The 72,089-nt window shown below is 46.3% G+C and overlaps 1 protein-coding gene across 2 annotated transcripts; it reads left to right on the plus strand.

Annotated features, from left to right (window-relative positions):
* The first annotated feature begins 6,693 nt into the window (after positions 1 to 6,693).
* On the plus strand, positions 6,694 to 23,788 carry RAD51C (RAS associated with diabetes protein 51C). 2 transcript variants are annotated; one of them, XM_048699899.2, is made up of 9 exons: positions 6,694 to 6,979; positions 7,084 to 7,166; positions 19,260 to 19,382; positions 19,750 to 19,783; positions 19,855 to 19,925; positions 20,005 to 20,231; positions 20,438 to 20,569; positions 22,369 to 22,435; positions 23,340 to 23,788. In XM_048699899.2, the coding sequence occupies exons 2-9, from the start codon at positions 7,127 to 7,129 to the stop codon at positions 23,516 to 23,518; spliced, it is 873 nt and encodes a 290-aa protein (XP_048555856.1). In that variant the 5' UTR covers positions 6,694 to 6,979; positions 7,084 to 7,126; the 3' UTR covers positions 23,519 to 23,788. The 2 variants fall into 2 exon arrangements, with proteins under 2 accessions (XP_048555856.1, XP_048555855.1); XM_048699898.2 differs by lacking the exons at positions 6,694 to 6,979; positions 7,084 to 7,166 and adding an exon at positions 18,449 to 18,525.
* The last annotated feature ends 48,301 nt before the right edge of the window (positions 23,789 to 72,089 follow it).

A 72,089-nucleotide genomic window follows, 5' to 3' on the forward strand; every position in this document is an offset into this window, starting at 1 on the left:
GAGTTCGGCGGTAGGGGTACACGTGTCGAAGGGGAAGTAGTTGTTCACGGGGTCGTCGTGGGAAGTAGCGGTTCACGCAACGGTAGTTGAACTTGATGTTTGCATTACACGGGTCTTCGGCGACGGTCGTCGTACATGGTTCGGAGTGGCACTTGCATCTTCGGACTTGTCGGTCTCGATTCTTGCGATGGTAGCGGTATACGTCTCGTTTTTGAAGAGGTACTTGGGGTCATTTGAACTTGTCGGTCTCGTCATCTCGAAGGGGTGCTTGACGTTCTTAGCAATTCCGAAGACGACGGTAGAGGTACACTTGTTGTAGGGGTACTTGTCGGATCCATGGCGACGGTAGAGGTACAAATGTTCTCGCGGTACTTGGGTCATCGTGGAACTTGGCACATCCAAAGGGTACTTGACGGGTCTGAGGTCTCCGGCCGTAGTGGTACTTGGCGTCTCGTCGCGTAGTCGTTTGTTGTAGTCGGACTTGACAAAAAAACACACACCGGCTGTAGTTGTGGTACTCGTCCTTGTCGATCCAAAACAATGCGAGCTAAAAAGGCCTCTGGTCAGTAGCAAGGCCGGGCGGTGCATGAGCAGCGGCAAGAAGCGGGCACGGGCTCGCGGTGACAACGACGACGAACAGAGGCGCACGGAGAAGCAGCCGTCCGGCGATGGAGCAGAGGCGTCCATGGCCAGCGACCCAAGGTGTCGAAGATGGCCGGATCCGGGCCAGCTCGGGTTGAGGAGGCGAGGTAGTAGGCCGGTGGCAGGGCTTGGCACAGGGGAGGTCGATGCAGAGGAGGATCGGAGACGCCGGAAGCGGACGACGGAGGGGCGGCGCTACTCGAGGCGGAGGTGGCTCTCGGGGAGGCACGGGGCGACGAGGAGGAGGCCGCAGGTGAGGGAGGAGGGCGCGGGGACCGGGTCCGGCGAGGAGCTGTGGGCGCCGGCGACTGCAGGAGATGGCGGTGCTCCTCGGGTCCGGTGAGGCGTTGTGGTCGCGCGAGGAGACGGGCGAACGGTCCAGGCAGCGGCGGACTACGGGCACGACGCAGCTAGAGGGCGCCATGGCGCGCGCGGGAATGGGGTAGCCGAGGACGACGGTTCGGCGCTGCGGCGGGCGACCGCGTAGGAGAGGGAGGCACGCGAGAGGATAGAGGAGCGCGAGGGGATTGAGTGAGTGGTCTGTGGCGGCGCGAGGGAACGAGAGACAGGGTGCGCGAGGGAGATGTGGGTCGAGGCTAGGGTTAGATAGACAGGGGCCGGCTGGGCCTTGGGCCACTGGTGGGACGGGGCTGCTGGAGGCCCAAATGGCCAGGCTGGGCTCTCTCTCTCCCTCTTAATTCTTCTCTTTACAAAACAGAGAAAAACAAGAGAAAGAAAAAGAGAGAAGAGAAGGTTAGAGGAAGAATTTGGGCATGTGGTTAATTTTCTTGGACTCCCAAAAATATGCTCGGTCCGAGAAAATTAGAAAAGGCGAAGATTGAAAGATATAAATTCAAATGGGTTTGAACTGGGACTTGGTAAAAGGAAGGTCCAAAAATGTTCAGATTTTTGGTGGAGCTCCGAAAAATGACGAAAGAATTTATGGACAAAGTTCGAGGTCAAGAAGCGAGATAACAAAGGCATGGAGAAATTTTGCAAGTGTGTTTTAGGTGATTCCATAAGAATGGATTATTTATCATAGCTCCCTAAAATATTGGGAAGATATGTTATAAAGAGAAATCTCCACGTGAATTTCCTCGGTTTAAATGAATCAAAGATCCATGCCATTTATTTAGTTGAGTTAAGAAAAGAAATGACATGATGGCATGATGACATGATGCAATGCACATGATGCAAAGATGAAATGCAACGAACCAAACAAATCACACGACGACACCCGGAAACCCTGGAAGGCATCTGAAGCTCCGGTCTTGGGGCGTTACACTGGAGGGACCAGCCTCGTGAGGCTCGTCCTCAAGGCAACGTAGGCCTTCCTCCACTACCGCCACCACCCAGAAGGAATGATGACCACCATCAAGACGAGGGGCTGGGGGCTTCCAGGACCCGCGCGCTATCGCCTGCATCTTGGGTGGAGCTCAAGCCCCAGCCTCGCAGCGTATCTTCAAGCAATTTGCCCATGAAGTGAATGCAGTTCTCCCCAAGCTCGAGGCCACACGCCCGCTTAGATGGTCCAGGTGCCCCATCACGTTCAGTTCGGCAGATCAGCTCAAGTGCGCGACTACTGCAAGCGTCCTCCCAATGCTCTGTTCGACAGTCATCAGCAATGTGCAAGTTACCAAGACCCTCATCGACGGCGGTGCGGGGCTCAATGTCCTCTCCATCGACACGTTCGACAACCTACAAGTGCCATATGACTAGCTTCAGCCTACCAAGCCTTTCTCAGGAGTGACCAACGGCTCTACTACCCCGATCGGGCAGGTCCACCTCCCCGTTACCTTCAGAGAACGCAACAACTACCGCACTGAACTCATCGACTTCGACGTCGCCTACATCCACTTGCCATATAGTGCCATCCTCGGGTACCCAGCCCTGGTCAAGTTCATGGCGGTGACTCATCACGGCTACAACGTCCTCAAGATGTCGGGAAGCGGCGGAATCATCACAGTCCCATCGCGAAGAAAGAGACGCGATGTGCTCCCTCGAGTGTGCCTTCCAAACTGCAGCAATCGACGACCCCGACAGTCAGGACGAGTGCCCTCCTGAGGCTGCCCCCAAGAAGAAGAAGCAGTTGGGCCAAGCAGGGCCTCAGGCAAGCGGCGCCTCGTCAGGATCGGCGCCCGCGCCTGACCGAGGTGGATTATGGTGAAGGGGGGCACTGCACACGGCTAAAAGCAATCAACTTGTGTGTCCTAGGGTGCCCCCTGCCCCCATATATAAAGGAGCAAGGGGGAGGCCGGCCGACCCTAGGGGCGCGCCAAGGGAGGAGGAATCCTCCTCCTAGTAGGAGTAGGATTCCTCCTTTCCTAGTCCTACTAGGAGGAGAAGGGGAAAGATGGAAAGGAGAGGAAGAGGAGAAGGAAGGGGGGCGCCCCCCTCCCTAGTCCAATTCGAACTCTCTATAGGGAGGGGGTGCGGCTGCCCCTTGTGGGCTGCCTCCCCTCTTCCCTATGGCCCATGTAGGCCCAATCTTTCCCGGGGGGGAGGGGTCCGGTAACCCTCCGGCACTCCGGTTTTCTCCGAAATCACCCGGAACATTTTCAGTGTCCAAATATAGTCGTCTAATATATCAATCTTTATGTCTCGACCATTTCGAGACTCCTCGTCATATCCGTGATCATATCCGGGACTCCGAACTACATTCGGTACATCAAAACACATAAACTCATAATACCGATCGTCACCGAATGTTAAGCGTGCGGACCCTACGGGTTCGAGAACTATGTAGACATGACTGAGACACATCTCCAGTCAATAGCGGAACCTGGATGTTCATATTGGCTCCCACATATTCTACGAAGATCCTTATCGGTCAAACCGCATAACAACATACGTTGTTCCCTTTGTCATCGGTATGTTACTTGTCCGAGATTCGATCGTCAGTATCTCAATACCTAGTTCAATCTCATTACCGGCAAGTCTCTTTACTCGTTCCATAATGCATCATCTCGCAACTAACCCATTAGTCACATTGCTTGCAAGGCTTATAGTGATGTGCATTACCGAGAGGGGCCAGAGATACCTCTCCGATACTCGGAGTGACAAATCATAATCTCGATCTATGTCAACTCAACAAACACCATCGGAGACACCTGTAGAGCATCTTTATAGTCATCCAATTACGTTGTGACGTTTGATAGCACACTAAGTGTTCCTCCGGTATCTGGAGTTGCATGATCTCATAGTCATATGAACATGTATAAGTTATGGAGAAAACAATATCAATAAACTAAACGATTATCGTGCTAAACTAACGGATGGGTCAAGTCAATTACATCATTCTCTAATGATGTGATCCCGTTTATCAAATGACAACTCTTTGTCCATGGCTAGGAAACTTAACCATTTTTGATCAACGAACTAGTCAAGTAGAGGCATACTAGTGACACTCTGTTTGTCTATGTATGCACACATGTACTAAGTTTCCGGCTAATACAATTCTAGCATGAATAATAAACATTTATCATGATATAAGGAAATATAAATAACAATTTTATTATTGCCTCTAGAACATATTTTCTTCATGGGGCAACCCCTCATTGACACCAAAGGCCCATTTAGTTCATTTTATATAAAAAATGTCATGTTATTAGAAAAAATGACATCTCTTACTAATAAAAATTTTCATCTCTTAATTTAAGAATGCCATATGAAGTAGTTTATTTTTTTACAGACTACCATGTAAATTTTTCCTAAAAAATGCCATCGGCTGAGAAATGGAGGCACGACACCAGCCACTGTGTTGCGCTGAGTGTTTTGATTCTCTAATACGTTCGCTAGCATTTATCACACAACAAAATAAAACCTGACGTGCGTAAACGAAACCGACGACAGATTGGGGGTTGCTCTGAAATCGCCCACAGCTGACGGTCCCAGTTAGCATTTCCGTTATTTATTTTTGGACGAGTCAGTCAGTCGGTTGGACTTGCTCCCTGAAAAACTCTGCCAAAATGATAAATTTCTCTCCTTCCCGCCTTATCGATCGCATAATTCGTGTAACCTGAAACTAATTTCGGGCTGGGCAACCCCTTTCGATGCCCACTTTGCTTTCCTTTTGTCGCCAGCCTGGACTAAAGAATAAGCCCTCTGTAATTCTTTTTCTGCTCTATATCAATAAAATGATATCTTATTCCCGAAAAAACTCTGCCAAAATGATAAGAGCATCTTCAGCCGTTGGCCTTCAGGAGGGGCTAAAAATCGCCCCCTGGGACACACCGGCGTTAAACCGCGCACTGGAGGCGTGATGCTCCTCAGTCGCGACGCCCACGTTTTTTTGAAAAAGTTAAATACGACGTAAACACGGCTTAAATTTAACGCAAACATTGACGAGTTCGTTCAAATTTAAACATATTTTTTAAAAAAAGAAAAAACTACTACGGGTTGCCCCCGCCGTTTCCATCGCCGCTTCTCGCCGTCTACCTCGCCGCTCCCCGCCGCCCGCCGCCCGCCTTTGCAGTTCTATATGCCGAGGAGGCGGTAGAACCGCGTGTAGTCGCAGCCGCCGTCGGCGGCGGCGGCGGCGGCGGCCCCGCCTCCGCCGCCGCCGTCCCTGCTGCATTCCTCCCCCAGTTGGTGTGGCGGGTTGGACGGTCCGGGGGCGTCCTCGTCGTCGTCGCTGTCGAGGACCACGATGTCGTGCTCGTCCTCGCGCCCACGCTTGCGGACGGCGATCTCTTCCAGGGCCCGGCGCTGTCGGACCATCTCGTTGTGGAGGTAATCGTCCCGCGCCCACTGCAGGGCGTCCTCGTCGGAGAAGCCGCGCCGGGCTATTTCCTCGTACTCCGCGGGGAGGCCGGGCTCCGGGCTCCGGCTTGGGCTCGACGAGGACGAAGCGGCCGAAGGGGGGGTGGAGTCGCCGATGCGGACGCTGGAGCTGCGGGTGCGCGCGCTGACAGGCATGTCCTGGGGCTCCGGCTTGACGGGGCGGAGGCAGGGAGAGCCCGATGAGCGTCCGGACGAGGAGGAGGATGCCCCGGGCCGCTCCATGCGCCTCGGCATCCAGGAGCTCCCACGGCGACGTGAGAAGGACGGGGGAGCGGGGTACTCGAGGCGCGGCGTGTTGCCGCCCTCGATGTACTCGAGGACGGCCTCCAACGTGCGGCTGGGCACACCCCACCACCGGCGCCGACCCTCGGAGTTGAGCCTGCTAGAGGGCACGACGCCGTTCGTGGCCTCAAGCTGCTCGGCGTGACGACGACGGAAGTAGGGCTCCCAGAACGGGCTGTCGGGGACGTAGCGTGGCCCCTCCCTCGCCGCCTGCGGCAGGGACGCGCGGATACGTGCGATCTCCGCACGCCGCGCCGCCCCGGTGGGTGGTGGTGGCACCGGCACGCCGCCGACGCTGATCCTCCAAGCCCCGGGCACCCGCATGTCCGGCGGAACCGGTACTCGGCCTCGAAAAAAAGGCGAGCCTCGTCCTCGTGAAGATGGCGGCGCCCAAAGCCATTCGCCGCCGCGCCATCGCCTGGGAAGCGCTCGACCATTCTTCTGAACTGGAGACGGCGAGAGGAGGAAGGGGGGAGAAATGGGCGCGTCGGCGGTGGAGTATCTGTGCGTGTCTCCGGCGTGCTGGTGGTCGGCTTATATAGGCGGAGGCGCCGCGTGGTAGGCTTGACCGGCGCGTTACGCGTGATGTGGTGGCGTGGCGGGCGAGGGGACGCGCGTCGCCCGGCCTTCACTGCGCCGCCCGTGAAGGCTGACCGGCGCGGCAGCGCGCGCAGCTTTGACATTGATTTGCCGCGGGAAACGAGGCGATGAGGACGACGAAACGGCGAACGCGGTTGGCCTGCGGCTCTTCGCGTCAAAAACGATTCGTCCGACGCCCCCGAGTGACCCCAGCGCGCCGGATTCAGGTTGGGTCCGCCGACGCCAATTTCGACTCGAGTCGGCGAAAACTGAGCCCTTGAAAACGCGACTGGCTGATTTTTTAACGTTGACGGCCGAAAAATCGTCTGGAGGCCTTCTTGGGACGCGTCTGGAGAAGCTCTAAAAGTCTCTCCTTCCCGCCTCCGCTTCCCTCTTCTTTCCCGGCGGCAGTGCGCACATCGTTACATCAAGGGAGCCGGAAGCTCTAAAATAAAATGAAAATAAAATAAAACAAATTCTCCTGACTCCTCTGCCACCGCTGGCGCCGCCCAGTCCTCGCTCGCGCCGCCGCGATTCGCCGCACTCGCCAGCACCGTCCGCGCCGCCGGCCAGCGCCGCCCCTCCGTCCACGCCGTCTGCCCGCGCCGCCCCTCCGTCTGCGCCGCCCGTCCGCGTCCTCTAATCGTCGCCGGCACATCCGTCCGCGCCACCCGCGCCTCCGACATCATCGCAGGTCAGTACATATGGTGCGCGGATCAAATGAATTTGCTTGATAGCTTCTGGTGCGTGGAAAGTGCTTAATAGCTACTGAATTTTCCTGCATCTACGAACCAACAGACACACCGACGAGGAGGCCTACGCCGCGCTCCGCGGACGCGACATGGCTCCCAACGAGACCGCGCAGAAGCTGCTCCTCCAAGGTATCTCCGCCCATGTTGATTCCGCTCGATTTGATTCTGCACGCAGCTGGTAGGAGGCGTTTGTGCGCTCGGTTTTAGCAGCGGGAAACGGGGGTTTCTCTTGGGCCCGTGAGGAAAGGATGCGGGATGCGCCTGATTTGATGTGTAACTGGTTGATTCGGGTTCTAGTGGTTCTAGGGTTTGTGTCGTCATTCTCTCTCTGTTTGATGCGTAGGGATTACCATGCCTGTGCGCAAGTTCCTGGGAATCACGTTGTAAGGTTTGTGTCTTCTGTTGGATTTGTCTAGTTTTTTTTGCTGTAGGGTTGCTGTTGATGCTGGCAACATATGTGGGGAAATGCCGGCTTTTAGTTGATATATGTAGCTGATCTTTACTGGAGGTATGGTATCCTGCTCTGAAGGATAACAGTACCAGTATGTTTGTTGGTGCTTCCTGGATCTGAGATGATAACAAACACTGGTCGTGGTGCTGTCTTTGAACTGAGGGGTGAGCATTGTTCTCTGCTTCTGTTGTTCTTTTCTATGGAACATGAGGCAGTGGTTTCTGTAGTTAGGCGCTGTCATCCTTTTGTGCATTTCTTATGCTATTTGCAGCTAACTTGGTGCGTCTCCTTTAAAGTAGTTTCTGGCTTGTTTTAATTTGTTGTGAAGCAAGTTAGGAAATGAGAAGCTCAAGCATATAAGGCAACTCATGTAAATATCTTAAAGTAAGACAAACTAAACCTAGCGCCCATTCTCATCCTCTCCCCTCCCGTGGCACCCTGTTGCTTGTGCTGCTCGTATTCACCTTCTGCTCATTTTCTCCTTGAAACCGTAGAATCTGTGCAGCCTTTTAAACCCCTAATTCCCTTCTTGGATGCACAAGGCCTTTTCCAAGTAATTTGGAGTTGCAAACAAAGGGTATTTTTGGTTGGTGCCCCAATTGACCCTACTAAATTGCTGTCAGCCCATGATACTTTGGCATTCACTTGGTTGGTTAAAAATATTTTGGTTGCCTATGGAGTATTGCCAACTCTCCTCACATTCTCTTCACAAATCTTGCCAAGTTTTCAGCCAACAAAGGACCAAGGAATCTCTAGCCAATTTTTTGGCTAGCGGCAAAATTTGGTAGGGCATGCTATCGCATGAACCAAACATACCCCAAGTTTCACTAGCAAAAAAGGCCAAGTTTATGTAATGGGATGCATAGTTTGTAAATCCCCATGTTTTCTTGTTCTGGCAGTGATCTTGTCGTGTTGGCCATTGTCATCACCTGGAGCAGATGATAATTACAATGTTGTTCCTCATGCCATGCTTGTACCAAAATGTCTGATTATTTTTTTGCTAAAATTGTCTGAGTACTGGTGTTGCAATCGTCAAAAGTATGTATTAACTGTTCAATTACCAATTTCCATTTTGACACATATTCCATGGAAATTGGAATTACAGCTCATCTCCATCTTGGGCTGAATTGAATTTTCCTCTTTAATTCTCCAGATCGTTTACAGAGTTGAGTTTTGACACTCAAACGGACCCCTAATGAAAATTTCAGACTCTTGACTTCCTTTTATATATGTTAGTTATAAAGAGACCCTTTGTATCTGGACGGACATGCACATAATAGTTTGTTTTCTGCCCATTCACATACCCTGTACTTAACACCCTGAAAATTTATCTCCTCCATAATGACTTTTGCTCTCCACCATCCCAAGAGCTGCCCCCCCCCCCCCCCCCATGCCATAGTGTCACTGTTTTAGACTTTACGCCTCAAACCCCTCTGCCTCTCAAGCGTGTTGCTATGATTGCCCGTCTTGTTCTAGGGTTCTACGTCATCATGACATCACATGCCCCTGCTGTCTCCACTCTCCACCCGTAGTCTTGGACATTGGTTGAGTTACGAGCTTCCAGTCACCCAGTGATTACTTGAACCCACAATTTTTTTGGTGTGCCTATGCATAGCCGCACACCATCTGCATCCTCTCCTGTTGTACTTGTACAGATATGAACTATGAGATCCAGGAGGCTGTCGATATTCTCAAGTTCATTGAGGGTGCAAACAAGTTCAATGGAGCGAAAGATCCTAGAGGCATTCTCAGAGAAACATACTCCTTGACTCCTTGTACGATGCCGTTTCTTGGCTATTGCTTGTAAAATGTGTTATAATTCTGTTCATCCTGTTTTGTTATGCTCGGCCAATTTATTTCCCCTTTTGGACTCGAGTAAGGTAATTGTGAAGCTATGATAATGAGATATTTTATGTAATCGGTATTCATGTCCTAGTTGTGGTCATTTAGATGCCCTTCTGCATATCTGTGGTCATTATCTGAACTTTGATATGTCCTGCTGCCAATGTGCCTGTTGACACACGAACACGTCACGTGTACCCTCGACGCCGGGGGTGATGCACCGCAGCTCACGTCGAAGGAGACCCGACCGACAGCGCGATACACAAGACAGTCGGCGGGCGCTTTTGCAGACCCGAAACCCCGCGCACCCGGGAGGGACCCCGTCAGGGATTGCGGCGGCTATGGGCTGCCCTAGGTCGATTCGCTCGCCCCTAGAGCCTCGGGATTCGCAGCTCTCAAACACGAAGAACAGCGAAGAACGAGAGAGAAAAACGGTGGAGAGATAAAACGTAGATGAAAAAGTAGTATATTGATTTGTTCGATTGTGTGTTGTTCAATCGGCCGTCACCCCCAACATATATAAGAGGCGGCTGGACTTCCCGTACAAGCAAACGATTCATCTAGGCTTTCCTTACAAGAAAATTACATCAATTCACGACCTAGAGTCCTAGTTCTGGTCCCACTTGGATTCAGCCCGAATCTGATTCAATCTTCTGTCTTGCTCCTTGCGCGGGCCGTGGAATCTGCATATGACTTCCGATGGAGACGGTTCAAATATCAATTTTGTACGCTTCGATGAGGCCAACAATCCGTATGTTGATCACTTTTCCAAATAAGGCCATCTTGAATACTCCACGGGATCATCTTTAATTTCGAGTCGGACTCGGTCATGTAGCTGACTGGACCATCCGACTCTTGTAGCGTCTCTGCAGGTCGTATACTACGTCGGATGATGATGACTCCAAAAGCAAAGTTGACCGTTTCGACGTTACGAATAACTTTAATGTTGAACACTTCTTCATCCGAGTCCATCTAGATAATCATTTGAGCCCATCTTCAGCTTCTGGTCGGTTTGGCCTTGACAGTTTCCACCCAGCAAGCTCTTTCCTGGCAAGCTTTTCAGCCCCGGCAAGGTCTTCGCCCGGCAAGCTTTTCCCCCCGGCAAGCTTTCCTCCCCGGCAAGGTTTCACATCGGCAAGCTTCTCCGCCGACAAGCTTTCCACGCCGGCAAGCTCCTCCGCCGGCAAGCTTTCCACGCCGGCAAGCCCTCACATCGGCAAGGTTTTACCCCGGCAAGGTTTCATTCAGCCGGCGAAGGCCGAATACTTTCTTACTCAGGGCCGGCCCGCGAAGTGTTGCCTCTAACTTTTGCATACGAACCCGGATTCGTGACCATGCCAAAATCTGGTGTCAACACATGCCCCCCTGTTTTTCGACAAACTTTGTCGAAAAATAACTTATATTGTGTTTGTTCTAAGGACGATGTCAACACTCCATCGGCCATTTATTTTCCTCAGGACGATAATCAGGTATCGGCCATGTCTGTGCTAAGGGCGATAGTCATATATCAGCCATTGCCCACTTAGGCTTCTTGCCACACACTTGGGTGGTATTTCTTCAAGTACTTGCCGTTGAGAGCTGGAGGTAACAGTGCCCCTTGTACGGATTCCACCAAATAAGAGTCTCCGGGAACTATTCTTGCAATTCTAAAAGGACCTTCCCAACTTGGAGACCACTTCCCGAATTTTCTGTCCCTTGAACCAATCGGGAGAATTACTTTCCAGACGAGATCGCCAACTTGAAAATTCTTCAACTTAACCTTCTTATTGTAAGCCCTTGCTACCCTCAACTTGTCCCTCTCTACGGCCTTCAAAGCAGCCAAACGTTTATCGGCAATCTCATCAATATTGTCCATCATCAAGTTCTAAAAGTCTACTACCGATAAATCATTTTGTTTGGCTATTCTCAAAGCATTCAAATTCACTTCCACCGGTAAAACAGCCTCTTGACCGTATACTAGCTCATATGGAGTCACCTTTGTAGCACCATGTCTTGAGATCCTATGTGCCCACAAAGCTTCAGACAACAACTCATGCCATCTCCTTGGATTATCCTCAATCTTCCTCTTGATGAGCTTGATTAAAATTTTATTGCTAGACTCGGCTTGTCCATTGGCTTGGGCATAATATGGAGACGAATTGAGCAATTTTATGTTATAAGATTCGACAAATTCTCTAACTTGGTGTGACATGAAAGAGGAGCCTTGATCTGTAGTCAATGTTTGGGGAATGCCGAATCTATGAATAATGTGCTCGGTTATGAATTTAATCACCTCCGTATGTGTCATGTTCTTGAGAGGTACTGCTTCAGACCATTTAGTGAAATAATCGGTTGCCACCAATACGAACCGATGCCCCTTTGAGGAAGAGGATGAATTTGTCCAATAAAGTCTAAACCCCATCCTCTGAAAGGCCACGGCTTGATAATGGGATGTAACATAGCAGCAGGAGCCAACTGAATATCACCAAATTTTTGACAAGCTTCACACCCTTTGTAATATCTGAAGCAATCATTAATCATAGTCGGCCAATAAAATCCAGCACGTCGTAGCAACCATTTCATCTTGGGAGCCGATTGATGAGTGCCACAAATACCTTCATGGACCTCCCCCATAGCAACTCTCGCTTGGTCCTCGTCCAAGCACTTTAGAAAAACATCATCAACCGTTCGGCGATAGAGATCATCATCTCTCATTGTATACTTGAAAGCCATCCGCCGAACAGCCCTGTCCACCCTTCTACTAGGATCACACAAATAATCAACAATGGGTTTCCTCCAGTCTTGACTTTCTCCTGCATTGAATATTTCATTAATGGCCGAAACGGTGGGCTTCGGTTCGGCCTCCCCTACGTCGGCAAGACTAGACATCGGCTTTTCAGAAATATGAAACACGCCATGATCAACATGGTAGCCGGATGCCTATTGTGCCAACTCATTCGCTTTCCAATTGTCATGTCTAGATATATGAGCAATGCTAAAACAATCCAAATTAGAAATTATATCTAGACATTTATTAAGATAAACATTAAGTGATTCGTCCAAACACTGAAAGACTTTGGATATTTGCTGCACCACTAGTAACGAATCACCATAAGCCTCAATATGTGTAACACCTATAGTAAGCAACATCTCTAAACCAAATAACAATGCTTCATATTCGGCTTGATTATTTGTGCAAAAATATTCTAAGCGGCATGAGGCTTCAAAAACAGCACCATGAGGAGATATGTAAACAATACCAACACCTTGGCCATTGCTACAAACTGAACCATCAAAATATAATCTCCACGGTACTAATGAGACAAGGTTTATATCAATGTCATACTTGTCATCAATCCGATGTTCAACAATAAATTTAGCAACGATTTGGCCTTTCATGGATTTTAGAGATTCATAAGCCAAATCATATTCAATCAAAGCATAAGCCCACTTGCCAATTCTACCACTAAGAATTGGCCTATGCAACATGTATTTAATGACATCGGTTTGACAAGCTACTATACAAGCACTCGGCACTAAATAATGTCTCAATTTTGTGCAAGCATAATATAAGCATAGACATAGTTCCTCAATAAATGTATACCTTGTCTCGGCGCCCAACAAGCGTCTGCTCAAATATGTAATAGCATGCTCTTTTCCCTCGGTTTCTTGAGTCAAAACAACACCAATAACTTCTTCTGCTGCAATGTAAAGCCTGAAGGGTTCCCTATGCTTGGGTGCTTTCATCACCGGAGAAGTGCATAAATAATTCTTGATCATATCAAATGCTTCTTGCTGTTTTGCCCCCCAAGTGAAATCAGCATCATTCTTTAACCGAAGGATAGGAGTAAACGCATCAACCTTCCCTGACAAATTAGCTATGAACCACCTTGCCAAGGAACTTTTGCATATCTCTCTTGCATCTTGGAGCTTCCACTTTCTGTATGGCCTCTATCTTTTTGGGATCAATCTCTATGCCATCTTCATGGATAATGAAACCCAAAAACTTACCAGCCGACACACCGAATGCACACTGCAAAGGATTCATCTTTAGTCCATACTTTTTCATTCTTTCAAAAGCTAAACGCAAATCGGCCAAGTGGTATTCAAAAACATCCGATTTGACAACAATATCATCAATATAAACTTCAAGTATGACACCGAGTAAATCATGAAAAATCAAATTCATAGCCCTTTGATATGTGGCGCCAGCATTCTTTAATCCGAATGTCATCACTGTCCACTCGAATAAACCAAGAAAACCAGGGCAACGAAAAGCTGTCTTGGACATGTCCTCTTCGGCCATAAAAATCTGATTGTATCCGGCATTACCATCTAGAAAGCTAATAACTTTATGTCCAGAAGCATCATTAATAAGCATATCGGCTATTGGCATGGGATACTCATCTTTGGGTGTAGCCCTATTCAGATCTCTAAAGTCAATGCACACCCTCAACTTGCCGGATCCTTTCTTTTCCACTGGGACAATGTTAGAAATCCACTCGGCATACCTGCAAGGTCTAATAAAATTAGCTTTAAGCAAACGACCGATCTCTTCCTTGATCCGGTCATATGTTTTTGGATTAAACTTTCTGGCCGATTGTTTATATGGTCTAAAACCAGCCTTTATAGGTAACCGATGCTTCACTAGCTCTCGGCTTAAACCTGGCATCTCATGATATTCCCACGCAAAGCAACAGACATATTCTTTCAACAGCTCGATCAACGTAGCTTTATGATCGGCTCTTAAATTTGCATTTACAAATGTCGGCCTAGGAGTTGAACCATCTCCTATATCTATCTCTTCTAATGGATCAGCCGATGTAAAACCTTGTCCTAATTTATCCATATCATCTAACTCTTCTATGGACTCATACATACCGTTCTCATTGGACCGATATTCTACAAGTCGCTTTTGTAACCACTCTGAGTTAGGATCCATTTAAACATATCATACCTTGACCGATTGCATTCAGTCGGCTTTAAAGAGACGGGCACGAAACCATTCTTGGTTGCGCTGAGAAAATCGAATTCTGACAAGTCACGTCCCGTCAAGCAAGTAGCATTTGGGTGTTGCCAATCCACCGATGCCTCGGCCAAAGCAACACAGGCCGAGTTATCCGCATGAATGACTTCCACTTCATCATCAACCCACTGGATCAAAAACTGGTGCATAGTGGATGGCACGCACTGGTTTGCATGAACCCAATCACGGCCTAGTATGACATTGTAGTTACCTTGCACCTCAGCGACAAAGAATGCGGTAGCCAAAGTTTTACTTCCCACCGTGAGCTCCACATACATCACACCTTTGGCTTCAGTTTTCTCTTTGCCTTCAAATCCATTGAGCACCATGTTGGTCTTTATCAACTCTTCATCATGCAGCCCCAATTTTTTGAAGACCGAATACGGCATAAGATTCACCACAGCACCACCATCAACAAGCATCCGAGTGAGCGGTGATCCATTGATATGACCTCCGAGATACAACGGTTTCAGATGCGTTACTGGGTCTTTTGGCTTCTCGAATATTGCATTTTTAGGGCCAAAATCCAGCTGAGCCACCTCCCCTTCCTCATTGACAGCACGAAACTCAGCAGGTAAGTAATATACCATATTGATATCCATAACTTCATGAACCGGCGTAGACTCATAGTCCAACATATCATCCTCTTCTTCAAGTGCATCCACCGATTCTGAAATTTGTCTTAGTGAAGGAGAAATAAGAAGTGTCGCAGACGATGTAATAGCTGTCGCATCGTCCTCCTTTGGTGGCGCAGGTGCTGCTGTGATAGGTGTAGAAGCAACTGCATCTTGTATTTTCTTAGGCCTCCACACTTGTTTTGTAGGCACCATGGGCCGAGTGTCATTGAACAACTTATCCCTTTGCTTCTCGGCTTCTTGTTTTGTCATCTCTTGACTCCTTAACATCTGTAGTTTCCTTTTTTGTGTTTTTGTCAGCCCTGGAGGACACCACTTTGGCTGAGTGTATTTAGGATCTCTCATCTTTACTTGGCTGGTGTTTCCTTCAAGGTCATTAGCCAAGTACTTTGGCGCGATAGCAAGTATCGGCTTAGTCGGATCGTTATGCATAATCGGCTGTTGTATGGCGAATGTTTCGGAGCCCAAGATGAGTGAGTCGGTATCGGTTTTTTCCTTGCCTTTGCTTGACTCGACCATTGCAGCACTTGGCGATTTAACACGCCATTCTTGCTTGCCGACCCTTTTTTGATTATCTTGCACTGGCCGATTGACACCATTGTTCAAACGGCCTCGTGTGGGATAAGAAAGTCTCTCACAAACGGGCCTCCTTGGTTCTGCCCAACCTAGATGAAAAGCATAAGGGGCCATTGGGGGCTGCCTCCATCCTCCATTGAAGTCCCCCATGTAGTATGGCACATAGGGGGGTGGCGGCATCCATGGTTCTGGCGCCCACGACCCATATGGCCTTGCATGATGCTGAAATTCTTCCTGAGGTGACCTTGAGCGCTTTCAATTTGATGACCGGTTAGAGCTAGAACCGGCCGCATGATTGGCATACTTGGACAACAACATATCAAAAGTTGGCTTGATTTTCTTGCGCTGCACTTTTGCCTCATTCCTCTTCCACTTGCCAACTTCTGGACTCTTGGGTTTGACAAATTTAACTCGAGTATTTTCTTGCACTTGCGGTTGCCCTCCGAGTGTAGGATTCTTGATGGTGACATTGATCACTTCCTTGCCATCGGGCTGCTTATCAAGCACAACATGTCTCCCCAAGACCTTGTTGCCCTCCTTGTCTTTCCTGGGCTCACCAATAATGACATTAGTTTTATTAGCAGATTCGGCTACTTCCGGCCGAATGAGTAGCTTCTTCCCCTCCAAATCCATGGTATTCATTGGAAAAGGTTGTTTATCAACTTGCATCTCGGAAAAGTTCAATCGTCCGTCATTAATGGCCGATTGTATCTGTCGTCGAAAAACACTGCAATCATTAGTAGCATGAGAAAAGAATTATGATACTTGCAATAAGCGCGCCGTTTCAGCTCTTCAAACGGCGGTAATGTATGAGATATTCTAATAATCTTAGCCTGCAGCAAAGCATCAAATATTCTATCACACTTAGCAATGTTAAAAGTAAACTTCATCTCCTCATCACGATTCTTATGAATCGGTTTCAGATCATTGCAAGTAAAGGGTTTGGCTTTAGATGGCCAAACAAATTCAGTAGAAAAAACATCACTCTCATCGTCCGAGTGATCACTATCATATTCCACCATATTCATCTTTGGATGATCGGCTTTGTATCTATGCACTTCTTTGAGGTCTTTGCTTCGGCTTTCCTGAGCCAAAGCCCTTTGTAAGACTTGGTTGATATTTAAGAACTCATAGCCTTCTAGCTTTTCTCTAATGGGAGTTCTTAAACCACTCAGCACCAGGTCCGCCAAGTCCCTCTCGGTTATCACCAAACTAAAACACCGGTTTTTTGTTTCTCTGAATCTCTTGACGTAATCGGAGACCGATTCATCATGCTTCTGTTTAACCGATGTTAGATGTGACAACTTAAGCTCATTGTCGCCGCTATAAAAGTGATCATGAAACTTCTGCTCTAGCTGCGACCAAACCCGAATGGAACCATGTGGTAAAGAAGAAAACCATGAAAATGCGGTACTAGTTAATGATAAAGGAAATAAACGCACTTTCAATTCATTCAATGAGCCTGCCTCACCTAATTGTGCTAAATATTGACTAACATGCTCCCATGTGGTTTTTGTGCCTTCTCCATTAAACTTAACAAAATCTGGAATTTTATATCCTGGAGGGCACTGGATGGCATCAAAGTACTCGGGGTACGGCTTTTGGTAAATCCGATTCCGAGGTAACTCAACTCAAAATTCTCTCGAAGCATCTTAGCCATCTCCTCTCTAAGATTAGCTAGACCATCATCCATAGTGGACGATGAAGCTTGTGGCAGTGGCATAGGAGGAGTAGGGTTACTAGCTGTAGGTAAGAATTGTGGCATGTATGTCGACCCATAATTCGGTAGTGGTCGAGTGGTTGCAGCTGTAGGTAGGGTTTGGTTCGGCGTTGCCACCGAACCTGGCATGCTCATAATAGGGTTGATGGGTGCAGTCACAATCTGATTTGTTTGGGTAGGATAATAAGCCATCGGCACGGGAGGCGCCGATGCAATAGGTAAAGCCAGATTAGGGTTTTGCACACTAGCAGCTACACCATCATTACCACTAGACGATTGAGACGTATTCTTCTGAGCATTAGTATTTTCTATGAAAGTTTGGTAGACTAGATTGTTACCATCAGCAATACGACTTTCAATCTCAGCCCATTGCTCAGGAGAAAAGGCAGTACTTACAGAGGGTTTAACCTGCTCGGCTTGAAGAGGAGGGAACTTGATTTCTTCAATCGGAGTGATGTTGCCTTGGCGATCCTTGTTGAACTTTGCAAGGAACTCCTGCAAGTCCTTCTCCTCGCGCGCCTTCTTGTACTCCTCATAAACTTGGCGATGATCGGCCGATATCTCATCAAGACTGGGCTTAATGATGTTATCGGCGTCTACCTCAGATGGCTTGGGAATATCAGACATGGTGGATGATGACGATTGATCTTCGATCCCCAGCGGAGTCGCCAAAAAGTGTGTTGACACACGAACACGTCACGTGTACCCTCGACGCCGGGGGTGATGCACCGCAGCTCACGTCGAAGGAGACCCGACCGACAGCGCGATACGCAAGACAGTCGGCGGGCGCTTTTGCAGACCCGAAACCCCGCGCACCCGGGAGGGACCCCGTCAGGGATTGCGGCGGCTATGGGCTGCCCTAGGTCGATTCGCTCGCCCCTAGAGCCTCAGGATTCGCAGCTCTCAAACACGAAGAACAGCGAAGAACGAGAGAGAAAAACGGTGGAGAGATAAAACGTAGATGAAAAAGTAGTATATTGATTTGTTCGATTGTGTGTTGTTCAATCGGCCGTCACCCCCAACATATATAAGAGGCGGCTGGACTTCCCGTACAAGCAAACGATTCATCTAGGCTTTCCTTACAAGAAAATTACATCAATTCACGACCTAGAGTCCTAGTTCTGGTCCCACTTGGATTCAGCCCGAATCTGATCCAATCTTCTGTCTTGCTCCTTGCGCGGGCCGTGGAATCTGCATATGACTTCCGATGGAGACGGTTCAAATATCAATTTTGTACGCTTCGATGAGGCCAACAATCCGTATGTTGATCACTTTTCTAAATAAGGCCATCTTGAATACTCCACGGGGTCATCTTTAATTTCGAGTCGGACTCGGTCATGTAGCTGACTGGACCATCCGACTCTTGTAGCGTCTCTGCAGGTCGTATACTACGTCGGATGATGATGACTCCAAAAGCAAAGTTGACCGTTTCGACGTTATGAATAACTTTCATGTTGAACACTTCTTCATCCGAGTCCATCTAGATAATCATTTGAGCCCACCTTCAGCTTCTGGTCGGATTGGCCTTGACAATTTCCACCCAGCAAGCTCTTTCCCGGCAAGCTTTTCAGCCCCGGCAAGGTCTTCGCCCGGCAAGCTTTTCCCCCCGGCAAGCTTTCCTCCCCGGCAAGGTTTCACACCGGCAAGCTTCTCCGCCGGCAAGCTTTCCACGCCGGCAAGCTCCTCCGCCGGCAAGCTTTCCACGCCGGCAAGCCCTCACATCGGCAAGGTTTTACCCCGGCAAGGTTTCATTCAGCTGGCAAAGGCTGAATACTTTCTCACTCAGGGCCGGCCCGCGAAGTGTTGCCTCTAACTTTTGCATATGAACCCGGATTCGTGACCATGCCAAAATCTGGTGTCAACAGTGCCACACGATTCAGTAGCTTTGCGAGCCGTTGTACCTGTTGCTCTTGATTTTTTTCACGTTTTATATATCCTCGATATAACAATGAATTGTAATAGTACTGCATCTCATTCATTCAATACGTTGCAGGAGCCCAAAATGCATGGGATATGCTGTCTGAGGAGCAATCACAGAAACACATCACTACTGGCTCTGGTGACTTGAACGGCATACTTGGTGGAGGGATTCATTGTAAAGAAGTTACTGAGATAGGTGCGCCTTTTTAACATCTTTCTTGCTGAAGGAATGCATTGGACTTCTTGGTTAACCATATAATCAAGTGGGCAACTTTTAGTCTGTTTATCCTTTAGCTCTGTTTCTATAGCTTGTTTCTTGGTTTCCTGTCTTCTAGCAATAGTGCTGTTAACTTATTCTACTGTTGTGATTAATTGTATGAAGTTAGTGAGTCTTTTTCTTTTGCAGGATGAAGTTAGCGAGTCTTTGTTCTACTCTTTTTATCACTTGTGCATGAACATCTCATAAGGGCTTTCATTTTTCTCTGTTGAGTTTGTTATGTAAAACAGTATGCCCGTTGATGTATCTGTGGTGACTAGACTAATCAACTACTAGATTTATTCAGGTGGGGTTCCAGGAATTGGTAAAACTCAACTGGGGTATGTGCACCTACTATTGATCCAATGCAATTTCAGAAGAAAATTATCATACTAAGTGCCAGCTTTTGTAGGATTCAGCTAGCAATCAACGTCCAAATTCCCGTGGACTATGGTGGCCTTGGCGGCAAAGCAATTTATATTGGTATAGTGGTTTCACAGAAAGCAATTGTGTCGTGTGTCTTTTGAGAAACTATTAACAATATTTCATTTCATTTTAACAGATACAGAGGGCAGTTTCATGGTTGAACGCGTCTACCAAATTGCTGAAGGGTGTATCAGTGACATAATGGAGTATTTTCCATGCCACCATGACAAGTCGTCATCTGGCCAAGAAAATCTGCAGCCTGAGAGTTTCCTGGCAGGAATCTACTACTTCCGAATATGCAGCTACACTGAACAGATTGCGGTGATAAACTATCTGGAGAAATTCCTCAGAGAACATAAAGATGTAATATTCTTGAACAACTGAGTCTTCAGGTTTAATCACCTGAATTATGTTCAATGTTTTGTCCTTCACCTCTATTTTGCCTCAAGATGAGTTTTCTGGCAGTTGTATGTTTGCAGAAATTATTTTTCCACCCTTCCCTTCTTAGCAGTGTCTACCAGAATTGGTTGAGTGTTACCTAATAACCATTATTTTTCTATGCTTTACAGGTGAGAATAGTTATTATTGATAGTGTTACTTTCCACTTTCGACAAGATTTCGATGATCTGGCTCTGAGGACTAGAGTGCTCAGTGGATTATCATTGAAGTTGATGAAGATTTCAAAGTCATATAACTTGGCGGTAAGTTTCACAAACCGTCTTGACATTGATGCGGAAACTGTTATCAGGGGTGTATTAGTTTTGTAGACAGATTTGTCATGTTATTATGCAGAACCATGGTGGATTATCATTGGTTGTGATATTGTTTGAACTTTTCAACTTCTGCAAGATTTGTCATGTCATTATGCCTTCTGTCCCCCATGGTCTTCTGCTAGGCATATGTATTGGTAATTTCAAGCTAATGTTCCTGTTGTGAAATTGTATACTTGTATTCTAGGTGCCGATTTATAGCCCATATCCGCCTTGCGTATTAAAATTCAGATTATGGATAAACTATGAAAAATTGTGCTAGTTGAGTTGAGAAACCATATAGCAGTTCCTATAAATTAACTGGGCTCTATTCTTATTACTGAGGTAGTACTAGTAAATGGATTTTTTCTATGCACATAAATGTTACTCCCTCCGTCCCATAATGTAAGACATTTTTTGACACTACACTAGAAGGGAGTAGCATTATGAAGGAACACACATTTTGGGTATCGTTGCTGGCTGGTCCTCGATCATACCCAGCTCGGCCCCGGTTTTTTCCACGCTCGAGGACTGGTGGAACAAAAATATTGAGGCTTTTGACTCGTCGGGGCAGAGGCATTTTGGCAAGGTGCTCATTTATGTGTTGTGGCATGTGTGCAAGGAGAGGAGCCGGAGGCTTTTTGAGAATGTCTCTTTGCTAGTGTTGGATGTTCCTTACCTTGTCAGGGAGGGCCTTGTCCAGTTGGGGTTGGCTAGGCAAACGGCATTAATTCTTAGGGCCTTTTTGGTTTTGTAAATATCTTCTGTACACTTTTGTATTCCCCCCTATCTATATGAAATTGGCAGAGGGCCTGCCCCTTGTCGTCAAAAAAATACATTTTGGGGTGGAACTCTGCTGCTGTCCCGGGTATGACCTGCTTTAATACCACTACTCCCTCCGTTCCTAAATATAAGTCTTTGGAGAGATTCCACTATGGACCACATACGGAGCAAAATGAGTGAATCTATACTCTAAAATGCATCTAGATACATCCGTATGTGGTCCATAGTGAAATCTCTACAAAGACTTATATTTAGGAACGGAGGGAGTATATAGCTGTTTCTTGCATGCTTTGACAACAGCCCATCTATTTCTGATTACTTGCCTTCGTTATCTGATCTGTTTGTACTACGTTGTTTTATCCGGTTCCATTCTTTTATTCGTTACAGTAATAACAAGTGAAAATTCCATATATACTACTGAGAATTTGGTCAGTTCCCGATATGCCACTCAAAAAAATCCTGGCTCCAAATGTACCACTCAAAATTTGAGCCAGTTCCAAATATGCCACAATCGCTAGTTGACTGTTAGTTGACTGTGAAGTGTCTGCTGAGAAGACGATGTTGCCCTTTGTGCCAACTTCTTCATATGCCACTGATAGATGTAGTAGTAGATGTGTATGTAGTCATGTTTTTGTATATATGGCAGAAAATATTTGTCACCTTTTGGTAGTAGAGAGTTCGGGAGAGAAGCAGGCACATGAAAAGAAACATTAGTAAAGGTATCTTTGTCGATGTGGCAAAAATCTGATGGCCAACACCCAGTCTATTGACAGTAGATATTTGGAACTGCCATAAAATTTGGGTGTTCTAATTGGAATTGGGATTTTTTTAGTGACATATGCAGAACTGACCAGATTTTCATTGGTATATATGGAATTTTCTCTAGAAACAACTCAATGATGATGTGTAAGTTAAGAACTACCCTACTCAATGAGGCTAACAGACTTATGTCATATTTCTTTGAGCAGGTTGTCTTGTTGAACCAAGTAACTACTAAATTTACAGAAGGATCATTTCAGTTAACTCTTGCTCTAGGTTAGTTCCTATCTATGTAACTATGACCCTTAATTTTGCCTTCCAATCATTTACAGATGCCCATGATTTTAATTGTTTTCTAAAGAAAACTTCTGAAATCAACAACACTATTTCCTACGTGATGTTATTTTGTCAACATTACATTTGTTTGTTATACATTCAAACTAATGCAAGAGTTTGCTATCTCCGGTCAAAGAAATTAACATTACAATATAATTAGCTGACGAAATTGTGTTTTGAAGACAATTTCGATGTCCAAAACTTTAACATTTTGTGACTAAAGGTAGTATTATTAATTTACATGACATTCTTTTCCTTAAACGAAATTATCCAAATATTGTAACACACAATTGTATATGAGGTGCGCAATTATTGCTTATAAAGGAAAACTTCATTAGCTTGATTGATTCTGCTTCTTATTTGGGTTTCTCTTTAAACAAGAACGACAAGTAGCTTGTAGCTTCTGCCCATTTCTTCAAAATACATTTGTAGTGACATTTCCTAGAGTGATTGATTCTGCTGCTTATTTGGGTTTCTCTTTAAAGAAGAACTGCAAGTAGCTTGTAGCTTCTGGCCATTTCTCCAAAAATTACACTATTTTCTGTGTTGATGAGTTGCTAAAAAATGTTCCGTTCTAATGGTCGACAGCATCTCCGAAGGGGTTAGATGTTAGCTCGCAAAATAATTTTTCCAGTGGAATTGCTGACAGTAAGGCAATGATAATATTAATATATGAGTGTTTGGACATCTCTATGGTTCTGCAAAAGCTTAATGTTCCATCTCTGAATATTCCATGAATTGGGTAGTAAGAGTGTAGCGGAACTTCTAATTTATGTACAAACCTGTTGCTGGTTCTGAGGCTGATCGACTCAGGAAATGAACACAATGCAATGCTGTTATGCAGGTGACAGCTGGTCCCACTCGTGCACAAATCGACTGATTCTATACTGGAAAGGGAACGAGCGGTGTGCATACCTGGACAAGTCCCCTTCACTTCCTGTAGCTTCAACACCGTATGCAGTGACAAGCAAAGGGGTGAGAGACGCTGGCAGTTCAAGCTGCAAGCGAGTTAGGGTAATGTAGCAACGTTGGAATGCATGGTCTCGCATCCAAAGAATTGCGCCATTCGCTTAGGCATTACTCCCTCTGTTTTAAAATAGATGACTCAACTTTGTACTAACTTTAGTATAAAGTTGGGTTATCTATTTTGAAACGGAGGGAGTATGTGCCATGTGTAAGTAGCTACTGGAAAAGCGAAGTTCAACTCATTTGGTTGATCCATTGATTCAAAGATGCACTCCTGTTGATTCATCTGCCCCAACATGTAAAATGTCAAATGACAGCATATCTGCAGTTCTGCGGTGAACATGATCGGAAACGGGTAGTAGTAGCACCACGGGGCCGGTAGGAATACCGTTGTGCCATGTAGTATTAAGATTACAACGACAACAACAACATTCTTTAGTCCCAAATAAGTTGAGGTAGGCTGAAACCTATAAGATCTTGAAATCAACTCATGGTTATGACAAGTGGATAGTAACTTTCACACACCCCTTTACATGGCTAGTTCTTTGGTGAAACTCTTGCACGGGCTCCTATCATGTTAGGTTTGGTTCATCTTGACCTCTCTTACATTAGTAGCATGCTTTAACCGTCTGTTATGTACCGGAGCTTCTGGTCTGCGTTATATATGCTCAAACTATCTCAGATGATGTTGGATAAGTTTTTCTTTGAGAGAATTCCTTATTTGGTCTTTTCTTAAAATTTGTTTCCTTATTTGGCCCAAAATAAAAAAAGTTCCCTATTTGATCTCTAAAGTAAATTTTGTTTCTTATTTGACATTTTCGTCCATTTTAGACACTAAAGGGTTTAAGTGTGAAGTTCAAAGACCATTTTGCCCCTAGTCCATGTGTAACTATCCTGGATGTAGTAAAAAGCGTAATCAGTTCACCCATATTTTAGGGATGTTTAATGGATGCTGTGGGTATATGTGTATGCTCTAATATTTTGTTCATTAGGTAAGTCTTTGTGTGTAAAAGCATACAAAATATCCATAGAACTTTTACTAGCATATATATCAGTACAATATATCTTTTACGAATAAGTACGGTATGATATACACTCACAGAAACTGCGACGGCCTTGGGCGTCTACGCACATGGCGCCATGACGTGCGGGTTGAAGGGAGCCTTGGCGTGCGTGGATAAGAGCTGTGGCGTGGAGCCTAGCGGCGCGCGTGCGTGCGTCTCCTACGAGCCTGGCGGTCTGCGTGCATGTCTTCCTTCACGGTTGCACGGGACGGAAGGCTTTATCGATCGTTGATAGCTAACGTACATGGGTGTTGGCTTAGAGCAACTTCAAAGGGCCGACCCATTTCGTCTTTTTGCGTTCGTTTGGATTGGTGCGTACAAAAGTGGCGGCCCAACGCGCCGACCCAAACCTAAATCACGTATGCGTTGTGTTCGCGCTGACGCATTTGCGCCCTAAATGCGTCGGCGCGGACGCGACGCGGACGCTTCGCGCGCCTTCTTACTATCCGCCGCGTCCCCACATGACGGCCATCTAACTACCCGCTGCCCACGTGGTGAGCTTAATTTATGACGACGGGCCCATGCGTCAGGGACGGCGCTCGTCCTTTTTTAAGCCGACCGTGCGGCGAGGCCGTCCTCATCCAAACTCGCCGTCCACATCTGCCAACCTTTGCTTCCTCGTCATCGGCAAACCCTAGCCACCACAACCACAGCGAGATGGGCCTCTTCTCCGGCGTCAGCGGCAGCAAGGCCAAGGGCAAGTCCCCCGCCACCCCTTTCCCCTCAGAGTTCCTCCCGCCTCCGCTGGCGCCGGCGCCTCGCCGACAGAGGCAGCGCGTGAACGTGCCAGTGCACCAGGCGGAGTGGCACTGGTAGCACCGCCAGCCTCTGCCGTATCCCGACGTGACGCTGCCGCACGACTGGCATCTGGATCCAGATAGGATCCCAGTGTCGGCGGCGCCGCGGACGGCTCGTGCTCACGCGGAGGTGCGGCGCCGGTGGGCGCTACTGACGCCGGAGCAGCGCCGCGACCCCGCCTACGCAATCGACTCGCCCAATTGGGTGAGGTGGTTCGCCTTCGAGCACGAGGAGGCGAGGCGAAGGGGCGTGCACGAGGTCAATCGGAGGTCGCCGCCACCGGCGCTCATCCTCCGTGAGGAGGACCAGGTGGTGGAGGACGCCTACTAGGCGGCCCTTGCGACCGTCTACCGGGAGAGCGAGGAGGACGAGCGGTGCAGGGCGGAGGCGGAAGAGGAGGCTCGGTACGAGGCGACAATGGCGCAGGCCCTTGCCCTCTTTGCGACGGGCGACAGCGTGGTGCCGCCGGTGGCCCCGCCGTCCCCCATCAAGCCGGAGCCGGAGCCGTCCCCCATCGAGCGCTACTCCTGGACGGAAGTACTGCGCGAGTGGGTACACGCGCCGCCGGTCTGGATGGGAGCGACGCCGGTGCAGGAGCAGGCGTACCTCGAGCACTGGCGCAAGATCAGGGTGGCCGAGGAGCGCCGCGGCGGCGAGTACCTCGAGATGCTCGAGCGCGACCTCGAGGAGGAGCAGCGCGGGGCCGAGGAGGAGGCGCGCTAGGCTGCGGCTGCACAGGCGGCCGCACAACCCCCTGCGCTGGCACTGCCTGCGCCGACACAACCCGACATGACGACGCTCTGGAACACGGCGTTCGCCTGGGCTGGGCCGGCGCCCGACGCTCATCGACTACACGGACCCCGAGGACGATGACGAGGACGACGACGAGGACGCCTAGGACAGTGCGTCGCCTCGTAGTTTAGGCTGTTTTATTTTTTTTAATGCAAATGTGGATGCGTGGACTCTCGCAGGTCTTCATGGCCGGATGTAATGTTTAATTAATGTTGTTTCTCTTTTTTAATATGCATGCGTTCAATTTTTAGCGCCGTGAAAATGGGTTCAGGCTAGCGTTGAGCGCACGCACCGACCCAAATACAAAAGCGGACGTCCGTGTCCGTCTGGCCGACCCAAACGGACAAAAAGCGGACAAAATCACCGTCCGTTTGGGTCGGCCCGTTGGAGTTGCTCTTATTCACCGTTGGGTGCAAATACGGATTATACATGAGTGCATGCATGCATGCAGGCCAATTACAAACTTGGCTAGTTTTGCAGTAGTACTTTGATAGAACAAAGTTATATTTTCTCACATATATACACTCGTATTTATTTGTTTGTCAGTCCACCACGGCTTACATAAATAATTGGGTTTAGTGCGTAAAAGGACCATCAAACACTAATCAAAATATGATACTGTATTGATCATAGATATGTTTGTACAAATTATACGGTGTTTTATACAACTTTTACATGTACAAATCAGATTACGTAAGGAAAAAAATATTGAAGCATAAATATACATGTGCATCATCCATTAAACAACCCCAAAACATGGGTGAACTGATTGCTTTTTTACTACATCCAAAATAGTTACAAAATGCACTAGGGGCAAGATGGTCTTTTCACCTCAAACTTAACACCGTTAGGGCCTAAAATGGACAGAAGTGTCATATAAGAAACATAATTTACTTTAAGTGTCGAATAGGGAAGACATTTTTATTTTGGGCCAAATAGGGAAGTAAATTTTAAGAAAGGACCAAATAAGGAATTCTCTCTTTCTTTAATCTGTGCTACCCTAACTTTATTATATATATCATCATTTTGGACCCGGTCTTTTTTGTTGTTGTGGCCACACATCTATCTCAATATATGCGCTTTCGCTACACCCAACTGCCAAACATATCGTCTTTTAGTTGTCCAGCACTTAAGGTCATACAACATTTTGGGTAGAGTCGTCCTATACAACTTGCCTTTTAGCTTTTGTGATATTCTTTTATCACAGAGAACGCCAGAAGCTTGACACCACTTTGCCCATCTGGGTTTGATTTGATGGCTCGTATCTTCATTGATATCACCATCCTTCTGCAGCATTGTTCTGAACTGTCGAAAGGTATCCTTGTGAGGTACCGCCTACCCATCAAGGCCAACCTTCTCCTTGTGCCTAGTAGTACTGAAGCCGTACCTCATGCACTTAGTTTTAGTTCTACCAAGCCTAAAAACTCTCAATTCCAAAGTTCGTCTCTATAACTCTAACTTTCTATTAACACTCATCCACTACTATCAACTAGCACCACATTATCCGCAAAGAGCATACAACATGGGGTATCTTCTAGATCTAATCCATCATCAAGGCAAAAAGATAAGGGCTCAAAGTTGACCCTTGATGCAGTCTTGTTTTAATCGAAAAGTCGTCAGTGTCGGCATCACGTGTTCGAACACTTGTCATAACATTATTGTATATGTCCTTGATGAGGGCAATGTACTTTGTATTTCTCCAAGTCCCACTGCGGGACATTCTATGATATCTTATTGTAGGCCTTCTCCAAATCAATGAACACCATATGCAGGTCCTTATGCTCTATGTATCTCTCCATAAGTTTTCGTACCAAGAGGCTTCCATGGTGAACCTCCCAGGCATGAAAACAGATTTTTTTGTCACGCTTTGCATTCCCTTAAGTGGTGCTCAATTACTCTCTCTCTCTCTCTCTCTCTCTCTCTCTCTCCCTCCCTCCCTCCCTCTCTCTCATAGCTTCATTATATACCTCGTCGGCTTAATTTCATGGTAATTAGTACAACTTTGAACACCCCGTTGTTCTTGAGGATTGGTACTAATATGATCCATCAACATTCTTCTGGCATCTTGTTTTGCCCAAAAAATGAGGTTGAAAAGCTTAGTTAGCCATATTATTGCTATGTCTCCGAGGCCTCTCCATACCTCAATGGGGATACAATTAGGGTCCATAGCCTTGTCGCTTTCCATTCTCTTTAAAGCCTCCCCGACCTCAGACTCTTGGATTCGTCACACAAAGCACATGCTGGTATCATCAAAGGAGTCGTCCAGCTCAATGTTAGAGCTCTCATTCTACCCATTGAACAACTTATCGAACTACTCCTGTCATCTATGCTTGATATCCTCGTCCTTCACCAAGAGCTAATATGCTTCGTCCTTGACGCACTTGACTTGGTTGATATCCCTCGTCTTCCTCTCTCGAATTTTGGCCATCTTATAGATGTCCCTTTGGCCTTCCTTTGAGTCTAAGCAATGGTAGAGGTCCTTAGATGCCTGACCCCTTGCTTCACTCACAGCTTGATTTGCGGTATTCTTTGTCACCTTGTATTCTTCTATGTTGTGTGCACTCCTATCCAGGTGTAGGTGTCTGAAATAGTCTTTCTTCTCCTTAATATCCTTCTAGACATCATCATTCCATCACCATGTGTCTTTAGCTTTGCTTTACTTCCCGTAGTCACCCCAAACTCCGCTGAAGCTACCTTACCAATGCAAGTCACCAGCATCATACACATATTGTTTGCATCACCTCCTTCCTCCCAAGGGCTCTCTTTAATAACTCTCTCCTTGAAAGCCTTAGTTGCCTCCCCCTTGAGCTTCCACCACTTTGTTCTAGAGACTTTGGTGCGCTTATCCCATTGGACACAAATCCAAAAGCAGAAGCATATGCCAAGGGACAACTCTCTATCCGGATATCACCTTACAAGCTAGGCAAGCACGCATGTCTTCCCTTCTCGAGATTATGAAATCAATTTGGCTAGAGTGTTGGTCACTACTAAAAGTCATTAGATGGGATTCTCTCTTTTTAAAGAGAGTGTTTGCTACGATCATGTCATAGGCTAGAGCAAAGCTTAAGACATCTTCTCCTTTTCAATTCCTTATGCCATAGACAAATCCCCCATGCATCCCTTCAAAACATGTGTTAGATGTACTCATATGGTCATTGAAGTCTCCTCCTATGAAGAGCTTCTCGCCAATAGGTACACTCCTAACTATGTCATTGCGGCTTCCCAGAACTTCCTCTTAATGCTCTCATTGTGGCTTACTTGCGAAGCATACACACTGATAACATTGAGAACTAAGTCTCCAACTAACAAGCTTGACCATCCAGGCTTCCCATAACTCCCTCTTGGTGCTCCCATTGTGGCTTACTTGCGGGGCATGCACGCTGATAACATTGAGAACTAAGTCTCCAACTACTAGCTTGACCAGGATAATCCAATCCCCTTGCCTCTTGGCGTCTACCATTCCATATTTGAGGCTCCTGTTGTTAAAATCATCTACTCCATTTATATTTGCATTTGTCCTCGTGTACCACAACTTGAAGCCGTTATCCTCCAGCTCCTCCACCTTCTGTCCCTTTCATTTGGTTTCTTGGAAGCATAGGATATCAACACCTCTCCTCACTGCTGTATCAACTAGCTCACATAACTTACATGTTAGGTACCCTACTTTTCCCGCTATCTAAGTGGATCCTACTAAGCTCGGCTAGCTTCCTTACCCTTCGCACTCGTCGAGTCAAATGCGAAGATCCTTGCTCATTTTTCACTGCACCCGAGCGTCGATGTAGCGCGCCACTAAGGATTTGACGACCCGATCCTCGCTCACTTATCACCGTATCTAGATCAAAATATGGCGGGACACCAAGAAGGTGACGACCCAGGCCTTGCCCATTTAAACCCACACACCGGTTCCGATATGAAGCGTTGCTCAGAGAGTTACTCTCCAACGTTGTTCTTCTGGGTTTCATCTCCATAAGAGTGAATGAGTTTTGACGTTGGCTCGCCAAGCCTATCATAACCCTCCTCCTTTACATAGACTTGGAACAGGCTATGTTGAGACAACATAGGCAAGAGTATTAAGGTTGGAGAGGAAAAATTAGGTCATAAGTTGAGTGGACTCTTGGTAATAACACCACATATCAACACATTTGCTGTGTTGGTGTTATGATTTCTGATCATACCATATTTTCTATATCGAGAATCCAAGTTGCTAACAAGTAACAACTACAATAGTTAGTTATTTTCTTAGTTTTATTTGGTGTGTCGTGGCTCATTTGGTCTGTGGAATTGTTAGATTAGAACCTGGGATGATTTTTCAATGTGGAACTATGACACAAAAAACTATACTACATCAGACCAGACGACTTGTGCACGTATCGCAGAGCTAGATGGGTATTTGTGGACTATAATAGTGCTTCTGCTACTTTTGGTAGGTGTTGGGATTTCCTCGAAGAGGAAGAGTGAAGTAGCATAGTAGCGGATAGTATTTCCCTTGGTTAAACACCAAGATTTGTCGAACCAGTAGGAGACGACACACAAATAATGTGAATGGTACTTGCACACACACAAATCAAATGCTTGCACCCAACGAAGGCAAGAGGATTGTCAATCCCATTGTTCTCGCCAGTTACAAGGATTAAATCTGACAGTGATAGGTATATAAATAAAATAAAATAAAAATATCAAGCAATTTTAGGTTTTTAGTAATAATGGAGAATGGACCCAAGGTCCATAGGTTCACTAGAGGCATCTCTCTCACAAGCATATCATCGGTGGGTAAGCAAATTACTGTTGGCAATTGACATAATTGTGCATAGTTATGATTATGATTCTTCATGGCATGATTCAAATATGCATTACACCCGTGACAAGTAGAACATTATCCAACTACATCTACTACTATTACTCCACCCCAAGACCGTTATCCAACATGCATCTCAAAGTATTAAGTTAATGACAAACCAAGTGACACTTCAAGCAAGATGACATAATGTAGACAAAGTTGTCGGTGTCAAAACCGGCCGATCTCTGGTAGGGGGTCCCGTACTGTGCATCTGAGGATTGAAGGTAACAAGGGACAAAGGGGACATGATGTTTACCCAGGTTTGGGCCCTCTTAATGGAGGTAAAACTCTACGTCCTGCTTGATTATATTTGATGAGTATAGGGGTTACAAGAGTTGATCTACCTCGAGATCGAAGTGGCTAAACCCTAGATGTCTAGCATGTATGAATTCTGATCGCCCTATGGACTAAACACTCTAGTTTATATATACACCGGAGGGGCCTAGGGTTATATAGAGTCGGTTTGCTGAAGAAGGAAATTACATGTCCGGACACGGATCTTGCCATCCACGCATAGGAGAGTCCTACCCAGACACGGGGGAAGGTTTTCTGCCTTGTATCTTCACAGCCCATCAGTCCGGCCCACATTAAGTGGTTCGGACACCTGAGGACCCCCCAATCCAGGACTCCCTCAGTAGCCCCTTGGTACGTCTCCAATGTATCTATAATTTTTGATTGTTCCATGCTGTTATATTATCAATCTTGGATGTTTTATAATCATTTTAATCATTTTTTGGTACTAACCTATTGACAGAGTGCTAAGTGCGAGTTCCTGTTTTTTCTGTGTTTTTTACATCATAGAAAATCAATATCAGACGGAGTCCAAATGCCCCAAAACTTTACGAAGAATTTTTATGGGCCAGAAGGAACACAACGAGCCCTGGCTACGCCTGGGAGGTGCCCCGAGGGGGGAACAACCCACCAGGGTGCGCCAGGAGGCCCAGGCGCGCCCTGGTGGGTTGTGCCCACCTTAGGTGCCCCCGGACCGCCTCTTTGCTCTATAAATACCCCAATATTCCAGAAACCCTAGGGGAGTTGATGAAATATTCATCCAGCCGCCGCAGAGTCCAGAACCACCAGATCCAATCTAGACACCATCTCGGATGGGGTTCACCACCTCCATTGGTGCCTCTCCGATGATGCGTGAGTAGTTCTTTGTAGACCTTTGGGTCCGTAGTTACTAGCTAGATGGATTCATCTCTCTCTCTTGATTCTCAATACAATGGTCTCTTGGAGATCCATATGATGTAACTCTTTTGTGGCGTGTTTGTTGGGATCCGATGAACTTTGAGTTTGTGATCAGATCTATCTTTTTATATCCATGAAAGTTATTTGAGTTTCTTTGATCTCTTATATGCATGATTGCTTATAGCCTCGTATTTCCACTCCCATATTTGGTTTTTTGGCCAACTTGATCTATTTATCTTGCAATGGGAAGAGGTGCTTTGTAGTGGGTTCGATCTTACGGTGCTTGATCCCAGTGACAGAAAGGGAAATGACACATATGTATCGTTGCTACTAAGGATAAAACGATGGGGTCTATCTCTACATAGATAGATCTTGTCTACATCATGTCATCGTTCTTATTGCATTACTTCGTTTCTCCATGAACTTAATACACTAGATGCATGCTGGATAGCAGTCGATGTGTGGAGTAATAGTAGTAGATGCAGGCAAGAGTCGGTCTACTAATCTTGAACGTGATGCCTATATAATGATCATTGCCTGGATACCATCATAATTATTTGAAGTTCTATCAATTGCCCAAACAGTAATTTGTTTACCCACCATTTGCTATTTTTCTTGAGAGAAGCCACTAGTGAAACCTATGGCCCCCGGGTCTTCTTTCTCATATATTTGCCTTTGCGATATACTTTTCTATTGCATTTATTTTCAGATCTATTAAACCCAAAATACAAAAATAGCTTGCTGCAATTTTTCCTTATTTATTTTATTTAGCGTTCGATCTATCAATTTACTACAAATTTATCTCACATCCTTTTGCCACTTGAGGCGCTGTACCCCGAAAGGGATTGACAACCCCTTTAACACATCAAGTTGCGAGGATTTGTTATCTGTGTGCAGGGGCTGTTTACGTTGCATTGCTTCGTTCTCCTACTGGTTCGATAACCTTGGTTTCATATCAGAGGGAAATACCTACCGCCGTTGTGCTGCACCATCCCTTCCTCTTTGGGGAAAATCCGACGTAACTTCAAGCGACATCAAAAGGAATTTTTGGCGCCGTTGCCGGGGAGGATCAAGTCAAGATAGTCTCCCGGCCACGCACCATTACTGGTGCCGTTGCCGGGGAGGATCTTCAACATAGACCAGGTTCCTAATCACAAATCTCATCTCCTCGCAATTTACATTATTTGCCATTTGCCTCTCGTTTTCCTCTCCCGCACTTCACAAAAATTTACCATTTTATTCGCCCCTCTTTTCCTTTCGCCGTTTTCTTGCCGGATCTGTTTTTGTGTGCAATTTTATTTGCCGTTATTATCATTATGGATAGTTCTTCCTCTATTGCTTGAACTCCCGAGAACGAGGTTCTCAACTTTAAACAAAGGGGAGGAGAAAATTTAAAAGATGCTTGGTATAGGATTTGCAATGCTCATAGTAGATCTAACCGTAAGCAATCCACCGTTGTTCTTCTTCATTGTTTTTATGTTGGCATCATCACTTGGTATAGATTCGTCCTTGATACGATTACCGGTGGAAATTTCTTGATGTGCCCTTCTCTTGATGCCTTTAATGCTATGGGAAATTTAGTGGGCTCACCACCACTTATGATTAATGAAACAACTTTGACTCTTGAGCATGTTATGGAAAGACTAGATGCTATTGAAAATAAAATGCTCATCGAAGATCATATGGAAATTATAGATAAAAAGATTCATAATTTATCTACCAATATTGGGTCAAAAGTGGGAGATATTCTTAAGTTGTTAAAATAGAAGGGTACCTTAATCCATGAAAGAATAGAAGAAAGTCTGTCTCGGATTGATAAATTAGAAGAAATCTTTAGTAATCTAAGCACGGCTTTTGCTTCCACTAAAACTATCGAGAAAACTCCCGTAAGGAGGAGTAGATCCAAGAACAAGGGTCCAACTTCTAGTAATAGTAATAATGGAGATTTTAAGATGATTAGTGTTCACCCGGATTTTGTTGAAGTGATAAGAGATCCTTTTTGCAAGAATGAAATCTTTCACATTATTCCTAGGAATATTGTTATTGAAGATCTTTATGCTAAATCTCTGAAGGATCCTAAGTGTTTGATTGAAGAGTTGGACAAAGATGACAAAACTTTATGCCTAGCTAAGGGCGTAAAACTAGCGCTTGTTGGGAGGCAACCCAATGAATAAATTTTATTTTTGCTTCCTGTTTTTGTGTGTTAGCACAATTATGCTACTGTTATGATTGTGTTTTTTTGTGTTTTAATTAGTGTTTGTGCCAAGTAAAGCCTTTAGGATCTTCTTGGGTGATAGTTGTTTGATCTTGCTGAAAAAACAAAAACTTTTATGCTCACAAAATTAATTTTTATTTTTTACCAGAGAGCGATAAAAGACCCATTCCACTTGCAGTAGATCAATATACAAATTGCTCAGGTCTTCCTAATTTTTCAGAATTTTTGGAGTTACATAAGTATTCGAAATAGTTAGATTGCTACAAACTATTCTGTTTTGACAGATTCTGTTTTCTTTGTGTTGTGTGCTTATTTTGATGGCTCTATGGTTTTTCTTTGATGAGTTTTTGCCACAGAAAAGTTGGAATACAATACATATAATACAAAAACAAAATATGAATTGGTTTAATACAACACTTATAGTAGTGATTTATTATTCTTATACTAACGGATCTCACGAAGGTTTTGTTGAGTTTTGTGTGATTGAAGTTTTCAAGTTTTGGGTTATCTTATGATGGATGAAGGAAGGATGGAAGAGCCTAAGCTTGGGTATGCCCCGTCCCAAGCTATTATCCAAAAATGAACAACCAACTAAGCTTGGGGATGCCCCCGAGTGGCATCCACGCTTTCTTCCAACGACCATCGGTATTTTACTTGAAACTATATTTTTATTCGTCACATGATATGTGTTTTCCTTGGAGCGTCTTGTATGATATGAGTCTTTGCTTGTTTTATTTTGTGTTTTAAGTCATCAATCCTTGCTGGACACACCTATTTGAGAGAGCCAAAATTATGTCATGACTTGTTAGAATTGCTCTCTATGCTTCACTTAAATTTTTTATGAGCTATGGACTTGCTCTAGTGCTCCACTTATATCTTTTTGAGCACGGTGTGCTTTAGTATTTTTGAATAAATGCTCTCTTGCTTCACTTAGATTTATTTGAGAGTTAGTAAAATTTTCAAGAAATTCTCTCTTGCTTCACTTAAATTAATTTGAGAGAAAGAAAAATTTATTATGCTCATGATCTTCACTTATATTTGTTGGAGCTTGTCAAAAGAAACACATGAAAATTAGTCCCAAAGTGATAGATATCCAAGAAGGATATAATAAAAACTTTCATGAAGATCATTGGACAAAATAAACTCGATTCTTAGTAATAGTTTTAAGATATGATGATATGATATGTGAGCCATCTTGATGGGTAATTATGCTTTAGTAAGAATGTTGGTGTTAAGGTTTGTGATTCCCTATGCAAGTACGAAAGTCAATAGTCATGCAATGAAATTACATGCTAGTTGTGGTGCATTATTCGGTATTATTTATGCTTAATGCTTGCTTATGAGATTATCTGTTTCTTGGTTGGTTGCTTCTCAATCTTTTGCTAGCCTTCATTTTGCACTAAGTATGATCTCTACTTGTGCATCCAAAATCCTTAAACCAGTTTTGCCACATGAGTCCACTACATCTACCTATATGCGGTATTCTTTTGCCGTTCTAAGCAAATTTGCATGTTTCATCTCTAATTTTCAAAATAAACTTCTCTTTTGTGTGTTTGTTTCGCTCGCAGAGCGGTGAGGGGTGGCTAATATTTTCCATGCTAGATGTGTTATTCTCAAGATGAGTGTTTATTCACTTGTCATTGCACGAGAGTAAGGCAAAGGTATTAGGGATGCCTAGTCCCGAAATGCAAAAAAAAATGAATTTACTTTATGTTGTCAAATAATAAATTCCTTGGAAAGTGTTGGTATGGAGGGCAACCGTGGATATGGCCAGCCATGGAAAGTGAAAGTATGGTGGAAAAGGAATAAACTCTATTTTCTGTTTGGGAACCGCCTATGATATATCTATGCATGGAAAGTATTGGGAACTCTAAGTCATTTTCTTTGGTGGGATGGATACACCTCCCAAAATGTTTTTACCTCTAAGTTTTTCGCTTTGAGCTCTGGCACCTCTACAAATCCCTACTTCCCTTTACGAAGGGCATTTCTTTTACTTTATGCAATTTTTATTTTGAGTCTCCATCTTCTCTTATAAAAGCACCAACTAGGAGGTAATATGATCGTACTTAAGTATTGGGTGTAGCTAATATTCGAGTGTGTTTCATGAATGGATCAATGTTTGAGCATGATGGGCTAGGGATAACTTATTTTAGCATTGATATTTTGAAAGACATGGTTGCTTGTTGATATGCTTGAGTATCTAAATTATCATGTCAAAACTAGACTATTGCTTTGAACAACTAAACGTCCAATTGTCCATGCTATAAAGAAAAGAATATGATATGACATGATAGGCAGCATTCCACATCAAAAATTATGTTTTTATCACTTACCTACTCGAGGACGAGTAGGAGTTAAGCTTGGGGATGCTGGTACGTCTCCAATGTTTCTATAATTTTTGATTGTTCCATGCTGTTATATTATCAATCTTGGATGTTTTATAATCATTTTATATCATTTTTTGGTACTAATCAATGTTGGGGATATCGCTTATCGGGAACTTATCCGTCGACCCATGATAAGGGGTAAATCGGCCACTTTATCGGCATATCGGCCGATTTATCGCCGTATCGGCTGATTTATCGGCCGATTTATCTTATCGATCAGACTACGATAAGCGATAAATTGGCCGATTTATCGGAATATCGAAAGATATCTTGAACAGTGGTACTAATCTATTGACATAGTGCCAAGTGCCAGTTCCTGTTTTTTCCGTGTTTTTTACATCGCAGAAAATCAATATCAGACGGAGTCCAAATGCCTCGAAACTTTATGGAGAATTTTTGTGGGCCAGAAGGAACACAACGGGCCCTGGTTGCGCCTGGGGGGTGCCCCGAGGGGGGCACAACCCACCAGGGCACGCTAGGAGGCCCAGGCACACCCTGGTGGGTTGTGCCCACCTCGGGTACCCCCGGACCGCCTCTTTGCTCTATAAATACCCCAATATTCCAGAAACCCTAGGGGAGTCAACGAATATTCATCCAGCCGCCGCAGAGTCCAAAACCACCAGATCCAATTTAGACACCATCTCGGATGGGGTTCACCACCTCCATTGGTGCCTCTCCGATGATGCGTGAGTAGTTCTTTGTAGACCTTCGTGTCCATAATCAATAGCTAGATGGCTTCATCTCTCTTTTGATTCTCAATACAATGGTCTCTTGGAGATCCATATGATGTAACTCTTTTGCGGCGTGTTTGTTGGGATCCGATGAACTTTGAGTTTGTGATCAGATCTATCTTTTTATATCCATGAAAGTTATTTGAGTTTCTTTGATCTCTTATATGCATGATTGCTTATAGCCTCGTATTTCCACTCCCATATTTGGTTTTTTGGCCAACTTGATCTATTTATCTTGCAATGGGAAGAGGTTCTTTGTAGTGGGGTTCGATCTTATGGTGCTTGATCCCAGTGATAGAAAGGGAAACACAAGTATGTATCGTTGCTACTAAGGATAAAACGATGGGGTCTATCTCTACATAGATAGATCTTTTCTACATCATGTCATCGTTCTTATTGCATTACTCTGTTTCTCCATGAACTTAATACACTAGATGCATGCTAGATAGCGGTCGATGTGTGGAGTAATAGTAGTAAATGCAGGCAGGAGTCGGTCTACTAATCTTGGACGTGATGCCTATATAATGATCATTGCCTGGATATCATCATAATTATTTGAAGTTCTATCAATTGCCCAATAGTAATTTGTTTACCCACCGTTTACTATTTTTCTCGAGAGAAGCCACTAGTGAAACCTACGACCCCGGGGTCTTCTTTCTCATATATTTGCCTTTGCGATATACTTTTCTCTTGGATTTATTTTCAGATCTATTAAACCAAAAATACAAATATACATTGCTGCAATTTTTCCTTATTTATTTTATTTAGCGTTTGATCTATCAATTTACTACAAATTTATCTCACGTCCGTTTGCCACTTGAGGCGCCGTACCCCGAAAGGGATTGACAACCCCTTTAACACGTCGGTTGCGAGGATTTGTTATCTGTGTGCAGAGGCTGTTTACGTTGTGTTGCTTCATTCTCCTACTGGTTCGATAACCTTGGTTTCATATATGAGGGAAATACCTACCACCGCTGTGCTGCATCATTCCTTCCTCTTTGGGGAAAAACCAATGTAGCTTCAAGCGACCTCACCCCTGAACCAGTCTTCAATGACGATTTGTTTGGCACGCGGGTTGTCTTTGGCATTGCAAGGCGGGCTCCTCCTCCTGAGCACTTCAAAGTAACCTTATGAACAACAGAACTATATCCGGCTTTGTATAATAGTCTCAACCTTTAGCTATGAAGGCAATGTATTTAATCAAAATAATGTTTGTCAACTGACATCTTATTGGCAAAACATCACTTCTGGCCTCTTTAACATTTCGAACCATTTTTTCGCCTCCCGCTTCGCGTTTCGAGGCACAACCTCTATTGACATGTCTTGTCAAAACAGAGATCGTGTCCGCTTATCACGGGATCCTCATCAATACAGTTTTGGATAATCCAACCATGTCATTTGCACGACCCCTTGGGAATAGGCGAGTTTTAAGGCTTGAGGGGGGGGGGGGGGGCGTTTGATATTCACTTCCTATATAAGAGGATAAAGATTCATCTTTCTTCCCACGCCTTCTTCCTTCTCCTGCTTTCCCATCTTCGAGCTCCAGCGCCCAAGCTTCAATCTTTCCCACCGCCGCCAACCTTTTTAGCCATGTCCGGTTCTGGTTCGAAGGGCAAGTGGGAGGCCTCCTCCGTCAAGGAGAAGGACATCAAGGAGCTCCGGGAGGTGGGGTATCTGTCTGTGGACGTCACGCACAGGCTCCCTGCCAAGAAACAAGTCATCCCCACCCCGGAGCCTGGTGAAAGGGTGGTGTTCATCCCTCACTTCCTCCGCGGGCTAGGGTTTCCACTCCACCCCTTCGTCCGGGGCCTCATGTTCTACTACGGGCTAGATTTCCATGATCTAGCCCTGAATTCTTTCCTTCACATCTTGCTACATCTTGAGCTTGCGTTGGTTTTCCCCGAAGAGGAAGGGATGATGCAGCAGAGTAGCGTAAGTATTTCCCTTAGTTTTTGAGAACCAAGGTATCAATCCAGTAGGAGGCCACGCTCAAGTCCCTCATACCTGCACAAAACGATAGCTACTCGCAACCAACGCGATTAGGGGTTGTCAATCCCTTCACGGTCACTTACGAGAGTGAGATCTGATAGATATAATATTTTTGGTATAAATATGCAAAGTAAAAAGTAAAAGCAAAGTAAAAAAGCAAAGCAAGATTAAAGTGATGGAGATTGATATGATGAGAATAGACCCGAGGGCCATAGGTTTCACTAGTGGCTTCTCTCAAGAGCATAAGTATTCTACGGTGGGTGAACAAATTACTGTTGAGCAATTGACAGAATTGAGCATAGTTATGAGAATATCTAGGCATGATCATGTAGATAGGCATCACGTCCGTGACAAGTAGATCGAAACGATTCTGCATCTACTACTATTACTCCACTCATCGACTGCTATCCAGCATGCATCTAGAGTATTAAGTTAAAAACAGAGTAACGCTTTAAGCAAGATGACATGATGTAGAGAGATAAATTCATGCAATATGAAATAAACCCCTTCTTGTTATCCTCGATGGCAATGATGCAATATGTGCCTTGCTGCCCCTTCTGTCACTGGGAAAGGACACCGCAAGATCGAACCCAAAGCTAAGCACTTCTCCCATGGCAAGAACTACCAATCTAGTTGCCCAAACCAAACGGATAATTCGAAGAGACTTGCAAAGATAACCAATCATACATAAAAGAATTCAGAGAAGATTCAAATATTATTCATAGATAGACTTGATCATAAACCCACAATTCATCGGTCTCAACAAACACACCGCAAAAAGAAGATTACATCGAATAGATCTCCACAAGAGAGAGGGAGAACTTTGTATTGAGATCCAAAAGCCATCTAGCTACTAACTATGGACCCGAAGGTCTGAGGTAAACTACTCACACTTCATCGGAGAGGCTATGATGATGTAGAAGCCCTCCGTGATGACGGCTCTCTTCCGGCGGAGCTCCGGAACAGGCCCCAAGATGGGATCTCGTGGATACAGAAAGTTGCGGCGGTGGAATTAGGTTTTTGGCTCCTGTTCTGATCGTTTGGGGGTACGTGGGTATATATAGGAGGAAGAAGTACGTCGGAGGAGCACCGAGGGGCCCACGAGGCAGGGGGGCGCGCCCTAGGGGGGCGCCCCCCACCCTCGTGACCGCCTCTCCGATGCCTTGGCGTAGGGTCCAAGTCTCCTGGATCACGTTCGGTGAGAAAATCACGTTCCCGAAGGTTTTATTCCGTCTGGACTCCGTTTGATATTTCGTTTCTTCGAAACACTGAAATAGGCAAAAAAAAACAGCAATTCTGGGCTGGGCCTCCGGTTAATAGGTTAGTCCCAAAAATAATATAAAAGTGGAAAATAAAGCCCAATATAGTCCAAAACAGTAGATAATATAGCATGGAGCAATCAAAAATTATAGATACGTTGGAGACGTATCAGGCATCCCCAAGCTTAATTCATGCTCGTCCTCGAGTAGGTAAATGATAAAAAGAGAGTTTTTGATGCGGAGTGCTACTTGGCATAATTTCAATGCAAATCTTCTTAATTGTGATATGAGTATTCAGATTCAAAAGATTCAAGACAAAAGTTTATATTGACATAAAAATAATAATACTTCAAGCATACTAACAAAGCAATTATGTCTTCTCAAGATAACATGGCCAAAGAAAGTTATCCCTACAAAATCATATAGTCTGGCTATGCTCTATCTTCACCACACAAAGTATTAAATCATGCACAACCCCGATGACAAGCCAAGCAATTGTTTCATACTCTTAACTTTTTCAAAACTTTTTTAATCTTCACGAAATACATGAGCGTGAGCCATGGATATAGCACTATAGGTGGAATAGAATGGTGGTTGTGGAGAAGACAAAAAGGAGAAAATAGTCTCACATCAACTAGGCGTATCAACGGGCTATGGAGATGCCCATCAATAGATATCAATGTGAGTGAGTAGGGATTGCCATGCAACGGATGCACTAGAGCTATAAGTATATGAAAGCTCAAAAATAAACTAAGTGGGTGTGCATCCAACTCGCTTGCTCATGAAGACCTAGGGCAATTTGAGGAAGCCCATCATTGGAATATACAAGCCAAGTTCTATAATGAAAGATTCCCACTAGTATATGAAAGTGATAACATGAGAGACTCTCTACTATGAAGATCATGGTACTACTTTGAAGCACAAGTGTGGTAAGAGGATAGTAACATTGTCCCTTATCTCTTTTTCTCTCATTTTTTATTTTTTATTTGGGCCTTTTCTCTCTCTTTTTTATATATGGCCTCTTTTTATTTGGGCTTCTTTGGCCTCTTTTATTTATTTTTCGTCCGGAGTCTCATCCCGACTTGTGGGGGAATCATAGTCTCCATCATCCTTTCCTCACTGGGACAATGCTCTAATAATGATGATCATCACACTTTTATTTTTCTTACAACTCAACAATTACAACTTGATACTTAGAACAAAATATGACTCTATATGAATGCATCCGGCGGTGTACCGGGATATGCAATATGACAATGATGGAGTGTGTCATGATGAACTAGATGGTGGAAATTTGCATGGCAATATATCTCGGAATGGCTATGGGAATGCCATAATAGGTAGGTATGGTGGCTGTTTTGAGGAAGGTATATGGTAGGTGTATGATATCGGCGAAAGGTGCGCGGTATTAGAGAGGCTAGCAAAGGTGGAAGGGTGAGAGTGCGTATAATCCATGGACTCAACATTAGTCATAAAGAACTCATATACTTATTGCAAAAATCTAGAAGTTATCAAAGCAAAGTATTACGCGCATGCTCCTAGGGGTATAGATTGGTAGGAAAAGACCATCGCTCGTCCCCGACCGCCACTCATAAGGAAGACAATCAATAAATAAATCATGCTCCGACTTCATCACATAACGGTTCACCATACGTGCATGCTACGGGAATCACAAACTTTAACACAAGTATTCTTTAAATTCACAACTACTCAACTAGCATGACCTTAATATTATCACCTCCATATCTCAAAACAATTATCATTCTTCAATCTTTTCTTAGTATTCAACACACTCAAAAGAAAGTTTCACAAATCTTGAATACCAAGCATATTATTATTAAGCAAATTACCATGCTATTAAGAGACTCTCAAAATAATTTAAGTGAAGCATGAGAGATCAATAGTTTCTTTAAAACAAATCCACCACTGTGCTCTAAAAGATCTAAGTGAAGCACATAGAGAAAAATTATAACGCTCAAAAGATATAAGTGAAGCACATAGAGCAAAACTACTTAGCTCAAAATATATAAGTGAAGCACATAGAGAAAAACTACTTAGCTCAAAAGATATAAGTGAAGCACATAGAGTATTCTATCAAATTTTAATTCATGTATGGCTCTCTCAAAAGGTGTGTACAGCAAGGATGATTGTGGCATACTAAGACACAAAGACACAAATAATACAAGACGCTCCAAGCAAAACACATATCATGTTAGTGAATAAAAATATAGTTCCAAGTAAATTGCCGATGGAAGTGGACGAAAGAGGGGATGCCTTCCGGGGCATCCCCAAGCTTTGACTTCTTGGTGTCCTTGGATTATCTTGGGGGTGCCATGGAAATCCCCAAGCTTAGGATCTTGCCACTCCTTGTTCCATAATCCATCACAAGAATTCACACAAAACTTGAAAACTTCACAACACAAAACTTAAAGTAGAAGACTCGTGAGCTCCGTTAGCGAAAGAAAACAAAAGACCACTTCAAGGTACTGTAATGAACTCATTCTTTATTTATATTGGTGTTAAACCTACTGTATTCCAACTTCTATATGGATTATAAACTATTTTACTAACCATAGATTCATCAAAATAAGCAAACAACACACGAAAAACAGAATCTGTCAAAAACAGAACTGTCTGTAGTAATCTGTAGCTAGCGCAAGATATGGAACCCCAAAAATTCTAAAATAAATTTCTGGACGTGAGTAATTTATATATTAAACATATTCAAAAAGAATTAACTAAATATCACTCTTCAAATAAAAATTACAGCAGTTCTCGTGAGCGCTAAAGTTTCTGTTTTTTACAGCAAGTTCAACAAGACTTTCCCCAAGTCTTCCCAACGGTTCTACTTGGCACAAACACTAATTAAACACAAAAAACACAACCAAAACAGAGGCTAGATAATTTATTTATTACTAAGCAGGAGCAAAAAGCAAGGAATAAAAATAAAATTGGGTTGCCTCCCAACAAGCGCTATCGTTTAACGCCCCTAGCAAGGCATAAAAGCGAGGATATATCTAGGTATTGCCATCTTTGGTAGGCAATCCATAAGTGGCTCTCATGATAGTTTCATATGGAAATTTTATTTTCTTTCTTGAAAAGTGTTCCATGCCCTTTTTTAATGGAAATTGAAATCTAATATTCCCTTCCTTCATATCAATAATCGCACCAACCGTTCTAAGGAAAGGTCTACCAAGAATAACAGGGCAAGAAGGATTGCAATCTATATCAAGAACAATGAAATCTACGGGCACATAATTCCTATTTGCAACAATAAGAACATCATTAATCCTTCCCGTAGGTTTCTTAATAGTAGAATCCACAAGATGCAAGTTTAGAGAGCAGTCATCAAAATTACGAAAATCTAGTAAATCACACAAAGTCTTGGGAATAGTGGAGACACTAGCACCCAAATCACACAAAGCATAAAACTCATGATCTTTAATTTTAATTTTAATAGTTGGTTCCCACTCATCATAGAGTTTTCTAGGGATAGAAACTTTCAACTCAAGTTTTTCTTCATAAGATTGCATCAAGGCATCAACAATATGTTCGGTGAAGGCTTTATTTTGACTATAAGCATGTGGAGAATTTAGCACGGATTGCAACAAGGAAATAAAATCAATTAAAGAGAAACTTTCATAATTAAATTCCTTGAAATCCAACATAGTGGGTTTAGCAACATCTAGATTTTTATTTCTTTCAATCCCACTTTCATCAATTTCATCATAAAGATCTAAATACTCAGAATTTTAGAACGCCTTCTAGGTAAAGGAAGATCATATTCAGTTTTATCAAGATTCATATTGCAAAATAAAGATTTAATAGGGGATACATCAATAACTTTTAGATCTTCATCTTGATTTTCATAGGAATTGGAAGAACACGCTTTAATAAAGGCATCTTTGGAAGCACGCATCCTAGTGGTTCTTTCCTTGCACTCATCAATGGAAATTATCATGGCTTTGAGAGACTCATTGATATCATCCTTAGGAGGAATAGATCTAAGATTTAAAGAATCAACCTCAAGAGAAATTCTATCAATGTTCCTAGCCAAATCATCAACTTTAAGCAATTTCTCTTCAAGCAAAGCAATAATTTTTTTTTGTGAATTCATAAACTTTTTAACACTATTCTCAAATTCAGAGGGCATCTTATTATAATTTCCATAAGAGTTGTTGTAGGAATTCCCATAATTATTAGAAGGATTACTAGGATATGGCCTAGGATTAAAATTCCCTCTATAAGTGTTGTTACCAAAATTATTCCTACCAACAAAATTCACATCCATAGATTCATTGTTATTTTTAATCAAAATAGACAAAGGCATATCATTAGGATCAGAAGAAACACTCTTAGTAGCAAATAATTTCATAAGTTCATCCATCTTTCCACTCAAAACATTGATTTCTTCTATCGCATGCACTTTTTTATTAGAAGATCTTTCCGTATGCCATTGAGAATAATTAACCATAATATTATCTAGGAGTTTAGTAGCATCTCCTAAAGTGATTTCCATAAAAGTGCCTCCCGTGGCTAAATCTAAAAGATTTCTAGAAGCAAAATTCAATCCGGCATAATTTTTTTGTATAATCATCCACAAATTCAAACCATGAGTAGGGCAATTACGTATCATTAATTTCATTCTCTCCCAAGCTTGTGCAACATGTTCATGATCAAGTTGCTTAAAATGCATAATATCGTTTCTAAGAGAGATGATCTTAGCGGGAGGGAAATACTTAGAGATAAAAGCATCTTTGCACTTGTTCCAAGAATCAATACTATTTTTAGGCAAAGACGAAAACCAAGCTTTAACACAATCTCTAAGCGAAAAAGGAAATAGCTTCAAATTAACAACATTATTATCGACATCTTTTTTATTTTGCATATCACATAAATCAACGAAGCTATTCACATGAGTAGTGGCATCTTCACTAGGAAGGCCGGCGAATTGATCTTTCATAACAAGATTCAACAAAGCAGTATTAATTTCACAAGATTCAACATCGGTAAGAGGAGCAATCGGAGTACTAATAAAATCATTGTTGTTGGTATTGGTGAAGTCACACAATTTAGTATTATCTTGAGCCATCGCGACAAACAAGCAATCTAACACACGAGCAAACAAGAGCAAACGGGCAAAAGAGGCAAATAGAGAGGGAGGATAGAGAGAGAGGGCGAATAAAACGGCAAGGGTGAAGTGGGGGAGAGGAAAACAAGAGGCAAATGGCAAATAATGTAATGCGAGAGATAGGGATTGTGATGGGTACTTGGTATGTTTGACTTTTTGCGTAGACTCCCCGGCAACGGCGCCAGAAATCCTTCTTGCTATGTCTTGAGCTTGCGTTGGTTTTCGCCGAAGAGGAAGGGATCATGCAGCAGAGTAGCGTAAGTATTTCCCTCGGTTTTTGAGAACCAAGGTATCAATCCAGTAGGAGGCCACGCTCAAGTCCCTCGTACCTGCACAAAATGATAGCTACGCGCAACCAACGCGATTAGGGGTTGTCAATCCCTTCACGGTCACTTACGAGAGTGAGATCTGATAGATATAATATTTTTGGTATTTTTTGGTATAAATATGCAAAGTAAAAAGTAAAAGCAAAGTAAAAATCAAAGCAAGATTAAAGTGATGGAGATTGATATGATGAGAATAGACCCGGGGCCATAGGTTTCACTAGTGGCTTCTCTCAAGAGCATAAGTATTCTACGATGGGTGAACAAATTACTATTGAGCAATTGACAGAATTGAGCATAGTTATGAGAATATCTAGGCATGATCATGTATATAGGCATCACGTCCATGACAAGTAGATCGAAACGATCCTGCATCTACTACTATTACTCCACTCATCGACCGCTATCCCGCATGCATCTAGAGTATTAAGTTAAATACAGAGTAACGCATTAAGCAAGATGACATGATGTAGAGAGATAAATTCATGCAATATGAAATAAACCCCTTCTTGTTATCCTCGATGGCAACGATGCAATACGTGCCTTGATGCCCCTTCTGTCACTGGGAAAGGACACCGCAAGATCAAACCCAAAGCTAAGCACTTCTCCCATGGCAAGAACTACCAATCTAGTTGGCCAAACCAAACGGATAATTCGAAGAGACTTGCAAAGATAACCAATCATACATAAAAGAATTCAGAGAAGATTCAAATATTATTCATAGATAGACTTGATCATAAACCCACAATTCATCGGTCTCAACAAACACACCGCAAAAAGAAGATTACATCGAATAGATCTCCACAAGAGGGGGAGAACTTTGTATTGAGATCCGAAAAGAGAGAAGAAGCCATCTAGCTACTAACTATGGACCCGAAGGTCTGAGGTAAACTACTCACACTTCATCGGAGAGGCTATGATGATATAGAAGCCCTCCATGATGACGGCCCTCTTCCGGCGGAGCTCTGGAACAGGCCCCAAGATGGGATCTCGTGGATACAGAAAGTTGCGGTGGTGGAATTAGGTTTTTGGCTCCTGTTCTGATCGTTTGGGGGTACGCTGGTATATATAGGAGGAAGAAGTGCGTCGGAGGAGCACCGAGGGGCCCACGAGGCAGGGGGCGCCCCCCACCCTCGTGACCGCCTCTTCGATGCCTTGGCATAGGGTCCAAGTCTCCTGGATCACGTTCGGTGGGAAAATCACGTTCCCAAAGGTTTTATTCCGTTTGGACTCCGTTTGATATTCCGTTTCTTCGAAACACTGAAATAGGCAAAAAACAACAATTCTGGTTTGGGCCTCCGGTTAATAGGTTAGTTCCAAAAATAATATAAAAGTGGAAAATAAAGCCCAATATAGTCCAAAACAGTAGATAATATAGCATGGAGCAATCAAAAATTATAGATACGTTGGAGACGTATCACATCTTGGCGTTCATCGTCGTGTGTGAGGCGCTACTCTGCATCCCCCCACACTTCGGCCTATGGCTCAAGGTTTTCAACGTGAAGCCGAAGGTGGTCGACGGCCAGCATGCGGACTGCGGTGGCACCATGCTGAGCAAGCTCCTCAACATAGTTTGGCCTAAGGGGGCCTTTGTGGAGACTGTCAAGGTGTGGCAGCAGGAGTGGTTCTACATCACCGAACCCCACGACGCCAAGTGGGCGGACACTCCTTAATTCAGATTCGGGCCCCCTATGCGGCTCACCTCATGGACCGCTAAGGGTCTGGAGCGGGGATCCACAGCGGAAGTGTTGATGCTACAAAAGCGCATCACAAATATGATAAGCAAGAACACCAGTCTCACTAATGTGATTCAGGTGATGATCTTCCGTCGGATTCTTCCATGTCAACTCCGGCCCTCTCACATGTGGGAGTTCAATCCGGAAGGTCCTCGGACCCTGAGGCACTTCTTTGGCACAACACACGAAGACATCAGGAAGCTGTTGTTCAAGGCCCAAAAAGCATGGCCAAAGGAGAACGAAGACATCGGTCTCAACAGCGAGAATCCGACCACACCGGTAAGTGTGTTATTCCCGAATATATATTTGATCGATAATTTTTCAGGCATAATGAGTTTTTCATTCCTTGTACACAGATGGATAGCAAAGGCGGAGCGGATCAAGTGTCCGGCTCCGCTGCCTGAAGACCCAGACGAACCCCAGCTGAGGAAGATGCTTGTCCCGGCGCCCTATTAGGCGCCGGAGAAGAAGGCCAAGAAAATAAGGGCAAGGAGGCCAAGGGCGACCTCCACTGCAAGGGTCCTTCGGGCGCAGTGTCCGGAGAGACCGAAATCCCCTCCTCCCACGAGGGAGACGAGGATGAGGAGGAGGAGGAGGAGGCGGAAAGCGACTCCCCTCTTAAGGGGAGGAAGAAAAAGAGGACAGCCTCCACACACCCGGAGGAGGAGGCGCCCAAGAGGGGGAAGATTACCCTCTCGGATGGTTCGGATTCAGAAACCGAACCCATCCCCAAGATGCTTTCCAGGGTGAAGCCCCTGGCCGAATCGTAAGCATCAAAATATTTATTACATGTATTCGGTCCTCTATGTTTTTAATATAACATATCATATTGTGTGTATTTCATCCCCGCCCGTGACTTTCCCAACCCTTATCTGAGGGGAGCTCTCTACCTCCTGAGATGGCAGAGAGCAAGACGCCTCCCCGAGCCTCTCCGCCCATCGCCGCAGATGACACTGAGGTGTTGTCCCGAAGGACCTCTCCAGGCCGCGGAGGAGTGGGCGAGGCAGACGAAACAATGCCCGAGGGTAATACCTCGGCGGCCGAAGACATGGGGGGTGTGATCCCCATGGCAACCGACGGTGGGGTCCCTGACCAGTCCGGCCCCTAGCCAGACACCATTACAGAGACCCATACGGTTCCGGAATCGGGTGAGCAACCCCCTTTGAAGGAGGGGGGAGCATCAGCTCCAACGGCGACCTCCACTAATCTGGAGGCGCCGAATGCTCTGGTGGAAGCATTACGACGTGCTTCCATCATGGAGGAGCACCGCACCCTGATGGGTGTGGTGGTTGAGAAGGTTCTGTCCGCTAAGAGCGGGCTGGACGAAGCCTTCACCAGCCCGCTAACAGGCTTCAAGGTATGCGATGTAATGCTCTAGATGCTTTTCATATGAAGGAAATATACCTGTATATAGATAGTAGCCCCTGAAACTCTTTTCAGTTTTGAAAAAGGATGAACAGAGGATCACATAGTATTCGGAAGAGGTGACGTACTTTTTTATTTTACAACAGGCTTCCCTGTTGGTGGAAACCGCCCAGGCCGCTGAAGTTTCCACACTCAATCGAAAACTGAAGCTGGCTGATGATGAGATCGACCATGTTAACAAGCGGTTCGATGAGGCACAAGGTAGAAAGAGTTTTATCATACGTCCGAAGTGATATGCAAATTCAAAGTGTAACTCATGTACTGCTGTAATTATGAGTGCAGGTAGCGCGGCCGAGGTCGAGACCCTCAAGAGTGCCCTTACCCGAGCCAAGGAGGAGGCGAAGGCGAGGAAAGCATAAAGCGGCTGTGGAATTAAAGACCGAACAGGTCTCCCGCCGCCAGCATGAAGAGAGGGTGGCCGAAGTGGAGTAGGAGCCGAAAGACGCCATCAACAAATGCGAGGCTTTGGAGGAGAAGGCTACAGCCCAAGCGGCCGAACTCGCCAAAGCCCTCCACGAGGCCAAGGAGGCATGGACAGAGTCCCGGAGTGCTCATGAAGAGATCCGGCAGGCCGAACAGATAGTGGCTGGTAAGCCCTTTCTCTTGCAGAGTATATTTGGGGGTCAAAGATATGCCTTGCTCACTCGACTGTGTAGTTCTCTAGACGCCTTTGCGGATCTTCTGAGGAGTGCTGCCGACACCGCGCGGTTCTTCCGAGCCCAAGAGGGGAACACGATAGAGAAGCTGTTATGGTCACAGTTCCTGGCGCCGGAGCATCCGACGTTATTGAACAACCAGATGATGCAACTGTCGGAGCTGCATAGGATGTCCGGCCTGGCCATGAAGGACATCATAGTCCGGCTTTGGCCAACCGAACCCATTCCGAGCAGCTACCTTGGCCTGGTGAGGCGACTCAGTGATGCGCTACCTCGAGTTGAAGCTGTGAAGCGTTCAACGTGCATAGAGGGTGCACGGATGGCTTTTGCCCGTGTCAAGATGCACTGGGCGAAGATGAAGGCCACCGTCGTGGAAACTGAAGGCCCGCCCGAAGGCAAGGACCACCGCAAGCCGGAGTGGTACCTTGATGATGTCCTGGCGGGTGCCCGAATAGTAGAGGGTCAATGCTCAAAGGATATCATGTTTGAGTGAATGTATTAGGGTTATCCAGACTTTGTTTTTATGAACCAATGCTTGAAATATAGTTATGCCCGAGGGAGTCCTGGATTAGGGGGTCTCCGGACAGCCGGACTATATCCTTTGGCCGGACTATTGGACTATGAAGATACAAGATTGAAGACTTCGTCTCGTGTCTGGATGGGACTCTCCTTGGCGTGGAAGGCAAGCTAGGCAATACGGATATGTATATCTCCTCCCTTGTAACCGGCCTTGTGTAACCCTAGCCCCCTCCGGTGTCTATATAAACCGGAAGGTTTAGTCCGTAGGACAACATACAATCATACCATAGGCTAGCTTCTAGGGTTTAGCCTCTCTGATCTCGTGGTAGATCAACTCTTGTAATACTTATATCATCAAGAATAATCAAGCAGGACGTAGGGTTTTACCTCCATCAAGAGGGCCCGAACCTGGGTAAACATCGTGTCCCCTGCCTCCTGTTACCATCCGCCTTAGACGCATAGTTCGGGACCCCCTACCCGAGATCCGTCGGTTTTGACACCGACATTGGTGCTTTCATTGAGAGTTCCACTATGTCGTCACCATAAGGCTTGATGGCTCCTTCGATCATCGCTAGCGATGCGGTCCTGGGTGAGGCTTTCCTCCCCGGACAGATCTTCATATTCGGTGGCTTTGCACTGCGGGCCAATTCACTTAGCCATCTGGAGCAGATTGAGAGCTACGCCCTTGGCCATCAGGTCAGATTTGGAAACTTGAACTACACGGCCGACATCCGCGGAGACTTGATTTTCGATGGATTCAGGCCCATGTCAGACGCGCCGTACAGTCTTGACGAGCACGACGTAACTCTGCCGTCGGACAGTGTTCGGGAGATCGCATCCACAGCTACTCCGCCCATCAATCCATAGCAAGTCGCGCCATCCTAGAGCGGAGGGATGGACCCCGCCATGGAGGCCGCACTCTCAGTGGCGATAGAGCCGGATACTGATTTCACCCCTTACGAGAGTCGTGTCGCCAAACCACTGGATTCATCTCCGGCCACGGACTCCGAGCCGCTCATATCCGTGCCCGTCGAGTCCGACTGGGCGCCGATCATGGAGTTCACCTCCGCGGACATCTTTCAGCACTCACCCTTCGGGGATGTGCTAAATTCATTAAGGTCTCTCTCCCTGTCAGGAGAACCTTGGCCGAACTATGTCCGGCTAGAATGGGATGCAGTCGACGAGGAAATTCGTGGCCCACCCACCACCCACTTAGTAGCCACTATCGACGACTTAACCGACATGCTTGACTTTGGCTCCGAAGACTTCGACGGTATGGACGACGAGGCCGGAGACGAACAGGATCCACCGCCCTCGGGGCACTGGACCGCCACCTCATCATATGATATATACATGGTGGACACCCCCAAAGAAGCCAATGGCGACGAGAAAGCGGAGGACGACCCCTCCAAGAAGCAACCCAAGCGCCGACGTCAGCGGCGCCGCTCTAAGTCCTGCCACAGCAAGAGCAGTGATACCGGCACAGGAGATAATAACACCCCGGATAGCGCCGAAGACAACAACAATCCCCTCCAGCATGGTGCAGAGCTAGAGGACGAACAAGCTAGCCCCCCAGAGCAGGCAGCAGATGGAGAACCGGAGGAGGACAATTACATGCCTCTCTCCGAAGACGAGGTGAGCCTCGGCGACGACAAGTTTATCGTGCCTGAGGACCCCGTCGAGCAAGAGCGCTTCAACCGCCGGCTTATGGCCACGGCAAGTAGCCTAAAGAAGAAACATCAACAGCTTCAAGCTGATCAAGACTTGCTAGCAGATAGATGGACCGAAGTCCTTGCGGCCAAGGAGCATGAACTCGAGCGCCCGTCCAAGAGTTACCCAAAACGCAGGTTGCTACCTCACCTCGAGGAGGAAGCATTGAAACCTCACTCACCAGTGTACGATGCGGCTGACTGGCCACTACGCGGCCGAGCTAGAGAGGCATTTCAGCCTAAAGTTCAAACTGCACCCCATCGCCACTCAGTCAAAAATACTAAGGCCTGGGGCAACACAGAGGACCTGCGAGACATCTTGGACAGTAAGGCAAAAATCGCAAGGTCAATATACGGGACATGAGCACGTGCGCCCACACGGGACGATGATCGTCGCGTCAGATACACCAAGAGTAAATCCGGCAGGGCCGAATACAGCAGACAAGACTCATACGAACTACGTCGGGATATAGCCCGGCACAGAGGCGCCGCACACCCCCTATGCTTCACTGTTATGAATCATGAATTCCCGGAGGGTTTCAAACCCGTAAATATCGAATCATACAACGGCACAACAGATCCCACTGTATGGATTGAGGATTTCCTCCTTCACATCCACATGGCTCGCGAACTATATAATCGGATCTACATGCCATCGAATACCTCCCACTAAAACTCAAAGGACCAGCTCGGCATTGGCTGAATAGCTTGCCAGCAAATTCCGTTGGCAGTTGGGAGGATTTGGAAGATGCATTTCTTGACAACTTCCAGGGCACTTACGTGCGGCCACCGGATGCTGATGACTTGAGCCACATAACCCAGCAGCCAGGGGAATCGGCCAGACAATTCTGGACACGGTTCCTGACTAAGAAAAATCAAATTGTAGACTGTCCGGATGCAGAAGCCCTAGGGACATTCAAGCATAACATCCGCGACGAGTGGCTCTCCCGCCACCTCGGCCGGGAGAAGTCGAAATCTATGGCAGCCCTCACAACACTCATGACCCGCTTTTGCGCGGGCGAGGACAGCTGGCTGGCTCGCAGCAACAACACATCAAGGAATCCGGATACCTCGGATACCAAAGACGTTAACGGTAGGCAGCGTCGTAATAGACCAAAGCGTCGCAATATCAGCGATAACACCGAGGATACGGCAGTCAATGCCGGATTCAGAGGCTCTAAATCCGGTCAGCGGAAAAAGCCATTTAAAAGAAATACTCCAGCTCCGTCCAGTCTGGATCGCATACTGGATTTCTCGTGTCAAATCCACGGCACCCCTGACAAGCCAGCCAATCACACCAACAGAGAATGCTGGGTGTTCAAGCAGGTCGGCAAGTTAAATGCCGAAAACAAGGACAAGGGGCTGCATAGCGATGACGAGGAGGAGCCCCGGCCGCCGAACCCAGGAGGACAGAAGTGGTTTCCCCCACAAGTGAAGATAGTGAACTATACGCAACCCACATTCCCAAGAGGGAGCGGAAGCGTGCACTAAGGGACGTCTACGCGATGGAGCCCGTCGCCCCGAAGTTCAACCCATGGTCTGCTTGTCTGATCACCTTCGATCGCAGGGACCACCCCACTAGCATCCGTCATGGCGGATTCGCCGCACTGGTCCTAGACCCCATCATTGACGGATTTCACCTCACTCGAGTCCTTATGGATGGCGGCAGCAGCCTGAACCTGCTTTATCAGGATACAGTGCGAAAAATGGGTATCAACCCCTCAAGGATCAAACCCAGCAAAACCACCTTTAAAGGCGTCATCACAGGTGTAGAGGCTCATTGCATAGGCTCAATCACACTGGAAGTGGTCTTCGGATCACCGGATAACTTCCGAAGCGAAGAGTTAATCTTCGACATTGTCCCGTTTCGCAGTGGCTATCATGCACTGCTCGGACGGACAACATTTGCAAAATTCAATGCAGTGCTGCATTACGCATACCTCAAGCTCAAATGCCAGGACCCCGTGGGGTCATAACATTAAATGGAAACACAGAATGCTCGCTCCATACAGAAGAGCACACTGCGGCCCTTGCAGCAGAGGCACAAAGCAGCCTGTTCAGTCAGACCACTCATTCGGCGTTACAGCCCCCGGACACCTTCAAGCGAGTCCAGAACAATCTGCAACAGGATTGCCTGGCGCGATCAACGCTCGCCTAGCAATCCGGACCCCGTCCCAGTCCTAGTGCAGCGACGAAATTCGTGCCACGCGTACATAACTACGCATTGAAAATACCATGGACATAGGCGGGGGCACAATCAGGACACGCCCGACATTGTGGCTTAACCACACCAGGGGTTGTATACCTTTGACATTCCTTTTCTCTTTCAGGGCCTAACTCTTCGAAAGACCTTTCCGGCAGTCCGATTGCCGGACACATTCTGGAAGCAACAACCAAGGCGACAACAAGCTAGGATGAACACGGGAACTGCTAGGTGGTCTCTAGTAATACTTGATATACCCGCTTTTCACTATTTATGCGTAGCTTGCCTTGGGATAGGACATTTTGAATTGTCCTACTTTATGCTTATTGCACTACTTGTACAAGTATGCTTCTACGTATTATTCAAATAACAATGCATATTATTAATCTGTCATTGCATTATTTAAGTTTTTCTCTTTATCTTATATGTCCATTTACGACATTCCGCACCTGCACGCTCGGGTGCGGTCAGTACGCCTGGGGCTCTCGTTTACCCCGTAATACGGCGCAAGAAGTCCAAACACTTTCGATAGTGCGACACCCCGAACTTATAGCATTATATGCATCAGCTCCGAATCATGTCTTGGGTCAAATGTTGGGTTGCCCGGCTCCCATGCTTTGGTACCTTACGTTCCGCTATATCGGCTAAGGTAGCGGTGGGAGAACTACTGCGATTGTGTCCCGGTTCTTCCGGACGAGCACCTCAGTAGAGAAAGCCAAAAACTGACTTTCATGATAAGGCAAGAGATTGGTCGCTGTTCAAGAGGTCCCAAGTCCTTAAAGACTTTTTGTAACACCCACGATGCGGCTATATCTCCCACGTGTCGGATCATGACTTAGAGGCATAACCGCATAGTAGGCATGTCGCAAGAGGGGTAATCTTTACACATCCCATGTACTGAATAAGAGAGGGATAAAGAGTTGGCTTACAATCGCCACTTCACACAATACATAAATATAGCATTACATCATCCAGAATACAAACAAGGTCCGACTACGGAACCAAAATAAAGAAAGACAACCCCAATGCTAGATCCCCGATCGTCCCGACTGGGCTCCACTACTGATCAACTGGAAAACGAAACAACACAACGAACACGATCTTCACCGAGCTCCCACTTGAGCTCAGTTGCGTCATCTGCACTGGTATCATCGGCACCTGCAACTGTTTGGAAGTATCTGTGAGCCACGAGGACTCAGCAATCTCACACCCGCGAGATCAAGACTATTTAAGCTAATGGGTAGGAAAGGGGTAATGAGGTGGGTCTGCAACAAGTACTAGCATATATGATGGCTAACTTACACAAAAGAGAGCGAGAAGAGAAGCAATGCAACGGTCGTGAACTAGAAGTGATCACGAAGTGATCCTGAAACTACTTACGTTCAAGCATAACACAAGAATGGTGTTAACTTTCCGGACTCCGCCGGAAAGAGACCATCACGGCTACACGCGATTGATGTGTTTTAATTAAGTTAAGTTTCAAGTTCTCTACAACCGGACATTAACAAATTCCCATCTGCCCATAACCGCAGGCACGGCTTTCGAAAGTTCAAAACCCTGCAGGGGTGTCCCAAATTAGCCCATCACAAGCTCTCATGGTCAACGAAGAATATTCCTTCTCCCAGGAAGACCCGATCAGACTAGGAATCCCGGTTACAAGACATTTCAACAATGGTAAAACAAGACCAGCAAAGCCACCCGGATGTGCCGACAAATCCCGATAGGAGCTGCACATATCTCATTCTCAGGGCACACCGGATTGTCCAAACTTCCGGTAGGCCAACCTAGAGTTGCCCCTGGTGGCCACCGGCGGCTGACAGGTTGGACCAACACCCAGAGGGGCACTGGCCCGGGGGTTTAAAATAAAGATGACCCTCGGGCTCCAGAAACCCGAGGGAAAAAGGCTTAGGTGGCAAATGGTAAAACCAAGGTTGGGCCTTGCTGGAGGAGTTTATTCAAAGGGAACTGTCAAGGGGGTCCCATTCCCCCAACCGCGCAAGGAACGCAAATTCAAGGAACATAACACCGGTATGACGGAAACTAGGGCGGCAAGAGTGGAACAAAACACCAGGCATAAGGCCAAGCCTTCCACCCTTTACCAAGTATATAGATGCGTTAATTAAATAAGAGATATAGTGATATCCCAACAAATCCAAATTCCAACATGAAACAATCTTCATCTTCACCTACAACTAGCAATGCTATAAGAGGGGCTGAGCAAAGCGGTAACCTAGCCAAACAACGGTTTGATAGGAAAAGGTGGGTTAGAGGCTGACATGGCAATATGGGAGGCATGATATAGCAAGTGGTAGGTATCGCGGCATAGCAATAGATCGAGCAACTAGCAAGCAAATATAGAAGTGATTGCAAGGGTATGGTCATCTTGCCCGAGATCCCGCAAGGAAGGAGAACGAGTCCATGAAGAAGATAAACGGACGTAGTCGAATGGATCCTCACAAACGCGACATTATCGGAACTAACCCAAAGAAGCAACACCGTAAAGAAGCAAACAACATAGTAAACAACCATCACATATACATGACATGATGCACAAGCAAGTATGATGCATGTCCGGTTTAAAAATGCATGGCATGGCATGGCAAAATGCACAAGCAATACTACAAGTTAAGTGGAGCTCGATATGCAACGAGTTGCATATTGACGGAACACCACATGACTTATTTAGTTCTCTCTCGTTTAGGTACCCAACAATATCAAATGTTGTTAAACATGGCAAAAGGTGGAGCATATGAAAACTACCTATCTACACAAGTTTAAATGAGGCCGGAACAACAAGCAACAAGTTTGGAAAAATCCTCATGTGCAATTTATGGATTTGGTACTGTTCTGCCCTAAACCATATTTTAGAGTAGTTAAGCATGCAAAGTAAAGCCACCATGTTAAACTAGGCATTTTTCTACCCCATTTACATATAAAGTTTATTTAAAACCAAGCTACAGTTAATTAGTTATGCAATAAATCATTTTAACATGGCATAAGAGCAAATTAATGCAAACAACAGTTTAATCATTTTAAACATGGATGAAAGTTGCAAATTATGAAACTAGACAAAATTCTAAGCATGTTTCATATATAATTTATTTTAATCCGATGCACGGTTTGAGAGATATGATATGCATGAAGTTTAGGGGCTATACTGCAAAACTGCCAACCCTAGAATAAATAGCTAAAATCGCAGATCTGAAAAAAAAGGAAAGCGGGCTGAAACTGCTGGCCCAACAGTGCACAGGGGGGCGTTGTATCTGCTGCTCACCATGGGCTTGGCTCGTTCAGAAAATAGAGGAGGCCTGGCGCTGGGCCTGATGCATGGTCAACGCGAGCGTTCTCCTCGCTCGTTCACGAAGCAGAGGAAGCAGGGGGACGGCGGCACGGCTGGACGGCGGCAAAGCAGCAGCGGAGGGCGGCGTTTGGCGCGGTGCCACGCGCGAGGAGGTTGGGGAGGCGCAGCAGGGGAGGTCAACGCGTCCATGTTTGCAGCGGTTCGAGGCGAAGCACGATGCGGCTAGAGACGAACAGAGGTCGCGCCTATAGGGGAAGCGGGCTCGATGCAGGTCGGCTTGGCGTCCATGGCAACAGGGGACTCGGGAACGGCGTGAATCGAGCGCGGAGGAGGCCAAGAGGCGCGGGGACGGCGGATCGAGGCAGCGGCGTGCCTGGCAAGAACTTGGCGACTGGAAGCAGAGCCTTCGCGGGTGCGCGCTGGGACTTGGCGGCAGGGCGACGGCTTGCGCGGGCTCGGGGCGACGAGGAGTACGAGGGCGACACGGTGGCTGGCGACGGAGTCGGCATGACTCCGGCGAAATGATTAATCGGGGAGGTCGCGGAGGTGAGGATCCACGACGGCTGCGAGCTTGCCGGCGGGGACGAGCGCAACTCCTCGGGGCTTTCCTGCGAGACGAGACACAGACGAGAGAGGGATTTGAGAAAGAGAGAGAGAGAGAGAAAGGTAGGAGAAGGAAGGGAAGAGGCGACACAGGGCTCATCTGCGGCGTCCGGAGCTGCTGGTGGACAAGGTTGGAGCGGGAGGCAGACGCGGCAAGGCAGGGGATCGAGGGGATCCATAGGAGGACGAGCTCGGGAGGCAGCTCGCGTCCCTGCGGCAGGAGGCTTGGCGCGGGATGCTGGTTCAGTTAGCCAGCGGCGGGACTGCAATAGTTGTTGTTGTGGCCGACGGCAACGAGCTCCGGCTCGAGGAGAAGGTCAAAGCGCTAGGGACAGAAGGGAAGGCGCGCGAGGGTGGCTGCGGTGGTTGGTTGGGTACGGAGAACAAGGTGGAAGTGGCGATGGGATTTGGTGGGGATCTGGATTGGGAGGAGTCGTGAATCAAGAGGGGAGCGAGCTGTGCACTGGTTGGTTTGGAGCGAATCCCGATGGGAGAAGGTGGGTGGCGGCGCAGCGACGAGACGGGAGGAGGAATTCTAGTTTTTTTCCAAATTAGGTATGGGGTGGACTATATATATAGTGGAAGGAGGATGATTTGGATCATCCGATTTAGATCAGACGGTCGAGAATAGATAGGTTAGGGAGTCCAATAAATAAAACGATGACATTTTGGGGATGTTTGGGGATGATCCGGACCCAACGGAGCCGACTGTCCGGGTTGGGTTCGGGACAAACTTTCGGACGCGCGCGAGGAGGGCCGCGGGCTGACGAGAGAAGTTAGGTTGGACCTGTTGGTAAGTAGTGGATTGTGTAGAAAGCCTTGGGCTGAGAGAAGAGAAGAGAGAGAGAGATGGACCCGTCAGCGGTTTCCGGAGACCGAAAACGTCCGACGAAAAGACCGGCTACTATTGCCGCTATATTTATCCGTTGGGGCGTCAAACGGACTCCGAATGCGATGAAACTTGGCAGGCGACCTACTGACAACAAAACAACACCGCAAGCCAACTTTCAACCCATTCCGAGAACATTTTCCGACCACTTATAAAATAATATTTCGGACGTGCCGCGGGCGCGTGCAAGTGTGGTTGGGCTCAGAACGGACAATGGGGAGAACTGGGGACCCGGACGGATGCAAGTTTTGAAAACATGATGATGCAATGCACATGATGACATGATGAAGTGCAACACGCAAGAAAATGACACGGCAACGTCGGCGAATAACTAGAAAACACCTGGCGCATTGGTCTCGGGGTGTCATAACACTCCACCACTACGAGAGGATCTCGTCCCGAGATCTAGGTTGGCACCGGAGGGAAACAGAAGAGGAATAGAAGAGGTAAAACTAAGTTGCTTCTTTGACAAATGAGTGAAACCAAAGAACCTTGCGAGGATGAACAAATTGAAAGAAAGAATGCAACGAAGAAGAACAAAGTTGCAAACACTCCGTTAGACAAGAGGAACAATGAACATCACGAGAACCCTGTAGGTTGAAAGACATAAGAAAAAGGGATTGCAATGGACAAGAAGTACATGCAAGCACTCCGGTTGAAACAAGATGTACAAGGAACGATAAAGATCAATTACGACAACACTCCGGTTGGAAATGGAAGGTAAGAATTTGAACTTGGCAAAATGAAAGCACTTGGATGAGACTCCGGTTAGAAGAGGAATGATAGACACAACACTCCGGTTAAAACAAGATAGGGAAGGAATAAGAATGGTATAATTTGGACAACACTCCGACTGTAAATGGAAGGAATTGAACATGATCTTGAAAAACAAGATGATGGGTCGAAGAGAGCAACATCACAATGCCTCCGGAACAAAAGTAAGAATGGAATCAAAAGAACGAAGGAGAAAACAACATATTCTACCTCAAATGAGCTTGAAAAGCATCTTTAGGAGAAGGGTCGAACGGAGTTATTGGAAAACCAACAACGAAAAGAACAAGGTTGTAGTGGGCTTATGGAGAACATCTCAAAACTATGAGGTGAAATTCTGCCACTAACGGAAACAATAGATTGGATTGATATCAACAAGGAGACGATAAACTTACTTCACCGGGAGGATAAATGAAGAACTTGGGTCATTTATAAGCACCATAAATAGCAACATTCCCAATGGAAGGCTTCCGGTGAAATCTAAACCAAGATACTCCAACAAAGAGATTGATGGATTGAGAAGAGATCATGCTCGAAGAAATTGATGGGTTTAACTATCTCATTCCTGACAACTTGCGAATCATGAAACACGAAAGAAATTGTCAAAATGACATAACACCACCTGAAAAGATAAGGTAGAAGGAATTGCATTTCGGAATGCAAGATGAAGAAAGCTTGAACTCCTAAAAACAAAACATGGGTTGAGCACCATGTTTATTTGAGAGTATAGCTTGGCAGATCTTAACTTCGAGAGAAAACTTGAAGAACAATTGAAGAATGAAAGGAATCTTCGATGAGCCACCAAGTGGAGCCTCCATGAAGAACTCCGGTAATAAAAGAAAGATCAAAACGAAGTGAAGGATGCAAAGAATAAGATTGAAGCCTTGCAATGATTAGATGGATCTTCGTGGTGATATAGTTGAGAGATCTTGGAACTCCGGGAAAAGAAAGATGAACAAATTAAATAAAGAATTTGTTGAGCCTTCGGAATAAGGAATTAATCACTTGGATGAAACTAAAATAAGAATTACATTATGCTTATCCATCATCAATTAAATTGATGACAATCAACGGATTTGGCATACTACTTATTCTCGTTGAAAGAATTAAGATAGATATAGCGCAAACTTAAAAAAGGTCTTCAACGAACCACCGGTAGGATTGGAAAGAACGAATGAATTGATAAATAACCAAGGAAGAGAACTCTTGAACGAACCACCGTAAGAATTGAAAAACGAACAAAGAAAAGATAAAGAAACACCGGGAAGAATTAGCAAATGAACGAAGATGCTTGAGAGAATTTAGAAACAAGTGAACGAAGAGATCATGAACTGATTAGAGGATGTTTGAGCGATGCACTGGTAAGATTTAGAGAAAGAGAGTTGAAAGCTGAGAATGAATAAACCTGAAATGATGGCCTTCGGAGAATTAAACTGAAAAGACTCCTGAATTGCTCCGGATGGTGAAAAGAATTCTCACAATCGAAAACAATTGAGAGGATGGCATCAAGCTAGAACCATGAATTTTTAAGAGAATAGATAAGATTTGGAGGGAAACTCTTCTTCGATCTTCAAATGTTGAGAATGACGATGAGAAACACCACCATGAATTGTTGAGTTACTCCGGGAGAATGAATAAAGAAGTTGAACCAACGATGAAAGAATTTGACCGATCTTGGAGAAATACATATGACTAATGATAATTCATTCTTACGTCAAACTTTGAAATGCATTTGAGAATAGCTCCGAGGAAAATTAGAAGAGTCAGGTAAGATCCTAGGAAAAGACCTATGGGTTAGGGCCCACTCAAGATAAACACCGTTGAATGATTACTTGAAAGATATTGCACCGGTTGAATTAAATGGCTTGAATGAGATAACAACCTCGAAATAGGTTGAACGGATCTTGAATGAAAAGACGAGTCTTCTGAGATATCTTCAGCACTCCAGATAACATGAATAGCAAGAGGTGGATGATTAAGAGGTGCACCGACATGAGAAAGCATTTGAAACAAGGAAAGGATATGATCGACAAAGCTTTACTTGAATCCCCCGGAGAAGAAAAAGAACGAAGAATGATGAACTTATAGAGCATCTTCATGAGAATCACCGGGTAAGAACTTTGACGGAAAAGAATGGAGAGACTACACATCGATAAAAAAGGATACTTGATTAAGACATCGGATTCCTTGAAGGAAAAAGGGTGGGAGGTCGGGAAAAACAAAGGCAGCTTGGGACAGATGAAATGAGCACTGTTGAGAAGAAGTGATAATTGATCTTGCGGATGTTGAAATGATCGGTTCCACTTGAAGAGAAACACGCCGGTTGAAAAAGGATTGACATGACAACCTTGATGATCAAGAAGGATTAGTATTCACATAGAAGTGTAAGAACACCACTTAGGGGAGGTATGGAATCAACACTTGACATCGAAGCAACTCGAATACCACAAACCAAAACGAAAACAAAGGATTGGCTTGCAGAATAAGCCAGAAACAAACATATGATAGAACCCATATCGTATCATGTGTCTGTTGGAAAGATATCCTACGAGATACTTGAATTCCCACTTATAAACTCCCGAAACTTTCTGGTTATGCAATCAGGTGTTGGGGATACAAGGGAAGCATAATATCTCACCCAAACTAACAATTCCTACATCCAGCTGTATCCATCCTTCAACACATAACCAAGAATCTTCGGAAATCATTTACCTCAACCTTCGAAAAGCATCCATTATACGAGTTATGGCAATACTCCCGAAATCCTGCCCCAGTACCGGGTGGCGTCGAGATTATCTCACCAAGAACTGCATAAAAGAGATTTTCGATGTCGGCGAAACTCAGCTATTCCAGAACTGCAACGATAAAATTGTGATGACAACACCTCGGAGCTCAACTCCCCGGGACACTGCCACAACCCCTAAATGTCAGGAGGCACCAAGAACAACGTTCTCGTCACAAAACCATCGGAACGATTCTAAAGATACCCGCGTGATAATAAAAAAATTCCATGAAATTTGAGAAGAGAAGAGTCAAAACTCTACGTCAGGAAGCCTCACCAGAGCGACGAAGGGACCGAGGAGTAAAAAGAATCCTACTCTCCGATATATATAATCCTATAAGACTCAAAACATTTTTTTAGACTCAACAACGCCAGCGATTCGATCAAGCAGGGGGCTCCTAAGTCAGGGAAGGCTCTGATTACCAACTTGTAACACCCACGATGCGGCTATATCTCCCACGTGTCGGAGCACGACTTAGAGGCATAACCGCATAGTAGGCATGTCGCAAGAGGGGTAATCTTTACACATCCCATGTACTGAATAAGAGAGGGATAAAGAGTTGGCTTACAATCGCCACTTCACACAATACATAAATATAGCATTACATCATCCAGAATACAAACAAGGTCCGACTACAGAACCAAAATAAAGAAAGACAACCCCAATGCTAGATCCCGGATCGTCCCGACTGGGCTTCACTACTGATCAACTGGAAAATGAAACAACACAACGAACACGATTTCACCGAGCTCCCACTTGAGCTTAGTTGCGTCATCTACACTGGTATCATCGGCACCTGCAACTGTTTGGAAGTATCTGTGAGCCACGAGGACTCAGCAATCTCACACCCGTGAGATCAAGACTATTTAAGCTAATGGGTAGGAAAGGGGTAATGAGGTGGAGCTGCAGCAAGCACTAGCATATATGGTGGCTAACTTACGCAAAAGAGAGCGAAAAGAGAAGCAATGCAACGGTCGTGAACTAGAAGTGATCACGAAGTGATCCTGAAACTACTTACGTTCAAGCATAACACAAGAACCGTGTTCACTTCCCGGACTCCGCCGGAAAGAGACCATCACGGCTACACAAGCGGTTGATGTGTTTTAATTAAGTTAAGTTTCAAGTTCTCTACAACCGGACATTAACAAATTCCCATCTGCCCATAACCGCGGGCACGACTTTCTAAAGTTCAAAACCCTGTAGGGGTGTCCCAACTTAGCCCATCACAAGCTCTCACGGTTAACGAAGGATATTCCTTCTCCCAGGAAGACCCGATCAGACTCGGAATCCCGGTTACAAGACATTTCGACAATGGTAAAACAAGACCAGCAAAGCCACCCGGATGTGCCGAAAAATCCCGATAGGAGCTGCACATATCTCGTTCTCAGGGCACACTGGATTGTCCAAACTTCCGGTAGGCCAACCCAGAGTTGCCCCTGGTGGCCACCGGCGGCTGACAGGTTGGACCAACACTCAGAGGAGCACTGGCCCGGGGGTTTAAAATAAAGATGACCCTCGGGCTCCGGAAACCCGAGGGAAAAAGGCTTAGGTGGCAAATGGTAAAACTAAGGTTGGGCCTTGCTGGAGGAGTTTTATTCAAAGCAAACTGTCAAGGGGGTCCAATTCCCCCAACCGTGTAAGGAACGCAAATTCAAGGAACATAACACCGGTATGACGAAAACTAGGGCGGCAAGAGTGGAACAAAACACCAGGCATAAGGCCGAGCCTTTCACCCTTTACCAAGTATATAGATGCGTTAATTAAATAAGAGATATAGTGATATCCCGACAAATCCATATTCCAACATGAAACAATCTTCATCTTCACCTGCAACTAGCAACGCTATAAGAGGGGCTGAGCAAAGCGGTAACCTAGCCAAACAACGGTTTGCTAGGAAAAGGTGGGTTAGAGGCTGACATGGCAATATGGGAGGCATGATATAGCAAGTGGTAGGTATCGCGGCATAGCAATAGATCGAGCAACTAGCAAGCAAAGATAGAAATGATTTCAAGGGTATAGTCATCTTGCCTAAGATCCCGCAAGGAAGGAGAACGAGTCCATGAAGAATACAAACAGACGTAGTCGAACGGATCCTCACAAACGCGACGAGTTATCGGAACTAACCCGAAGAAGCAACACCGTAAAGAAGCAAACAACATAGTAAACAACCATCACATATACATGGCATGATGCGCAATCAAGTATGATGCATGTCCGGTTTAAAAATGCATGGCATGGCATGGCAAAATGCACAAGCAAAACTACAAGTTAAGTGGAGCTCGATATGCAACGAGTTGCATATTGACGGAACACCACATGACTTATTTAGTTCTCTCTCGTTTAGGTACCCAACAATATTAAATGTTGTTAAACATGGCAAAAGGTGGAGCATATGAAAACTACCTATCTAGACAAGTTTAAATGAGGCCGGAACAACAAGCAACAAGTCCGGAAAAATCCTCATGTGCAATTTATGGATTTGGTACTGTTCTGCCCTAAACCATATTTTAGAGTTGTTAAACATGCAAAGTAAAGCCACCATGTTAAACTAGGCATTTTTCTACCCCATTTACATATAAAGTTTATTTAAAACCGAGCTAAGGTTACTTAGTTATGCAATAAATCATTTTAACATGGCATAAGAGCAAATTAATGCAAATAGCAGTTTAACCATTTTAAACATGGGTGAAAGTTGCAAATTATGAAACTAGACAAAATTCTAAGCATGTTTCATATATAATTTATTTTAATCCGATGCACGGTTTGAGAGATATGATATGCATGAAGTTTAGGGGCTATACTGCAAAACTGCCAACTCTGGAATAAATAGCTAAAATCGCAGATCTGAAAAAAAGGGAAGCGGGCTGAAACTGCTGGCCCAACAGTGCACAGGGGGGCGTTGTATCTGCTGCTTACCATGGGCTTGGCCCGTTCGGAAAATAGAGGAGTTCTGGCGCTGGGCCTGATGCACGGTCAACGCGAGCGTTCTCCTCGCTCGTTCACGAAGCAGAGGAAGCAGGGGGACGGCGGCACGGCTGGACGGCGACAAAGCAGCAGCGGAGGACGCGAATCGAGTGCAGAGGAGGCCAAGAGGCGCGGGGACGGCGGATCCAGGCAGCGGCGTGCCTGGTAATAACTTGGCGACTGGAAGCAGAGCCTTCGCGGGTGTGCGCTGGGACTTGGCGGCAGGGCGACGGCTTGTGCAGTCTCGGGGCAACGAGGAGTACGAGGGCGACACGGTGGCTGGCGACGGACTCGGCACGACTCCGGCGAAAAGATGAAGCGGGGAGGTCCGGAGGTGAGGATCCACGGCGGCTGCGAGCTTGCCCGCGGGGACGAGCGCAACTCCTCGGGGCTTTCCTGCGAGACGAGACAGAGACGAGAGAGGGATTTGAGAGAGAGAGAGAGAGAGAGAGAGAGAGAGAAAGAAAGGTAGGAGAAGGATGGGAAGATACGACACGGGGTCATCTACGGCGTCCGGAGCTGCTGGTGGACAAGGTTGGAGCGGGAGGCAGACGCGGCAAGGCAGGGGATCGAGGGGATCCACATGAGGACGAGCTCGGGAGGCAGCTCGCGTCCCTACGGTAGGAGGCTTGGCACGGGATGCTGGTTCAGTTAGCCAGCGGCGGGACTGCAATAGTTGTTGTTGTGGCCGACGGTGACGAGCTCCGGCTCGAGGAGAAGGTCAAAGCGCTAGGGACAGAAGGGAAGGCGCGCGAGGGTGGCTGCGGTGGTTGGTTGGGTACGGAGAACAAGGTGGAAGTGGCAATGGGATTTGGTGGGGATCTGGATTGGGAGGAGTCGGTGAATCGAGAGGGGAGCGAGTTGTGCACTGGTTGGTTTGGAGCGGATCTCGATGGGAGAAGGTGGGTGGCGGCGCAGCGACGAGACAGGAGGAGGAATTCTCGGGTTTTTCCAAATTAGGTATGGGGTGGACTATATATATATATAGTGGAAGGAGGATGATTTGGATCATCCGATTCAGATTAGACGGTGGAGAATAGATAGGTTAGGGAGTCCAATAAATAAAATGATGACATTTTGGGGATTTTTGGGGATGATCCGGAACCAACGGAGCCGACTGCCCGGGTTGGGTTCGGGACAAACTTTCGGACGCGTGCGAGGAGGGCCGCGGGCTGACGAGAGAAGTTAGGTTGGACCTATCGGTAAGTAGTGGATTGTGCAGAAAGCCTTGGGCTGAGAGAAGAGAAGAGAGAGAGATGGACCCGGCAGCGGTTTCCGGAGACCAAAAACGTCCGACGAAAAGACTGACTACTATTGCCGCTATATTTATCCGTTGGGGCGTCAAACGGATTCTGAATGCGATGAAACTTGGCAGGCGACCTACTGACAACAAAACAACACCGCAAGCCAACTTTCAACCCATTCGGAGAACATTTTTCGGCCACTTATAAAATAATATTTCGGATGTGCCGCGGGCGCGTGCAAGTGTGGTTGGGCTCAGAACGGACAACGGGGAGAACTGGGGACCCAGACGGATGCAAGATTTGAAAACATGATGATGCAATGCACATGATGACATGATGAAATGCAACACGCAAGCAAATGACATGGCAACGTCGGCGAATAACTAGAGGACACCTGGCGCATCGGTCTCGGGGCGTCACACTTTTTCCACTTCAGGCGAGGAGTCGGCCTTGTCCGGCTTAGGCGTGTATAGCGCCCCAAATTCGGCCCTCCGAATACCAGGGGCTTCGCCAAAAATTTAAAATTATAGACTTCTATGGCTAAGTGAGAGTGATAAAGCATTATAGTCCGATTGCCTGGTTCGTTGCCCTGAGCACCTCCCTCGAAAGACCCAAAAATCGGGGTAAAGACTGTTCAGATTTACCCCGAACACCCCAGTACTAGTTACATGGGGGCAGAAGCCGACGACTGGCCAACTCTCAGATTTTATAAACGGCCGCACATAAGGTAATATTTTAAATTAAGAAAGCGTCGCATGGCGCAAAAGAACTCGTTTCATATTACAGGATCACATGGGCATGTTCATTCAAAGATTACATCCTTGGCACACTCATCTGCCACTAAGCGGGAACCCTTCTGGATGCTCTCATAGTAATTCTTGGGGCAGCGATGCTCCTTGCCCTTCGGCGGCCCCTCCTTCACAAGCTTCACGGCGTCCAGCTTCGCCCAATGCACCTTCGCCCGGGCAAAAGCCCTGCGTGCACATTCGATGCGGAAGGACCGCTTGATGACCTCAAGCCGTGGGCAGGCTTCCACCAGCTGTCTCACCAGATCGAAGTAGCTACCGGATAGGGGCTCACAAGGCCACAACCGGACTTTAAGGCCCCTCATGGCCTGTTCGGGCGCCTTGTGAAGTTTGACCAACTGCTTCAGCTGGTCGCTCAAGGACACGGGGTGTTCGGTCCCAGTATACTGAGACTAGAACAACTTCTCCGTTGAGCTCCCGTCCTTAGCCCGGTAAAACTCCGCGGCATCCAGCACACCGCGGGGAAGATATGCAAACGCTCCTGGAGAGCTCTGAACTCGGGTAAGAAAAAGGAAAGTCTCCTTCACATGCTTGCTTTGCATATTGAATGCCTTAACCGCTGCTATCTTCTTCGCCGCATCAATCTCCTGGAGGGCCTTGTGGGCTTCGGCCTTGGCGCTCCGGACACTTTCAAGCGCCTGCGCGAGCTCGGACACTCGCGCCTTGGAGTCAAACTCCAAGGACTCGTGCTTTTTGGCGAGATCCTCGAGCTCTTGCTGCACCTCGCCCACTCGGGCTTCTTGTTTCTCCCATTCAATGCGTTCTTTGGCCACTTTGTCTTCGGCCGCGGACAACGCCTTCCTCAGGGTCTCCACCTCGGTCATGGCCCATGACAAATTCATGATGATCCTATTACTTTACACCGAACTTCTTTTTAACTATATGAACTGGGGTATATCTTACCTTTGCTCTCTTCGAGCTGCCCCTTGGTAAGACCGAGCTCGTCCTCGGACCGCTTCAGGGCCTGCTTCAACGCAGAGACCTCCGTAGTACGTGCAGCAGCGGCCAGCAGGGAAGCTTGTACATACACATAGACATACTCTAATTAGACTCCTGAGTTATCATTTGATACTCTATTCGGCTTTTCTTCGCGAACGCCGAACAGAGCATCAGGGGCTACTATCTATGCGGTAGTATTTTTATATTTTGAATGCTTACCTCAAAGCCTGTTAGGAGGCTGGCGCAAGCTTCGGTCAGTCCGTTTTTGGCGGACTGAACCTTCTTGACCACCGCACTCATGATAGTGTGGTGTTCTTCATCGATGGAAGCGCTGTGAAGCACTTCCAGCAAGTTGTCCGGTGCCTCTGGTTGGACAAAGGACACTGGCATGGATGGTTGGCCCCCCTTAATGGGAGACCACCTGCCGGAGTCCGGAACCATTGAAGGTTCCGGCGCAGTGTCCGGCTGGGGCCCGAACTCGAAGCCTGTAGGAGCCTCACTCCCTTGGTACTCAGGGTCCGGGAGGTCGCTGTGAGGCGCCCCTGGGATCACCTCCCCTTGGGTCGGTGCCTTTTGAGACACCACCTCAGCGTTGTCCGTAGGGCGAGGGGTGGAAGCCGTTGGAGGAGAACCGTTGTTGATATCCGACGAGCCCAAAGAGCCGCTCGATGAGGGTACGTCGAGATGAGCTCGGGCCAGACTACATAATCATGTTCGGCATGAGCAAAGGCAGTACAATAAAACATACCATGAAGTACTATGGTGTCCGGACACTTACGACTTCGCCAGGGGCTTGTCCCCGGGTAGCCACTCGTCGCCGCTTTCGGCGACCATCGTGGCACAGTCCGGAGGGAGGGTCTTTCCCTTCTTGGACCCTTCGGCCTCCCCGGATGGGTCGGCCTTCCTTTTCTTGTCTCCCCTGGCTGGGGGGGAGAACTTTTCTCCTCCTCCTCATTTCCGTGGGAGGAGTGCGTGTCGGACTCATCGGACGATGAGTCCGATATAACCACCTTGCGCCGGAGACCCTTTAGGGTCTCCGCGGCCTTCTTCTTGGCCGTCTTTTCCGGCACCTCGTAAGGTGCCGGAGTCAGCATCTTCATTAGAAGAGCGTTTGCAGGATCTTCGGGCAGGGGGGCTGGGCAATCAAGCTGCTCCGCTGTCTTTATCCAGTCCTGTTAATGACATGAAAGCTTAGATCTAGCACATAACCAAACCAGGGCACATAAATACCCTGAGAGATATAAAAGCCTACCGGATGGGCGCGGTGCTTTGCGCTGAGTCTGCGGTCCTCGGTGAGGGAGGGAGGCATCTCAGCGCCCTTGAACAACACCCTCCAGACATCCTCGTGCATCGTGTCGTAGAGATCTTGCGGCATCTGGTGATGGGCCGAGTCGAACTCCCACAAAACAAATGCCCGTTGTTGGCACGGAAGGATCCGGCGGAACAGCATAACCTAGACCATGTTGATGAGCTTGATTTTCTTGTTCGTCATGTTCTGGATGCAGGTCTGGAGTCCGGCCAGCTCTACCGAAGAGCCCCAGGACAGGCCCTTCTTTTTCCAGGAGGTGGGCCGCGTGGGGATTCCGGATCGAAATTTGGGGGCCGCCACCCAGTTGGAGTCACGCGACTCGGTGATGTAGAACCACCCTGATTGCCACCCCTTTATGGTATCCACGTAGGTACCCTCGAGCCAGGTGACATTAGGCATCTTGCCCACCATGGCGCCTCCGCATTCTGCTTGCTGGCCACCCACCACCTTCGGTTTGACATTGAAGGTTTTCAGCCATAGGCCGAAGTGGGGCCTGATGCGGAGGAAGGCCTCGCACATGATGATAAACGCCGAGATGTTGAGGATGAAGTTGGGGGCCAGATCATGAAAATCCAGCCCGTAGTAGAACATGAGCCCGCGGACAAATGGGTGGAGAGGAAATCCCAGTCCGCGGACGAAATGGGTAAGAAAAACTACCCTCTCATGGGGTTCGGGCGTTGGGATGATCTGTCCCGCATTCGGCAGCTCGTGCGCGATATTCATAGCTAGGTATCCAGCCTCCCGTAACTTTTTGATGTTCTCCGTGACGGAGGAGACCATCCACTTGCCTCCTGCTCCGGACATGATTGGAGTGGTTTGAGAAGAAGAACGCGAGCTTGGGCGCTAGAGCTCGGGTGTGCAGGAATGGGTAAGCGAGAAGGAAGAAGGCGTGGGTGTAAAAAGTAAATCTTTGTCCCTTTATAAGGGCGGAGGAGGCGATGAGTCTCCCCACTTGCCTGGCAAAACCGATTATTCCCCAGGCGCCGCAATTGATGGCGCGGTTGGGTTACCCACATCCGTATTGATGAGAATCCCGTGATAAGGGGAACACGATCTCTGCTTTGACAAGACGTATCAAGAAAACCGCCTCGCGATATGTGCGGAGCTGGTTGAGAAAAGCGGTTCGAATAATAACCGGGCCATGAAGTGATGTCATACTATCAAAACGTGTTAGCAAATTAGATTTGTGGACGTATTATTCTCTCTATGGTGGTACGTGGAACTTATTTTGCAGGGTCGGACACTATCCTTGTATTCAAACTCTTCTGTGGTGTATTCGAAGGAGGAACCCGCCTTGCAATGCCGAAGACAACACTGCGCGCCGGACTCATCGTCATTGAAGCCTGATTCAGGGGCTACTGAGGGAGTCCTGGATTAGGGGGTCTCCGGACAGCCGGACTATATCCTTTGGCCGGACTGTTGGACTATGAAGATACAAGATTGAAGACTTCGTCTCGTGTCCGGATGGGACTCTCCTTGGCGTGGAAGGCAAGCTAGGCAATACGGATATGTATATCTCCTCCCTTGTAACCGACCTTGTGTAACCCTAGCCCCCTTCGGTGTCTATATAAACCAGAGGGTTTAGTCCGTAGGACAACATACAATCATACCATAGGCTAGCTTCTAGGGTTTAGCCTCTCTGATCTTGTGGTAGATCAACTCTTGTAATACTTATATCATCAAGAATAATCAAGCAGGACATAGGGTTTTACCTCCATCAAGAGGGCCCGAACCTGGGTAAACATCGTGTCCCCTGCCTCCTGTTACCATCCGCCTTAGACGCACAGTTCGGGACCCCCTACCCGAGATCCGTCGGTTTTGACACCGACAATGCCTTTGTCTAACATTATTTTCCTCCTGCGCGGCCGTTTCAATTCTGAAATTTTGCCAGTCGTCGGCTTCAGCCCCCACGTAGATGGTACGGGGGTGTTCGGTATAGCGCGCGATCACTCTTGACCCAACATCTTGGTCCGTAAAGGAGGTGTCTGCATAATGAACCAGACAATCAGACTATGCGGCTTTATTACTTTCACTTAGCCATAGGAGTTTGATGGTGG

This window comes from Triticum urartu, chromosome 2A (assembly GCF_056163025.1).
Source record: "Triticum urartu cultivar PI428250 chromosome 2A, HENAU_Tu73, whole genome shotgun sequence".
NCBI classification, from domain to species: Eukaryota; Viridiplantae; Streptophyta; class Magnoliopsida; order Poales; family Poaceae; genus Triticum; species Triticum urartu.

What these genes read in the sequence shown, in the direction of transcription:
- RAD51C (XM_048699898.2), top strand. Translation starts at nt 18,474, where the DNA reads ATGGAGACGGTTCAAATATCAATTTTGTACGCTTCGATGAGGCCAACA. An exon ending in TTCGATGAGGCCAACAATCC is followed by an intron (nt 18,526 to 19,259) that starts GTATGTTGATCA and finishes AATACGTTGCAG; the next exon opens with GAGCCCAAAATGCATGGGAT. An exon ending in CGGCAAAGCAATTTATATTG is followed by an intron (nt 19,926 to 20,004) that starts GTATAGTGGTTT and finishes TCATTTTAACAG; the next exon opens with ATACAGAGGGCAGTTTCATG.